This window comes from Anomaloglossus baeobatrachus, chromosome 7, assembly GCF_048569485.1.
Source record: "Anomaloglossus baeobatrachus isolate aAnoBae1 chromosome 7, aAnoBae1.hap1, whole genome shotgun sequence".
Lineage (NCBI taxonomy): Eukaryota > Metazoa > Chordata > Amphibia > Anura > Aromobatidae > Anomaloglossus > Anomaloglossus baeobatrachus.
The window spans coordinates 259,638,874-259,710,962 of record NC_134359.1 but is presented as its reverse complement, the minus strand read 5'-3'; the positions used below and the strand labels follow the sequence as shown (position 1 = coordinate 259,710,962).

General features: G+C 46.6%; 1 protein-coding gene across 1 annotated transcript; it reads right to left on the bottom strand.

The window, feature by feature from the left end:
* Nucleotides 1-51,172: 51,172 nt before the first annotated feature.
* On the bottom strand, nt 51,173-70,767 carry LOC142245403 (cytochrome P450 2W1-like). Its single transcript, XM_075318075.1, has 9 exons — nt 70,588-70,767; nt 65,870-66,032; nt 63,763-63,912; nt 62,668-62,825; nt 54,594-54,767; nt 53,429-53,576; nt 53,134-53,318; nt 51,530-51,671; nt 51,173-51,360 (listed from the first exon to the last, which is right to left on the bottom strand). The coding sequence occupies exons 1-9, from the start codon at nt 70,765-70,767 to the stop codon at nt 51,173-51,175; spliced, it is 1,488 nt and encodes a 495-aa protein (XP_075174190.1).
* Between the last annotated feature and the right edge of the window lie 1,322 nt (nt 70,768-72,089).

Below are 72,089 nucleotides of genomic sequence, written 5' to 3'. Positions count from 1 at the left end.
ATTTAAGAATCGGCTGCCTGGTGAGGGTGCCGTGCTTCTGACCTCCACAAATCTGATAGCTGAAGCTTGGAGAGCCGCTTTACGAGTTGACAGCACCAGGAAAATTAGAGCCATTGTGTAGACATTGCCATAAAATGCTTTATGGCAGATGCAATAAATGGGAGTTGACGGACAGAAAAATGTTATTGGTTGTTAGACGCTTCAGGAATGTGGTGTACAGTCCCTTCTCCAGATACGAGGAGATGAGGAGATCTATACAAATTCAATGAATGTCAGTTGAAGGTGTCAATTTTTTCACAGGACTGCTGGGCATTGTATGTGAGGGCGTCTTTACATGTTTTCAACAGCAGATGTAATGGGAAAGAAGAATCAGCCATTTTGGACTTAACCTTACCTGAACCTTTGTTAGTATGCGATAAGAGTGGTGTCTGGCAGCAACTTATTTCCCTCTCTCTATTAAGAAAACATGCCTTCTGAGAGAGCTGAGGTGAGATCTAACTGGAGGAATAGATATCTAAAGTGTATGACTATCTTAAAGCCTCCTACATATTAGATGACTGTCGGCCAAACATTTGGCCAGCAGCATCTTGGCTGTTTCTCCCATACACACGATGCCTTGCATGCAGTGACAAAGGCAGCAAAACATCCCCAAAATATCTTTGAACCTCCACCATGTTTGATTGTAGGTACTGTGTTCTTTTTTTGAAGGCCTTATCCTGTTTTCGGTAAACAGTAGAAATATGTACTTTACCAAAAAGCTCTATGTTGGTCTCATCTGTCCAAAAGATGCTTTCCCAGAAGGATTTTGTCTTACTCACATACATTTTGATACACTACAGTCTAGCTTTTTATCTCTCTGTGTCAGCAGTGGGGTCCTCCTGGGTCAACAACATTTTTGTAGTCTGATAATGAAAACATGCTGCCTTTTATTTGGCCCTGATTTTTTTACCTACAGAATGTATATAAAGGACAGTAAGTACCCGAGTTATTACCTATCCTCCACAATCAGGCATAATACCTACTTCCAAGATTGCCAGTTAACACCGCTGTCCTCTGGTCACCTTCCAACCCTATCCACAACATATTGGAGACCAGGTATTATAAACACTGCCACATTAGTTGCCCTCTACAGTCATGGCCGAAAGTTTTGGCACCTTTGAAATTGTTCAGAAAATGAAGTATTTCTGCCAGAAAATTAGTTTGGTTGTACATATGTTTATTTCCTTTGTGTGTATTGGAATAACTTAAAAAAGTGAGAGAAAAGTGCAAATTGGACAGAATTTCACACAAAACTCAAAAAATCGGTGAGACAAAATTGATGACACCCTCAGTTTAATATTTGGTTGTGCACCCTTTACCCTTTGGAATAAATAACTGCAACCAATCGTTTCCTATAACCGTTAACGAGCATCTTACTCCTCTCACCTGGAATTTCGGACTCTTCTTTCTAAATGGCTCCAGGTCTCTCATATTTGAAGGCGTCTTCTCCCAACAGCAATTTTAAGATCTCTCCACTGGTGTCAATGGGATTTAGATCTGGACTCATTGCTGCCACTTTAGATCTCTCCAGTGCTTTGTTTCCATCCATTTCTGGGGCTTCTTGAACTGTGTTTGGGGTCATTGTCCTGCTGCAAGACCCATGACTTAGGACGCTAACCCATTTTTCTGACATTTGGCTCTACATTGCAACCCAAAATCTTTTGGTAATCTTCAGATTTTATGATGTCTTGCACATAGTCAAGGCCCAGTGACAGAGGCAGCAAAACAACCCCAAAACATCTTTGAGCCTCCACCATATTTGACTGTAGGTCCTGTGTTCTTTTCTTTGTAGGCCTGATTCCCTTTTCAGTAAACAGTAGAATAATGTGCTTTTCTAAAAAGCTCTTTCTTGGTCTCATCTGTCCACAAGATGCTTTTCCCGAAAGATTTTGGCTTAATCAAGTACATTTTGGCAAATTGCAATCTATCTTATTTATGTATCTATGTCAGCAGTGGGGTCCTCTTGGGTCTCCTGCCATAGTGTTTCATTTCATTCAAATATCAAAGGGTAGTTCATGCTGACACTGATGCACCTTGAGCCTGCAGGACAGCATTAATTTCTTTGGAACGTGATTGGGGCTACTTACCCACCATTTGGACTAAACTGATTTGCAACTATCATCAAATTTTCCTCTGCCATCCACATCCAGGGAGATTAGCTACACTGCTATGGGTTGCAATTTTCTTGATTGTGTTGCGCACTGTGGACAAAGGAACATCAAGATCTCAGGAGATGGACATGTAACCTTGAGATTGTTAATATTTTTCAACAATTTTGATTCTCAAGTCCTCAAACAGTTCTCTTTTCCTCTTTCTTTTCTCCATGCTTAGTGTAGAACACACAGATACACAATGCAAAGAGTGAGTCAACTTCTCCCTTTTTTATTTGTTTTCAGGTGTGATTTTCATACTTGCCACAGGTGAGTTTGAACGAGCATCACATGCTTGAAACAAAGGTATTTACCAGCAATTTTGGAAAGGTGTCAACAATTTTGTCTACCTCATTTTTGGGGTTTTGTGTAAAATTATATCCAATTTGCCTTTTTTTCCCAATACACACAAAGGAAATAAACATGTGTATGACAAAACATGTGCCTCTGCAATAAATTTCTGGAAGAAATACTCTTGAACAATTTCAAGGGTGCCAACACTTTCAGCCATGACTGTGTCTCCTACTCCCAGGTAACCTACCTAACCTATCCAAGTGATATCAGGTGACTTTGTATTGTATCTTCACTAGTTATGGGAAAACTGACATTTTATTCCCTCCACATTAAAACAAGATAATTAATTTACAACTCAACACATGGGGAGATAAGGTACGCCTTTCCAAATGAAACACTAAATATAGCCAATGCATATCGCTTACGAGGGCAATTACCTTTGCTTTCACATGTTTCTATGGAATGTACAGTGCTGCGCTTGGCCATTATTTACATTTTGAAGTTCATGTAGAAAACATTACTGAAGATAACCTTTACTATGTCAAGGTAAGATACATAAAAATGACAATGTAATTAGAATAAGCAAAACTATGCTTCATATGTAAAATGACTTTAAATGTATATGTCGCGGGGGGGGAGGAGGCCGCCGCGCTCTTGCTAATGTCGCGGGCGGGGAGGAGGGTGTCAGCACACTACGCTCACCCCTTCTGCTCGGGTCCGGCGGCTGCTGCTCAGTGGTGGCTCGAGCGGTGGGCCGGATCCCGGGGGTTTCTCGAGCGGCACTCCTCGCCCGTGAGTGAAAGGGGGTTGTTGGGTGTGGGGATTGTTTATTGTCCGTGACGCCACCCACGGTTGTGGTGATTTCACCACCGCTGCTCAATACGGGGATCCCGGGGATGGTGATGCGGAGCAGCTAGGTGTTGTGTTGCCCCTCCGTGGGTAGGGGTTGGTGATCCCGGGGCCCGGTGATGGCTTGGGAGGTGCAGGGCCTGGTGGGCGAAGGGACGCGGGGGCAGCGCTGTGCCTTGCGGCACTGTGGTACTCACTCAGCCTGAGACGTTGACACAGTTTTTACGGTAAACCAAACGGCTGGTCAGACGGTCCCACGGACGGCTGCAATTGCTCTCCCAGTAGGTGACGGTGATGTCCCTCTTCCTTGCACCTTGGTGTACTTATTGGTTGCGATGGGTCCCCACCGGTAACCCGCTCCCCGGCTTCAAGCTGGACCGGAGGAGCTCTACTCTTTGCCCGCAGGCGCTGGCCCTCAGAAACTGGTGCCCTGGCGGTGGCGGTGTCTCTGTTGTACAGGTTGGGCTGTTGCCTTCAATCGGGACTTGGTTGTTGGGGGATCTACGTCCCCTTCACTGACGGATTCGGCAAATTTGGCGACTCCTAGCCTTGCCGGGGTCCGAGAGGCCCCTGCCCTGGTGCTGACTGTCCTTCGGAACACTGCTCCAGACCGCCGGGCACACAGCCTCCGGGGTCCTTCCAGGAACTTCCAAACGGTCCCCCTCCAGACAGTCACCGCCGTTGCTGACCTTGCTGACCTGTCCTGCACACAGCTGGACTACTTCAGGCTTTTGCACACTCTTTCTGTTCTGTCACCACTCTTGCTTTCCTCCTTTACTACCTTTCTTTCTTCACTTTCACTTAGCTGTTTACTTTAGCCCTGGCTGGGCTACTCATCCACTCCTTCCACTTCCTCCTCCCTGACTAGACTCCTACTCAAGACTGCCTGGTACTTCCCGCCTCCAGAGCTGTGATCTCCTCGGTGGGCGGAGCCAACCGCCTGGCCCACCCCCTGGTGTGAATCATCAGCCTCTGGAGGAAGGCAACAAGGATTTTTGGTTCAGCTTTGGTGTGCCTAACTGGGGTGTAGGGTGTGATGGTGTGTGACCTGTGTCCCCTGGCTTGCCCAGGGCGACACATTCCCCCTTAGCAAAATGCAGACCGTCCGCGGGCTGCCATCCAACACCGGTTTTATTTTTCTGCAAAAGATAACATGGTAATCAAACAAAAATACATTTTTAATAACTCTTCCCTTAACGGGAGGCACATTTTACTTTAACGTTGCATAACGGTTTACGGTTACGGTTTCCGCTCTCTCCCACCCAAGTAACCTGGCCCTGATGCTGCCCCTAAAGCCCAGGCAGCACCCCTTGACCCACAGTCCAGCACACGGTACCCGAGCGGGATCTGTCCTTTCCCTCCAGAGGGTAGCCACCGGTTCCTTTGGTGGCTGGGCCCTAGCCTGCTCTGCTCAGGGCCCTCCCTCCAACCTGCCTCTCCGGAGGCGGCCTGCGGAAAACAGTAACGGTAAACAACATATTTACAAGCCACTAACGTCTGTGGTTGCGCTGCAAGTTCACGGGCTTGTCCATGGATAGTTCCCATGCAAAACTTTTTAAACGGTCCCCACGGGAACAACGGTGCCGGCTCCGGCCGGTTCAATCACAAAGCAAATCAGGTAACTTCTTCGGTAATTTCACTTATCATTCTCTTTTCAAAACTTTTCAACAAACAAAGTAGTGGTCCCAACGGGGACGGTACAACGGGCATCCGCTGCCCTACTCCGGTTGCTCCAGCTCTTGTGCCGCTGCCGAGGGAGGGAGTGCTGCGCTCGCTCGGGCCTCTGGGCCCCTCCTGAGTTTGGCGTCCAGCGCAAACCACCCCCGCTCCCCAAAGTACCGGGTGTATTGTACGATGTCGCCCGGCATCAGATTGCGGCCGGGATGCTCCTCAGGCAGGTGGGTATTCACATCCCGCCGGGCTATGAACACTTCAGCCTCCAGGCCCGGTTCGTAGATGAACCCGTAGCCCCGGCGGACATCAAACCGCCTCACCTTCCCCTCGTACAACGGTCCCCGGACACGGGCTGTTGCTTGCCGGAGGTTCTCTTTCTCCCGGATGGCTCTGGCTACCAGCTCGGCCTTCTTCCGCTCCCTCTCGGCGATCTCCAGACCCAGCGGTACCGGCTCCCTATCCCAATACGGCGCTGCTGCGAGCTCCGGCGCACGGGTCGAGCCCCGCGGGACATCCTGGACGTTGCCCACTGTCAGGAATCTGGGCGGCATGTCCCGCGGTGTCTTGGCCTTGGACGCTGCCTTGCAGCAGCAACCCGGCGCTACCTCAGCCGAGGTGTGGGGGATGGGCATAGGGGCTTTCCGCTGCTGGGCCTTCGGCTCGGAGCGGGTCATCGGCTCCGGCTCCGGGGATTTTTCAGGGGATGCCTCCGGTTCAACTTTCGGAATCTTCCACGGTAACACCTCCGGTGCACTGCGGACTCCGGCTACAGGTTGACCCGCCTGGGCGGGGACGCTGGGTACTGCTACCGGTTGCGGTGGTAGCAGGCCTAGTGGCGGGGTCACGGCCTCCGGGACGGGTGGCGAGGGAGGCAATGGGGGGAGAGGGCTTGGACCGGGCCCCACAGCCACGATGACCGGCCCTTCAAGGGCATCGGGACGTGGGTCACTCACCCTCCCTTTCTCCGCCTCCTCCTCGCGTCTCCGCACGGTGGCTACAACGTCCGCCATGTCGGCCTCCCACTCCTCCATGAGGAGCTGCATCCTGACCTGCAGCCTTTGGTAGAGCTGCGCAGTTCGGATTTCCACCCACGCCGCGGTTCCAGGCGCGGGGGCTACGGTGTCACGGGACGGCATCCACATGATGGCTTCTTTTTCCAGGAACGGTATGTCTGCAGAGTCCTGGCGTCCCTGCTTTTATAGCTGCAGCTACATGCGTCCAGCCGCCATCGCGTCCCCCTTAGCTCTTTCCGGCCCCTCCTTCCTCGGGGCAGGGTTTTGGCCTTCGCGCCTCTACTACTCGAGAAGACGCTCGAGCGGGAACTTTTCGCGCCAAAGATGGCGGCTTTTGAAATTTTCTTGCCGGATACCTCCGGCGGTAACAAGGCGCACCTCTACCTGACGGCAGAGCGGTAAGATCCTGTTCGTGACGCCAAGTTGTCGCGGGCGGGGAGGAAGGTGTCAGCACACTACGCTCACCCCTTCTGCTCGGGTCCGGCGGCTGCTGCTCAGTGGTGGCTCGAGCGGTGGACCGGATCCCGGGGGTTTCTCGAGCGGCACTCCTCGCCCGTGAGTGAAAGGGGGTTGTTGGGTGTGGGGATTGTTTATTGTCCGTGACGCCACCCACGATTGTGGTGATTTCACCACCGCTGCTCAATACGGGGATCCCGGGGATGGTGATGCGGAGCAGCTAGGTGTTGTGTTGCCCCTCCGTGGGTAGGGGTTGGTGATCCCGGGGCCCGGTGATGGCTTGGGAGGTGCAGGGCCTGGTGGGCGAAGGGACGCGGGGGCAGCGCTGTGCCTTGCGGCACTGTGGTACTCACTCAGCCTGAGACGTTGACACAGTTTTTACGGTAAACCAAACGGCTGGTCAGACGGTCCCACGGACGGCTGCAATTGCTCTCCCAGTAGGTGACGGTGATGTCCCTCTTCCTTGCACCTTGGTGTACTTGTTGGTTGCGATGGGTCCCCACCGGTAACCCGCTCCCCGGCTTCAAGCTGGGCCGGAGGAGCTCTACTCTTTGCCCACAGGCGCTGGCCCTCAGAAACTGGTGCCCTGGCGGTGGCGGTGTCTCTGTTGTACAGGTTGGGCTGTTGCCTTCAATCGGGACTTGGTTGTTGGGGGATCTACGTCCCCTTCACTGACGGATTCGGCAAATTTGGCGACTCCTAGCCTTGCCGGGGTCCGAGAGGCCCCTGCCCTGGTGCTGACTGTCCTTCGGAACACTGCTCCAGACCGCCGGGCACACAGCCTCTGGGGTCCTTCCAGGAACTTCCAAACGGTCCCCCTCCAGACAGTCACCGCCGTTGCTGACCTTGCTGACCTGTCCTGCACACAGCTGGACTACTTCAGGCTTTTGCACACTCTTTCTGTTCTGTCACCACTCTTGCTTTCCTCCTTTACTACCTTTCTTTCTTCACTTTCACTTAGCTGTTTACTTTAGCCCTGGCTGGGCTACTCCTCCACTCCTTCCACTTCCTCCTCCCTGACTAGAGTCCTACTCAAGACTGCCTGGTACTTCCCGCCTCCAGAGCTGTGATCTCCTCGGTGGGCGGAGCCAACCGCCTGGCCCACCCCCTGGTGTGAATCATCAGCCTCTGGAGGAAGGCAACAAGGATTTTTGGTTCAGCTTTGGTGTGCCTAACTGGGGTGTAGGGTGTGATGGTGTGTGACCTGTGTCCCCTGGCTTGCCCAGGGCGACACACTAACGCTCGGGTCCGGCGCTGCTGCCGCCTGCGGCTGGCTGCTCGGTGGCTCGAGCGGTGGGCCGGATCCGGGGACTCGAGCGGCGCTCCTCGCCCATGAGTGAAAAGGGGTGCCAGCTGCTGTGGTTACTCCCGGTAGGTTGGTGGTGGCTGCCTTTCCCTGCACCTGTTGTGTATCTTCGGTCCCGATGGCTTCCCACCGGTAACCCGCTCCCCAGCTTGGATATGGGCCGGAGGAGCCCCTTTTGCCCGCAGGCTCTGGCCCTGGGAATTCTAACTGTGGCGGTAGTTGTGTTTCCCTTTCTCGGTTTGGACGGTTGCCTTCAGTCGGGTCTTTGTTGCTAGGAAACCCCGTAGGTTCCGGTTGCTAACGGATTTGACCGCTTTAACGGCGACTCCAAGCCTGGTCGGGGTCCATAGGCCCTGCCGGTTTGTGCTGGCTTCTCTTCGCTCCCCGGTTCGGTACCGGCGGGCCACCGCCCGTCCCCGGTCCTACGGTTCCGCGTTGATCGGCCTCTCCTGCAGACGGCCACCACCGTCTGCCAACCTTGCTCTCGGTGCTCGGGCCACGTACCCGGACACGGTCAGTTTGCTCCTACTTGCCACTTCACTCCTACTCCTTCACTCTCCCTAACTACAATCTAGCTCTGCCCGAGCTTAACTGCCTTCCTTTCCCGCCTCCAGGACTGTGAACTCCCCAGTGGGTGGGGCCAACCGCCTGGCTCCACCCCACCTGGTGTGGACATCAGCCCCTGGAGGGAGGCAACAAGAATTTGTGTGTGACTGGTGTGCCTATCTCGGGGTGTGGGGTGTGTTGTTGCAGTACCTGTGACGACCTGGCTAGTCCAGGGCGCCACATATACTAAAAACTACATATGGATGCCTTCATTTTTTGGGGAAGGGGGGGGTGAATGGCACATGTCAGTAGGATTTACCCTCTTGAGCCGTCTATATGGAAATACAGGTCGTAGAAAGTTGGATAAAATCATACCTTGATATCCGAGATCAGACGTCTTATTACAGAAAAATCCACATTCTCCTTAATATGTAAATGAGCTGTTAAGATCTATGGCCAAGACATAAATCTCCCTGAGAATCTGCTCCAGATTAAATGAAATGTTGGCGTCATTAGGGTATCCACTTTCTACGAGATGCATGCCCATATAATTGGCTTAGGAAGGTTGATCCGAGTGATAGATTCCATTTAAAGGAAACCTGTCCGCAGGTTTTTCTGTAAAAGCTGCGGCCACCACTAGTGAGCTCTCATATACAGCATTCTAGAATACTATATACAGTGTGTCCACCCATATCCTGCCCACCGCCATTAACTTGAGAACGGCGGCAGCTATAGGCATAGAAGTGGTGTCTAGGTATAGTAAAGTAGCCATGCGCTACGCAATGAAACCACCTATAGCGCCACATGGTGGAAAACAACGGAGACAGCATTTTTATCTCGAAAATGGAACGAGATAGAGAAAAAAAGTGAATTAAAAAATTGTAGGGCATCATCAATTCAATACGAATAGACACCTTGCATACAGAAATGCTATGATATGAAACCCATGACCCCCCCCCCCCAAAACATTGAATGCTGGTCACGCATATGGCGCTCATTTAAATTTAATGCTCAAAGTGGCCCCCGTCAGCTGCAATGCACATCTGGACTCTGCACAGCATACTGTATCTTGCTGCACGCTGTGCAATATGGTAGGTGACATTTTTGCACAAGCATCTGTGATACGTCGTCATAGGTCCTGCAATGTTGGTGGAGGGGTCGCATACACCTGCTGTTTGATGTGACCTCACAGAAAAAAAATCCAATGGGGTCAGGTCAGGTGAGCGTGGAGGTAACTTCACGCAGCCACCATACCCAATGACTTGTAGGAAGGTCTCCATGAGGTATCGCTTCACATCCGCAGCCCTGTGAGTTTTACACGTTCTAATCACAGCATTTCTGTATGCAAGGTGTCGATTCGTATTGAATTGATGATTCCCTACAACTTTGTAAATCACTTTTTTTCTTTATCTAGTTCCATTTTCGAGATAAAAATGCTATCTCTGTTGTTTCCACCAGGTGGCGCTATAGGTGGTTTCATTGCGTAGCGCATAGATACTTTACTATACCTAGACACCACTTCTATGCCTATAGCTGCCGCCGTTCTCAAGTTAATGGCGGTGGACAGGATATGGGTGGACACACTGTATATGAGCTGAGGCCGCTTTGTAGAACATAAAAAAGACCTTTATAATACTCACCTAGGGGGCGGTCGGGTCTGATGGGCATAGCTGGCCTGGGTTCTGGCATCTCCTCTATCTCATAATTCACAGAAAAGGACATAAATTCAAAAGAAGTAGAAAAAAGCTCAACAAAAACAACCATTAGCCAACAAAGGTCAAACAGCAAATACACTGCGAGTGCATTTGCTGTTTGACTTTTGTTGGCTAATGACTGTTGTTTTTTTTTTTTTTTACTTCTCCTCTATTTTCTGTAGTCACCATCATGCTTCCCAGCCCCGGGTGGATGATGCATCCTATGTCATTCACACAAAGGCCACCATTACGCTCCTGCGCATGCGCACTTTGATCTGTTCTGTATTGCAGTGTGCATGTGCGGGCGGTCTTTCATCTTTCCTCGTGCCTGCGCATTACAGCACTTTGCTCTGCCTTCAGCCGGGCAGATCAATGTACGCATGCGCAGGAGCGTAATGGAGGACTCTGTGTGGCTGATGTAGGATGTGTTATCCACATGGGGCTGGGCAGGAGTACGGCGACTGCATATGCTAGAACATGCACCGGACCGAGAACAGTGACACCCATTGGACCCGATCACCCCACAGGTGAGTATTATAAAGGTGTTTTTTTATGTTATACAGAGGACCTGGACTCTTATATATAGTATTTTATATTGTTGTATATATCGGCTCACTGGTGGAGGCCGCAGCTTATAAAGGAAAAACCTGGTGACAGGTTCCCTTGAAACCATAAGTTTGGTCTTTAGTTTAGGAGTCCAGCAATTCCTGAGTTTAGTACCATAATAAATATTAACAACAAACTTATAAGTAGTGAGTTAACAGATGTAAATAAGATATGATATATAACCTGATACACAAAGCACAAATGGTACAAAACACAAACCTAATGTTATATACAAGCAATTTTTCTTCAAGTATTAAAAAGTTGACAACACATCGTTGCTGAAAGCTCTGCTGAACGTCTACCTGAGTCATCTAATGATACGTAGTTCATGCATTTTCCCCCTGTGTGTCCTCCTTGTGTCTTCTATAGTGTTTAGTGGGGTTGATGAAGAGCTTATCCCATCTATTCCTTATTTAGGGCCCAGCACTAGGGATACCTAGGGTCAGGTATCCAGCTTGGAGCAAAGGTGTGGAACCTATCTAGGGTGGTGAGGGACTCCAGGAATCAGCAGTAGGTTTGGTCATGGGTCACCATCTTGCCTTCCCTAGACACAGGGTTTCCCTTCCCTTTTGCCTTTTGCTTGGTACTTCCCCGTACCTAGCGTGACAAAATCGCTGCACTTTCATACCTTGATATCAATGAGGTTATTAATGGATGCCTGAGAAATGTTCTGCCATGCTGAATGTTTTTTGGATATCACCAAGATCCACAGCTTGCTGATCTGTTTGTGATTACCAACTAATAACTTCCCAGAGATGCTCCATGGTGAGACACGTCCGGAGAAGCCATGGGCCATGGTGGCATGTTTAGGCCACACCGGCTGCTCAAAAGAAACAAGTGGCCTCCCATTGTAAAGCTAAAAAAAAAGGCTCCTGGGACACTTTGTAGAAATAGCCAAACCACTGATTCCACAATTGATCCAAGCAAAATTAGATGTAACATAATCAAGCCTAAGTGGTCAAACAGTAACTAAACAAAAAATCAGAAGGTGTTTCCTCGACATTGGGCTCCGAGCCAGACGTCAAGTTACAAGAGGTAAATTGACCTTGCGCAACTCCATTGAAAGGTTATCATGGTGCATAGAAAATTAAAGTGTAGCTATTGGAAAGACAAAAGGCGCAAAATAGGGTCTTATCTTGGTGGAACCGGATAAGTAGAATAACAGGCAATCGCTCACCTGAAGTAGATGTGAGGAGCCACAACTACTATAGAAGGCATACCATATGTGTAACGGTATGCTATATGTGATATGTGTAACTGCTGCTGCAGTCCCTGTGGATGATGAGAGGATATAGATGAAAGAAGAAAGGGGTTAAAAACGCGCTGTCAAACAGAATGAAGATGAAGGTCTATAAAGAAATGATAGTGATTTTAATCACTATCATTTCTTCATTGACCTTCAGCTTCATTTTATTCGGCAGTGCTGTGTTAACCACTTTCTTCCTTCACCTATCCTCTCATGGTGCAGAGAAAGAAAGCATTGGAGGGTGGAATGGAGGTCTATTCCCTTCAATGAGAAGTCCCATTTGGACACAGTGGTAACCAGAGATGGCCATTGAGGCCACATAATGCCATGAAGAGGCCTTCAATAGGGAACATCACCCAGGTCCTGCCCCCGGGATTATAGTTTATGGTAGATTATTGTGCGGTAGTGTGGTGCCCTGGACAAGCCAGGACGTCACAGGTACTACAACAACACACCCCACACCCCGGTTAGGCACATCAGTCACACACGCAAATCCTTGTTGCCTCCCTCCAGGGGCTGATGTCCACACCAGGTGGGGTGGAGCCAGGCGGTTGGCCCCACCCACCGAGGAGTTCACAGTCCTGGAGGCGGGAAAGGACAGTAGTTGAAGTAGAGAGTTGAGGGAAGTAGTAGTGGAGCAGACTGACCATGTCCGGGTACGTGGCCCGGGCACCTAAAAGCAAGGTTGGCAGACGGTGGTGACCGTCTGCAGGCGAGGCCAATTGATGCACAACCGTAAGGACCGGGGACGGGCGGTGGCCCGCCGGTACCGGACCGGGGAGCGAAGATAAGCCAGCACCATTCGGCAGGGCCTACGGACCCCGACCAGGCTTGGAGTCGCCGTTAAACTGGTCAAATCCATCGGCGACGGGAACCTCCGGGGTTTCCCAGCAGCAAAGACCCGACTGAAGGCAACCGCTCAACTGTGAAGGGAAATACAGCTACCGCCACAGCTAGAGTTCCCAGGGCCAGAGCCTGCAGGCAAAAAGGGGCTCCTCTGGCAAATACACCGCTGGGGAGCGGGTTATCGCTGGGAAGCCATCGGAGCTGAAGACACATTACAGGTGCAGGGAGAAACAGTCACCGCCAACCTACCGGGAGTGACCATCGCAGCCAGCTGCGGGACCCGTCCATCCAGCCGTTTGTTTTATCAGAGACTCCGTCTGCGTCATTGGCTGAGAGAGTACTACCGTGCCGCCAGGCACTGCGCTGCCCTCCCGCGACCCTGCACCTCACCAAACCCCGCCATCCATCTTACAGTCACCATCACCAGGCCCCGGGACCACCAAATCCCCCTTCCCACGGAGGGGAGAGAAAACATCTCAGCTGCTCCCTGTCATCGCTCCCGGGATCCCCGTCCAGAGCAGCGGTGGTGTCCCAACCTCACCACAACCGTGGGTGGCGTCACGGACAAAATCCCCAAACCAAACCATCCCCTTTTCACTCACGGGCGAGGAGCGCCGCTCGAGTCCCCGGATCCGGCCCACCGCTTGAGCCACCGAGCAGCAGCAGCAGCAGCGCCGGACCCGAGCGTTAGCGAGCGCAGCGCCCCGCCGCCCACGACAGTAGCTGGACCCCTCTAGCCTTCATTTCAGGTAACCACTAACAGCTCAACTTTACATTGATTTGGTTGTGGAACCAGTGAAATAGCTATTTTTCCAAACTACTGTGCAAACGATTTAGGCAGGTGTGAAAAAATGCTATAAAGTAAGAATACTTTCAAAAATAGAAATTATATTGTTTTAAGCACACTTGCACACAATTTTTGAAGGAAGGGAGGTGGTTCCAAACATCATAGAGAACTAACTACAGGTGTTCTGTGTATGAGGTTTGTGCAAATCTTACTGTCTCTTATTCAATACCTCTCAAACTTGATTTCCTGTTTACTAGGCACAGTCAACATCTGCCTCCCAGCAAGCAAGTTATCAACTTCTTGCAACTGTTTTTATTGCTGTTACCACCTGGTCTCTGCAATCAAGGTAATTCACCTTTTCAAGTGGTGCCGCCATTTCTCCAAAATACTGTGCAAATGATTTAGCAGGTGTGAAAAAAATGCTATAAAGTAAGAATGCTTCCAAAAATAGAAATTATATTTTATTTTTTTTATCAATTAACAATATTTGTTTTTTTAATAACATCAAAGTATCTATTGTTTTAGGTACACTTGGACACAGTTATTGAAGGATCTTGGCAGGGAGGGTGTTCCAAACATCATGGAGAACTAACCACAGATCGTCTGTGCATGAGGCTTGTGCAGATTCCTTCTGTCTCTTATTTAAAACCTCTCAAATGTAATGTCCTGTTTACTAGGCACTGTCAACACCTGCCTCCCTGCAAGCAAGTTGTCAACGTTTTGCAACAACTGTTTGTGTTGCTCTTAACATCTGGTCTCTGCAATCAAGATAATTTACCTCTTCAAGAAGGTCTACAATTTACCTCTCCTACACTGCTATCCTGCGGTTAACTATTTCTTTTCTACAAGTCCCAGTTTCCATATATATTTCCCTACTGGAAGATACTACATTTACTTCTCTATTATACCTGTGATTAAAGGGTACTTTACACGCTGTGATATCGTTAGTGATTTATCGTCGGGGTCACGGTGTTTGTGACACACATCCGGCGTCATTAACGATATCGCAGTGTGTGACATGTACGAGTGACCTTAAACAATCGCAAAAGCGGACAAAATCGTTTGCCGCTGAGAGGTCATCCTGAAACCAAAAATCGTTCTCTGCTTATTAGCGATGTTATTTCTCATTCCTGCGGCAGCACACATCGCTGTGTGTGACACCACAGGAGCGACAAACATCTCCTTACCTGCCTCCACCGGCAATGCGGAAGAAAGGAGGTGGGCGGGATGTTACGTCCTGCTCATCTCCGCCCCTCCGCTTCTATTGGATGCCTGTCGTGTGATGACGCTGTGACGCCACACAAACCGCCCCCTTAGAAAGGAGGTGGTTCGCCGGCCAGAGCGACGTCGCAGGGCAGGTAAGTCCGTGTGACGGGGTTAAGCGAGGTTGTGCGCCACGGGCAGCGATTTGCCCGTGTCGCACAACCGATGGGGGCGGGCACGATCACTTGCAATCTCGCTAGCGAGATCGCAGCGTGTAAAGTACCCTTAACTATTTCCCTTTTGCAAGATAGCAGACTGTATTCTTCTGATTAATTGCATACCAGCTGGAAGAAAACTGTCACAAGTGTATCATGGGTGACAGACAGTCATGTGGTTTCTGGCAATACAAAGTCACAACGTTTAACTGCGCAAAATTCTCCCTGACTTTCTATTATTCCTGCTATTATCATTCGTTGCACTAGGTAGCCTTTCAGCTGGGTTTCCATCTCTTATGCTTTAGGACCAAGCAAAGAGTTCCTTCTGTTCAGCTGCTGATTATCAGTAATCCCCTTTTGCTTTAATACTGCCATCTTCCCTGGACTTGTGCTGGTATTATTAGGTTCATTCAAGCTCTGGTTGCAAGCAGGTGGCTTGTACTCAGCTGTGGTGTTGTTGCTGTTACTTTGCTGAACTTCTACCTGAGGCATCTGTGGATAAGTAGTTCATGTACTGTCCCCTCTGTATTCTTCATGTTGTCCTCTATAGTGGTTAGTGGGGTTGATGAAAATCTCATCTCATCCGTTCCCTATTTTGGGTCCAGCACTAGGTATATCTGAGGTCTGGTATGTGATTTGGCACACAGGTGTGGAACCTATCTAGGGTGATGAGGGTCCCCAGGAACCAGCAGTAGGTTTGGTCAGGGGTTACCATCTTCTTCTTCCCTAGACACAGGGTTTCTTTCCCCTTTTGCTGGTCACTTGGTACTTCCCCGTACCTAGCGTGACAATACCAATTTCGTATACAGTGACTGTTCCCTTGTGTATCCGCATACCAGGCTCTGCTTCATCTGTGCTATCTGCTCTGCTTGTTTCACTGCCGTTTTGCTTCCGATTCCTTGCCGATCCATGTTTCATTTGTCAAGACCTGCTCATTACACCATCGCCTCCAGTTCATCTGGCTCATCCAGACATATGACTTTGAGAATTCACCTCTCGAGGTGAGAACCTTTGCGTGACATTTTTATAGGAGTTCTGTATTATAAATTTTATTGCCCATCATAGCTTTTTATTAGGGGTGATGTATATAGATCTAAGCGCTACCTTCATCATCACATTGGATCATGACAGTTGGCAAAATCTCAAGACTTGCATGCCAACTGTATAGTAATATAAGTAATGTAGGTGAAGTTCAGTCATAGCAGGAAAGAGGTAAGTGGTGTCTTCGCCATGATACGGGAACTGTGACAACATTCTATACATTTGCACTATAACGCAGTATCTGTACCGCCCCGTGGGCTCAGCTGCGACTGCCGAGCCGCTTGGATCGGTGCTCGTACAGTGGGTGGCTTGAGCTCCTCTCGGACCCGGGGGTCACGTCGCTCTGCAAGGGGGTTGGCGCTACACGCAGGGACTTCGGTGGAGAGTTCCATGTCCGGAGGCTGCAGTGGTTTGAAAGGGATGTAAGTTTGTGACGCCATCTACGGGTTGTGGTGAATGGATGGACACCACCGCTGCCGTTAACTAGGCCTCCCGGAGATGGTGTTGCGCAACTTGGTGTTGACCCCTCCGTGAGTAGGGGAGTGATGGTCCCGGGGACCCGAGGGAGGTGCTGAGGCGTGGGGACAGGTGCGTACTGGATGCTGGTGCAGTGCGGTGCGCGGCCCGAAGGCACTGGTGTACTCACTATGACACAATACACTGGAGTCGCTGGTAAACCAAACGGGATGATGAACGGGGCCCACAGCCGGCTGCAGCTTCTCCCTGAACAGGTTGGTGGTTTCCGCCTTTCTCCTGCACCTCTTTGTGTGAATGTTTTGACTCCTATGCCTAAGGCCCCCTTCACACGTCCGTTAAAATCACGCACGTGTTTCACGGTCCGTTTTTCATGTCCGTTGTCCGTTTTTTCATCCGTATTCTTGTTCCGTGTAACATCCGTGTTGTCTCCGTATGTCCGTATGATTCATCCGTTTGTCCGTTTTTAGAGTCCGTGTGTGATCCGTGTCACTAGCGTTTGCCATCCGTTTTTCAAGAACGTTTTTCTGTGGATTGTCATCACATTAATGATTCAATGTGTTGATGCTGGTGTTAATTAACATTTTCAAACTTAATGAGCCACTAATCCGGATTTGGTTTTTTTGGTGTGCTTCCATACTGGGTCTTGTTGAGTTTTTCAAGCACTAAACCAAAAACAAGCTGAACAAACGCTCAAATGAAGCCTCACACTCCTTCCTTAATGCCTGCAGGCTGCAAAATGACATTAAATACAGCTCAAAGTAAATTGAAGACACCTGGCAATAAAGAGATACATTAATTACAAGCAAAGTTGAAAAAACGGACACGGACCACACGTAGATGCATCCGTGTCACGTACGTTTTTTCACGCACCCATAGACTATCATTGGATGCGCGTGTGCGTGTTCCGTGCCAAAAACGGACAAGCATCCGTGAGGCACGGATACACATACGTGTCACGCACACGGACATACGGAGCGTATGGAAAAACGTACGTGTATACACAGACATTGAATAACAATGGTCCACGTTTGTCCGTGTCTCTGGTACATACGGACACGGACCAAACACGCACGTGTTTCACGGACGTGTGAAGGGGGCCTAAGCAACAGTAGTCCGCTCACCGGCTTGCTGGGTGTTGGAAGAGCCCTGTTTGCCCGCAGATGCTGGCCCCTTGGGTCGCTATGCCTTGGCGGTGGCTTTACCCTGTATGGTTGGGCTGTTGTCTTCTAACGGGTCTTGTGTGGGAAAGGTCCTTAAATCCCGACCTCAATCAGTTGATTTGACTCAGCCCTGTCGGTTCGGGGCTTTGTACTGGGTCTGAGCACCCCTCCTGGTGCTCCGGTTTCCAATCGGTTTCCCGGTTCGGTACCGGCGGGCAACCGCCCGAACCCGGTCCCTACGGTTCCACCGGCTGTAATCCCAGGCGGCCACCACCGTCTGCCTCCTTGCCAGAGGTGACTGGGCTCCAACCCAGCCACCTGAGAAGACTATTGGCAGGCCTGGTCACAGGTCTGCCTTAGAACTTGACTTCTCTCCTCCACTGTCAAACTACTCTCTCGAACTAATGTCCTTTTCCCGCCTCCAGGCCTGTGAACTCCTCGGTGGGTGGGGCCATCCGCCTGACTCCACCCCCCTGGTGTGGACATCAAACCTGGAGGGTGGTGACAAGGTTTTTAAGTTTGGCTGATGTCACCTTTTTAGGGAGGGGGTGTGTGTGCATGGGACTACCTGGGACGACCTGACTAGTCCAGGGCGTCACATATCTATGGCCACTTTTTTTTTAAATCTGGGCACTATCTTATACCTGCCACTCTGACCACTATTTGTGCAAAATATGTTTTTGTTAGCAAAGGTTGTCTTTACATTAAACAACTGTGTGCAATTCATAAAGCTGTGCTATATCTAACCTATATAGTCTATAAACATTCATAAAAACATAACTTACAATTACTGTAATAAAAAAGGCTTACATACCGTATAAAAAAATATATTTTTCTTTATACAGACATACACCGCTCAAAAAAAAATAAAAAGAACACTAAAGTACCACATCCTAGATCTCAATGAATGAAGTTGCAAATCTTTTTTCTTTAGGTAGTGCAATATGTTTAGAATAATAAGACATAAAAAATGATCATATAAATAAAAAATAATATCCCATGGACGTCTGGATTTGGAATGATACTCAAAATCAAAGGAGAAAATCAAACTAGAGGCTGATTCAACTTCAGTGGAAATGTCTCAAGGCAAGGAAATGAGGCTCAGTAGTGTGTGTAACATCCACGTACCTGTATGACCGCCCTACAATGCCTGGGCATGCTCCTAATGAGGCAGCAAATGTTCTCTTGAGGGATCTCCTGCCAGACCTGGATTAAAGCATCAGCTGTATGTCCTCCTTACATGTTCCGAATGAGAAAGTGGATGTTCTCCTAAAGGATTTCCTCCCAGACCTGGATTAAAATATCAGTCAACTCTTGGGCAGTCTGTGGTGCAACATGGCGTTGGTGGATGGAATGAGACATTATGTCCCAGATGTGCTTGATTAGATTAAGGTCTGGGAAGTAGGTAGGCCAGTCTATAACATCAATGTCTTCATCATGTAGGAACTGCTGATACATTTGAGCCACATGAGTCCTAACATTACCATGCATCAGAAGGAACCCAGGGCGCACTGCACCTGCATTTGGTCTCACTTTGGGTCTAAGGATCTCATCCTGGTACCTAGTGACAGTCAGGGTACCTCTGGCTAGCACAGGCAGGGCTGTGTGGCCCTAAATAGAAATGCCTCCCCACACCATTACAGCCTATCTGGTCCTCCCGGAGAATGTTGCAAGCAGCAGAATGTTCTCCACAGCATCTGCAGACTATGTCATGTCTGTCACATGTGCTCAGTATGAACCTGCTCTCATCCGTGAAAAGTGCAGGCTGTCAATGTCGAATCTGCCAATCTTGGTGTTCTCTGGCTAATGGCAATCGCCCTGCACGGTTTTGGGCTGAAAGCACAACACACACTTGTGAGTGTCAGGCCCTCTGCAACGTCTGCCCGGGACCACAGTCTCAGGATCTGTCAAGGACAGACTAGAGGCTAGCTACCCATGAAGCAGGATCCTGAGAACCCCAAAACCCTTTAACCCCCTGTAAAGGAATCTGGAATTACTACAGGGTGCATGGAAGGCTGCAATCCTGAGAAGAGTAGTTGTGAGGCAGGGTCAAAGCAGGAGGTACAGAAAAGGACAAAATTGGCAGGCAAGAGCGTAGTCAGGTAATAAGGCTAAGGTCAAATATATAGAGCAGGGTATGAACCAGAGACAAGCAGTGTAACTAGAATATATCTGGCAGGGAGCAGCAGACCACTGAAGGTATAATAAGGGTGTGGTGCCTTCCAATAGGCTGGAGCTGGAAGCTGATAACATCACCTGGAAGGCACACACCACCACAGTCAGCCAGTGGTACTGCAAGTCCCAGGCCTACCAAGCTTGGGAGATGGGCAGAGTCTGTACTCACCACTGGTACTTACTTTGCCTCTATCACTGCTACCGCACACCGAATCACAGCCACAGACTCTGGTGGAGACTTAACAGAAAGCCCCCCCTCCACGAGGGGCCTCCGGACCCTTAAGACCTGGCTTATTGGGGAAGTGGAGGTAATACCTCTTGATAAGGTTTTTAGCAAGGATATCCATCGCCAGAACCCATGATCTCTCCTCGGGTCATAATCCCTCCAATGCACAAGATATTGTACCAACCCTCTAACAACACGGGAATCAATGATTCTCTGTACCTCATACTCTAAGTTACCCATAACTTGAACAGGGGGAGGGGTTTCTTGACTGGGTGAATGCGGTTACGATACTTGAGGAGGGACTTATGGAACACACTTGATATCCTAAAGAATGGAGGACGTTTCAGGTGGAAGGCTGCAGGATTAATGACCTGAACTATTTCATATGGTCCAATAAATCTGGGATCCAGTTTAGCAGAAGGAACCTTGAGTTTAATCTGCTTGGTAGATAACTACAGTCATATGAAAAAGTTTGGGCACCCCTATTAATGTTAACCTTTTTTCTTTATAACAATTTGGGTTTCTGCAACAGCTATTTCAGTTTCATATATCTAATAACTGATGGACTGAGTAATATTTCTGGATTGAAATGAGGTTTATTGTACTAACAGAAAATGTGCAATCTGCATTTAAACAAAATTTGACCGGTGTAAAAGTATGGGCACCCTTATCAATTTCTCGATTTGAACACTCCTAACTACTTTTTACTGACTTACTAAAGCACTAAATTGGTTTTGTAACTTCATTGAGCTTTGAACTTCATAGGCAGGTGTATCCAATCATGAGAAAAGGTATTTAAGGTGGCCACTTGCAAGTTGCTCTCCTATTTGAACCTCCCATGAAGAGTGGCATCATGGGCTCCTCAAAACAACTCTCAAATGATCTGAAAATAAAGATTATTCAACATAGTTGGTCAGGGGAAGGATACAAAAAGTTGTCTCAGAGATTTAAACTGTCAGTTTCCACTGTGAGGAACATAGTAAGGAAATGGAAGAACACAGGTACAGTTCTTGTTAAGCCCAGAAGTGGCAGGCCAAGAAAAATATCAGAAAGGCAGAGAAGAAGAATGGTGAGAACAGTCAAGGACAATCCAAAGACCACCTCCAAAGACCTGCAGCATCATCTTGCTGCAGATGGTGTCAATGTGCATTGGTCAACAATACAGCGCACTTTGCACAAGGAGAACCTGTATGGGAGAGTGATGCGAAAGAAGCCGTATCTGCAAGCACGCCACAAACAAAGTCGCCTGAGGTATGCAAAAGCACATTTGGACAAGCCAGTTACATTTTGGAAGAAGGTCCTGTGGACTGATGAAACAAAGATTGAGTTGTTTGGTCATACAAAAAGGCGTTATGCATGGAGGCAAAAAAACACGGCATTCCAAGAAAAGCACTTGCTACCCACAGTAAAATTTGGTGGAGGTTCCATCATGCTTTGGGGCTGTGTGGCCAATGCCGGCACCGGGAATCTTGTTAAAGTTGAGGGTCGCATGGATTCAACTCAGTATCAGCAGATTCTTGACAATAATGTGCAAGAATCAGTGACGAAGTTGAAGTTACGCAGGGGATGGATATTTCAGCAAAACAATGATCCAAAACACCGCTCCAAATCTACTCAGGCATTCATGCAGAGGAACAATTACAATGTTCTGGATTGGCCATCCCAGTCCCCAGACCTGAATATCATTGAACATCTGTGGGATGATTTGAAGCGTGCTGTCCATGCTCCACGTGACCATCAAACTTAACTGAACTGGAATTGTTTTGTAAACAGGATTGGTCAAATATACCTTCATCCAGGATCCAGGAACTCATTAAAAGCTACAGGAAGTGACTAGAGGCTGTTATTTTTGTAAAAGAAGGATCTACAAAATATTAATGTCACTTTTATGTTGAGGTGCCCATACTTTTGCACCGGTCAAGTTTTGTTTAAATGCAGATTGCACATTTTCTGTTAGTACAATAAACCTCATTTCAATCCAGAAATATTACTCAGTCCATCAGTTATTAGATATATGAAACTGAAATAGCTGCTGCAAAAACCCAAATTGTTATAAAGGAAAAAGGTTAACATTAATAGGGGTGCCCAAACATTTTCATATGACTGTATGGCTTGCCCCTAACTCCAAAGCTAGGGCCTTTGGTACGTTTTTTATTGGCAGCTGAGGCCTGACCACCCTGTGCGTTCTTCAAGTTATCTCTGACTTCAGCCTAGATGAGTTTTAATTTATCCACAGATCTCTCTGCCTCAGGAGTATCCAGGCCTGTGACAATCTGTCCCTCTGGTGTGTTAAAAGCCATTTTCCACTCATCTCCTTCTCTGATTCGGATTAGGTTATATGCTCCCCTGAGATCCAGCTTGGTGAACCACCGGGCTCCTATGAGCTGGTAAAAGAGATTGGGTATCAGTGGCAGAGGGTACTGATTCTTTACAGTAATAGTGTTAAGTTCACGATAGTCAATACAAGGTCTGAGACCACCATCCTTTTTACCAACAAAAAAGAATCCCGTGCTGACTGGTGACCTGGATGGCCTGATAAACCCTTTCTGCAGACTGTGTGTTATATAATCTTTCATGGCCTGACGTTCTGGACCAGAAAGATTATAAATTTTATCCTTTGGGAGTCGTGAGATGGGGACCAAATCTATGGGACAATCATAATCTCTGTGTGGAGGTAATTTTTCAGATCCTGACACAGAAAACACATCAGCGTCCCTGCATGCATGAGGTATGAAGACAGGGTCAGCTCTAGTCAGGTTTAGGCTACATTCACACTTTCGTCTTTTTGCATCAGTCACAATCAGTTGTGTGACTGATGCAACAGATGCGTTGCAGATAGTGTCACAACTAAAGTGACTGATGCTGTAAAAAAATGGATCCGATGTTTTGGGTTTTTTTACTGTTTGAAAGGGTATCAGCTGATCGTTCACAAAAGCCGGCCGCCAGGCGATCAGCTGATAGTTCACAAAATCTGGCTGCCGGGCCATGCTCACAGTAAAAAAACGATCCGCCGCACACAAAAAACATTGCATTGTGCGTTGCTCCCGCCCGACGGTCATTCACTCCGTCGCGGGACGGATGCAACGCAATACCATCAGTTGCAATCCGTCGGTAATAAAAGTCTATGGGGAAAAAACGGATTCCTGCAAAACATATTTCCTCAGGGTGATGGATTGCAACTGATGCAAAAAGACGGAAGTGTGAATGTAGCCTAACAGAACATACATACATGTCTCCTGACATTGTGCATCCATGGCATGCCTAATACCACTTCTGATCTCAGGTTCTCAAGAACTAAAAATGACACAGATGCTCCAACAAGCATGGAAACCTCCTGAGTTACAAATTTAACCACACCCTAGGGGAAAGGAGTATTATAAATGGTGGAAATTTTAATAGGGGAATTTAGTCTCAGCAAAGGCAAATCAAGATCCTTTGCTGCACTAGAGTATATGAAATTTGCTGCAGAGCCACAGTCAACAAAGGCCTGCAGCCACATGGATTTTTCCTGGTGAAACAAACAGACAGGTAACATTAACTTTACAGGGTCCACAGGGAGTACCTGGGCACCTCAGGGGGTCTTCTGGTGCCCACTCAGGCACTGACGTTTCTCTGGTGGCGATTGTCTTGGGCAGGAAGCTCCCCGATGTCCAGGCTCTTCTTGATGGACACCAAAATGTGACTTGTTCCCTTGAAGTTGATTGGGTCTTGGACAAAATGGGGGAGATGCTACAAAGGCTTGGACCTGAGTAGATGCAAGATGTTGCACCTGCTGTGCAAGTTCTTGGACAAGTCCAGACAGGATTTGCACATAATTCACCACCGTTTGGAGTGAGAGTGAATCCATTTTTTTTTGTGTCTGTTTAAAGTGCTAGATATAGTATAACGTCTGGCCAGTCTCAGGGAGGCTGTCACAGACAGACTAGAGGGTAGCCGCCCACTAAGCAGGATCCTGAGAAGCCTGAAACCCTTAAACCTCTGTACATGGATCTGGAATTACTACACGGCCCAGGAGGTCACTGCCTATGGAAGACTGCAATCCCAAGAAGAGTAGTTGTCAGGCAGGGTCAAACCAGGAGGTACATAAAAGGGACAAAATCGGCAGGCAAGAGCGTAGTCAGGTAATTAGGCCAAGTTCAATCCCGAGATGGCAGTGAAGTACAAAAATGTCAGGCAGGAGAGTAGTCAGAGAGTAGGCAGAGGTCAAAACACAGGGATCAAAAATACAGAGCACGGTGTGAACCAGAGACAAAAAGTATAACTAGAATATATCTGGCAGGGAGCAGCAGACCACTGAAGGTATAAGAAGGGTGTGGTGCTTTCCAATAGGCTGGAGTTGGACCCTGATAACTTCACCTGGAAGGCACACACCACCATAGTCAGCCAGTGCTACTGCAAGTGTAGCACCCCACGGGGCAGGCGGTTAACCTACTCGTTGCTGGGCCGTCGACGGTCATCATCACAGGCAGCCTAGCCCGGCTTTGTTGTCCTGAGGCATACAGTAAATGACTGGGGAGATGATGGGGGTAGTAGTAGGATGAATGTCATGACGCCACCTGTGGTATGCAGCCAGGGAATTAGCCGCCGCTGCTGTCGCTGTCCTCCGGGAAAGACGGTAGTAGCAGCCAGAGATGGTATCGCTCCCCACAGGTGGAGCGGACCACAGGGAGGATGATGAGAGGAGTAGTGATGGCATTTGGCGTCGAGGCACGGGGCGGCAGTGCCGGTAATAAAGAATCCGAGTATTTATCTCTCGGAGAGATGTGGAAGAGCACCTCCCCAGGGGGCACCCAGGGCGGAATCTGGAGCCAGGAGACATGGTTTACTACACCCGGCATTGTGGAGAGTGGGGCTGGTATGCCCTAGATGTGAAGAGGCTTGTCATGATTGATGAGAAAGTCATGCCAGCTTCCGCAGTGGATTACCAGCACTAATGGTAGCAGTACCCAACTATCTAATGTTAATATTGTGTTTTCTTTTGTTATTTTTCTCAGTTTTTTATTTTCCTGAAAAATGAATGATAAGTAGAACTGAAAAATGCTAAAAATGTTGCTCATCCGGGAAAGTGACCTGATTTTCTGCTAAATTATTTAAAGTTAAACATGGACCATGGCTGCGGGACTGGCAGCAGCCAGCACAAACTTGTGCTTTTGTAAAACGTTGCGCCCAGTGCGCCCACCAGAATCGTCTTTTGAGCCTCCAGGTCTTCAACCCTGTCACAGAACCAAGTAGGAAGCGGCGGGCTTCAGGTTGTTTGGGTGGCGGGTTGAAGGGAGAGGGACAATGGGAATGGACTGTCGTAGGAAGGTGCTGAGCCACCATCTACTGCTACAACCGATAGCGTTCCCATGGTTCTTTTGATAAAAATGAACTCTATGAGTTTTATAAAGTAACGTTTAAGTAATGTTCCTCCCCTGCGAAGGAAGAGAAATTGTCAATTAAACTTGCTATTTTTTTTCTTTTCCAGTTAACAAAATAAACCTCTGGATGTCCTGTAGCTCGGGGACGAGCTACGTTTAACCAAAGGGGAATGTGATGCCCTTGGACTAGTCAGGTCATCACAGGGTACTACTTGCTCTTTATCTCTCAGTACAGGACTCAAACCCCCATGGTTCTGGGTTCCCAACTTGCAGTATTGCCTCCATCAGCATACACAAAACCAAGTCACACCTCGCACCACACCCTGTCAGGCACATCAGTGGGCTGCTAAGCTGGAATAAGCCCGCCCACCTAGGGGTCAGGCAGGGAGGTGGGCGGTGACAAGTCAGTTGAGTGGTAGTCCTTGAGCTGTAAGGAGCTCGAGGAAGCTGGGAGTTGGAGCTCCCATGGGAGAAGGAGATTAGGTTGCAGATGGTGGTTTGGACCCGGAGGAGTCGGAGACCCGGTCGCGGGATATTGGGACTGGGTGCCTGGCTAAGTCTAGGAGGACAGTCAGCAGCTGCAGTCCAATTGCCGGGCTGGGGCCGAAGCAAATCGGGGTACTGGACCCTAGGCCGGGGAGAGGCTTCAAACAACCCGGCAATTAACCTGCAGAGGACAGGGCCTTCACGGACTGTTCCCACGAAGCTCATAGATCGGGGGCACTAGCACAACGAGGGGGATAGGGCTTTCCAAGCAAAGCAGCCCACTGAAATCCCAAGCGTGAGCCCCTGAGAGCAAGCTCCTTTGCTACTATCTTAAAATTTGATTTTTTTTTTCTTCATTTTTTCCTCATTTGCATATCATTAACATGTCTATCTATACTGTGATTTCCATAATTCCACAACTTTCAGTTCTTGGTGTTGCAATTTTCAAGGTTGTGTAATGTAAAATAGATGACATATTACAGCCTGGGCTGACATTAAAAGTGTAATTGATGTGTAATGTTAACAGTATAATATAATATAATATAATATAGTGCAGCCTAGGACCTCACACTGAGGTCAACTACGTGTTACAATAGTGTAATAATTTAGGACACTTTTTATGCTGTTTTGCAATATGTACAGTCAGATAAAGAACTACCTTTCAAATAAAATAGCCTCTGAAATGGAAATCGGTGGGCGTGGAATGTGCTTTATACTGTAAGTTGTTACCAAACCGCTGAATTTCATGGACCTCGGCCAAGCAGTGTGGAAGGACTGTCTGGTCATCCCATCTTAGAAGGCATTCAAGCCCAATCACATTTGGAAAATCTAATATATAAAGCTGAGTGTGTGTGTGTGTATGTGTGTGAGTGTGTGTATGTATGTCCACTAAAGGAATCCGCAACGTCGCATTTACAATCACAAAATTTTGCACAGACGCCCCATGTGACCCAGGGAGCATCGTAGATTATGTTTTGACAGAAAAATGTCACCCCCTCTAAAATTCTGCCTCCATTAAACTGAATGGAGGTGGGAGCTATAGGTTATTAATAGCAACTGTTAGTGGTTGCTATAGGAACAAAATAAACTGTTAGCATATTACCTCATACATAAGCTTCTTATAATGTCGGTGGTGAGATGGATAGAGAAACAGAAAAAGAAAGAGACAGATGGGGGAAGAGACAGCCCTGGAAAGAGACAGACCTGGAAAGAGACAGATGGGCAAAGAGACAAACGGGCAAAGAGACAGCCCTGGAAAGAGACAGCGCTGGAAAGAGACAGACGGGCAAAGAGACAGATGGGCAAAGAGACAGACGGGCAAAGAGACAGACAAGGAAAGAGACAGATTCTTATACTGTTGATGGTGAGATGGATAGAGAAACAGAAAAAGACAGACAGAGACAGATGGGGAAAGAGACAGCCCTGGAAAGAGACAGATGGGCAAAGAGACAGATGGGCAAAGAGACAGACCTGGAAAGAGACAGACCTAGAAAGAGACAGATGGGCAAAGAGACAGACGGGCAAAGAGACAGCCCTGGAAAGAGACAGACGGGCAAAGAGACAGACGGGCAAAGAGACAGACAAGGAAAGAGACAGATGAGGAAAGAGACAGACCGGGGAAAGAGACAGACCGGGGAAAGAGACAGACCTGGAAAGAGACAGACCTGGAAAGAGACAGACGGGGAAAGAGACAGAAGGGGAAAGAGACAGACCTGGAAAGAGATAGACCTGGAAAGAGACAGACGGGGAAAGAGACAGCCCTGGAAAGAGAAAGCCGGGGAAAGAGACAGCTGGGGAAAGAAAAGCCGGGGAAAGAGACAGCCCTGGAAAGAGACAGCCCTGGAAAGAGACAGCTGGGGAAAGAGACAGCCAGGGAAAGAGACTGCCGGGGAAAGAGACAGACGAGGAAAGAGACAGACGAGGAAAGAGACAGACTGGGAAAGAGACAGTCCTGGAAAGAGTCAGCCAGGCAAAAAGAGAGCCCTGGAAAGAGAGAGCCCTGGAAAGAGACAGACGGGGAAAGAGACAGACAGGCAAAGAGACAGACGGGCAAAGAGACAGACGGGCAAAGAGACAGATGGGCAAAAAGACAGATGGGGAAAGAGACAGACGGGGAAAGAGACAGACGGGGAAAGAGACAGCCCTGAAAAGAGACAGTCCTGGAAAGAGACAGACAAGACAGACGGAAAAGAGACAGACAGGGAAAGAGACAGACAGACAGACACATAGAGACAGACACAGAGATAGCGAGAGACAGACGAACACAGGGATGGAGACCGATAGACTGATACAAATACAGACAGAGATAGAAATAGTCAGAGAGATAGACACAGACAGACAAGGAAAGAGACAGACAGAGAGACAGATAGCAACACACAGATAGAAACTGGGAGAGAGACAGAGAGACAGTTACTATCCCTGGCAACGCCCGGGTACTACAGCTAGTCAAATATATAAAGCTGAATGTGTGTATGTATGTATGTATGTATGTATGTATGTCCGGGATTGGCATCTGCACCGTCGCAGCTACAGCCACACAATTTTGCACACTCACACGTCTGGACCCCGAGAGCGTCATAGGCTATGTTGTGAGGTGAAATGTTAACCCCACGCGTTCCAATTGACCAATCAATTTTGCCCCTATCTACATAATGGGGAAAAAGTGAAACAAAAAGTGTATCTGCACCGTCGCATTTACAATCACGAAATTTTGCACAGACACCTCATGTGACCCAGGGAACGTCGTAGACTATGTTTTGACAGGAAAATTTAAACCCGCGCTTTACAATTACTCTCCAAAAAACATGCCTCCATTAAAGTAAATGGAGCCTGGAACTACAGGTTATTAGTAGGAGCTGTGATTGGTTGCTATAGGAACAAAAGACATTCATAGTATAAGAAGCTTATATGTGAGGTAATAAGATGTTGGTGGGGAGATGGATAGAGAGAGACAGAGAGAGAAACAGACAGAGACAGAAAGGGAAAGAGACAGAGAGATAGAGACAGACAGGGAAAGAGACAGACCTGGAAAGAGACAGACCTGGAAAGAGACAGACCTGGAAAGAGACAGATGGGGAAAGAGACAGACATGCAGACAGGGACAGAGACAGGCAGACAGGGAAGGAGGAGACAGCCAGAGAGATAGACAAAGATAGATGGGGAAAGACACAGACCTTGATATAAACAGACGGGGAAAGAGACAGAGAAATAGAAACAGACAAGGAGAGAGACAGACAGGCAGATAGGGAAAGAGACAGACAGGAAAAAACAGACAAAGAAATGGGGAGACAGACGGGGAAAAGACAGACCTGGGAAAGAGACAGACCTGGAAAGAGACAGATGGGGAAAGAAACAGAGAGCTAGAGACATACAAAGAAAGAGACAGACCTGGAAAGAGACAGATGGGGAAAGAAACAGAGAGCTAGAGACATACAAAGAAAGAGACAGACAGAGACAGGCAGATGGGGTAAGAGACAGACAGAGAAAGACAGACGGGGAAAGAGACAGACGGGAAAGAGACAGACGAGGAAAGAGGCAGACCTGGAAAGAGACAGACCTGGAAAGAGACAGACCTGGAAAGAGACAGACCTGGAAAGAGACACCTGAAAAGAGACAGACAGACAGGGAAAGAGACAGACGGGGAAAGAGACACACCTGGAAAGAGACAGATGGAGCACATTACTTGGCCAATTTAGTTAAATCTGTGTGGAATATCTGTGGTGTTGAAATATATGTTGTGAAATGCTTCTATTAGTTTAGTTTTTGCCTTTTAATAATTACATTTCTATCTATTTGTTTTGTTGTTTTTCTGTGCACAATACATTTTTGTTAATACATTCTATTTTGTTAACAGCAGTTATTAACCTGGGCGAAGCCGGGTAGTACAGCTAGTAATAAATAAATTAAATATTCCTTTTATCCATTGACTTATCCGGAAATATCCTTTCACGAGTTTTACGAGTGACATGCAGTCCTGTGGTTTCTGGCAATAGAAGGTCACAGCGTTTGGCTGTGCAAAATGCTCCCTGACTTTCTATTATTCCTGCTGTCAGTATTCAGTGTACTAGGTATCTCCATTTCACACCATGGTCTGAATAAGGTATTCAGACCAATGAGGCTTAAGAAATCAGGATAGTTTAAAAAATATAATTTTTTTATTCAAAATTCATTATATTAAAAAGTATAAGCAAAAAGCTCCACAGTATAACACCTGGGGACATGGAGGTGGGCCAGAATAACTAGGTGGTAAGAACAGTGAATTGTAATTGCACTATACAAAGTCTCAATTGGCATAGAAAAATAATAAATTCATCAGTAAATTGGATCACAAATGGTGCATAAATAGATCAATAAATATAAAGTGCTCTATGCTGTTCTGACCACTGATCAATATAAATAATCCAAAGCTATATAAATACAACTATTAAAACTTAGTTTTTACAGTTAGATGCAATATATCATATGATATCTGAGTTTGCACACGTATGTGGATTATAAATCACAGTATAATGCTACAATCTATGCTTAATTAGATGGGATTAAAGTGCCCTGTGCTGTGCAATATCGCTGACACTTGTAAACCATTCAAATAGTAAGATGCGCATGTCTAATGCTGCTCCTTGTTTGAGGCTAAATAACCCGGTCATAAACAACCATATGATTATAGGAGACACCCAGATAAGCACAATAATTACTACTGGCCACTAGATCCACGTCCCGCTATCCCAACGTACGTTTCGCTACTTCTTCTTCGGGGGGCGTGTTAAGGTAGAGGGCAGTGGTCTTTTTATAGTGTGCTGTCCTGTGAGGGAGATTATTCTCACCAGCATGTAATGGCTCCTGATCACGGAACTGTTCATTGTAAAACTGACTTCCACTTAGTGGTGGTGGAACACATGCTGCGTTACATTGATCACATGACAACGGAAGCCGCGCAGCGGCATAAAATACCACTGAATGGAAGTCACAGCGATCTCAGACATCTCAGACCTGATGAGGACATTCTACACAGAAACAGTGATATGAATGTAGATTTCAATCATGGGAAAGATGTCCTTATACTAATTCCATGAAAATGAATATATAAATAAATATTAGGAATGAGATATACAGTGAGAATTAGATAAGCACTTATATGAATTACATTGTTAAAATAATAAATCGTGATGGTGGGTAGATAAATACATATAAAATATTATAAATATGCAATAAATTATAATAGTGACAGTGCATAAATACAGTATATTAATATAAATATAATAAAATAATTCTATATTACATTTTAATATGTATAAACACAAATATATAATTGATATATACATGAGCAGTGCTATGTGCATAATACGAGCTGCAACCCCTGAGAGTGTACCCACAGTGGTATTAATGAAAAAAATCACGCAAAATTAGTCATTAGAAAATAGAAAATATATCATGCGCATTGTGTGGCGCCCTGGACAAGCCAGGTCGTCACAAGTACTACACCAACACACCCCACACCCCGGTTAGGCACACCGAAGCCAAACACAAAATCCTTGTTGCCTTCCTCCAGGGGCTGATGTCCACACCAGGGGGTGGGCCAGGCGGTTGGTCCCGCCCACCGAGGAGTTCACAGTCCTGGAGGCGAGAAAAGGAGTCAGATTAGTTTTGGAGAGGAGTTGAGGAGGAGTGAAGAGAAGTGGCAGTAGAGGAGACTGACCGTGTCTGGGTGTGTGGCCCGGGCACAAGCAGCAAGGTTGGCAGACGGTGGTGACCGTCTGCAGGAGAGGCTAATCAGAGTGAACCGTAAGGACCGTGGACGGGTGGTGGCCCGCCGGTACCGGATCGGAGAGCAAAGAGAAGCCAGCACCATTCGGCAGGGCCTACGGACACCGACCAGGCTTAGAGTCACCATAAAACAGGTCAAATCCGTTAGCGAAGGGAACCTCCGGGGTTTCCCAGCAGCCAAGACCCGATTGAAGGCAACAGCTCAAACCGTAGAGGGAAACACAGTCACCGCCAAGGCTACAGTTCCCAGGGCCAGAGCCTGCGGGCAAAAGGGGCTCCTTCAGCACCCATCCAAGCTGGGGAGCGGGTTACCGGTGGGAAGCCATTAGAGCCGTATACATTACACAGGTGCAGGGAAAGGCAGTCACCATCAACCTGCCGGGAGGAGAAACACCGCAGCCGTCTGTGGGACCCGTCCATCCAGCCGTTTGTTTTACCGGAGACTTTGTATTCATCATTGGCTGAGTAACTACCACCGTGCCGTGCGGCACAGCGCTGCCCCCGCGACCCTGCACCTCGCCAGGCCCCGAAGCCCGCCTGCCAACCATCCCTACCCCATCACCGGGCCCCGGGACAACCAAACCCCCTACCCACGGAGGGGAGAAAACAACATCTAAGCTGCTCCTTGTCACCGCTCCCGGGATCCCCGTCCAGAGCAGCGGTGGTGTAACAACCTCACCACAACCGTGGGTGGCGTCACGGACAATATCACTAAACCACAAACATTCCCCCTTTTCACTCACGGGCGAGGAACGCCGCTCGAGTCCCCGGGATCCGGCAAACCGCTCGAGCCACCACCGAGCAGTAGCAGCAGCAGCCGTAGCCGGACCCGAGCAGTGGGTGAGCGCAGCGTCCCCTCCTCCGCCCGCGACAATAGCACATGTCACCACCCACAAGATACGGCGATGGCAGAGGCAATCCGCATGAAATGATAACATAATGTAGTGCTACTGAGTATAATCATATTTAAACACTATCACCCTAAAAGAACAATTGTCCAGGGGTGACTGGACTGAACCACATTTGATCCATATAAATGTCCACTGTATATTAGTTCTTCATCCAAACATCATTTTCTGTGAGAGAGGGAATGAAATGAATGAAACAAACAGTTAAAATCACACTAAAATAAACACTACTAAAAAAAAAAACACATACCCACCCATAAAAACATTCTCATGTATTACTATAACTTACAAAAAGGCCTCAAATTCCATCGTTTCATTTAATCCCTGAGGGCTCAGTGTGTCTAATCTGAATATCCACCGACTTTCTACTCGAGCCAATGCCTTTCTATTATTCATGTTGTCAGTATTCAGTGTACTAGGTATCTCCACTGCTGGGTTTTCATCCTTTTCATTTAGGACCCAGCGGAGCTCCTCTATCCTTCATCTGCTAATCATCTGTATTTCCCCTTGGGTTTAAATACTCAAATTTTTCCCTGGACTTGTGCTGGTGCAAGCAGGTGGCTTGCACTCATCAGTAGGATTGTAGCTGCTTTTTGCTGAACATCTTGCTGAGTCGTCTAGAGAGAGGTTATTTGTGGTTTTCCCCTCGTTTGTTATCCCTGTGTGTCCTTTAGCGCCTAGTGGGGTTGACAAAGAGCTCATCCCATTCGCTCCCTACCTGGGGCCCAGATCAGGGTCAGCCTAGGCGTAGATATCCCGCTCGGCGCATAGGTGTGGAATCTATTTAGAGTGGTGAGGGAACCCAGGTCCCAGCGGTAGGCTTGGTCAGGGGTCACCATCTCCCCCTTCCCTAGACACAGGGTTTCCCTTCCTTCTCGCTGTTTGCTTAGTGCTTCCTAGCGTGACAATTATGGGATGTTTTACCATTCCTGATCATTTAGTGATCACACAGCTACATGGTTTCTTATAAATAAAGTCCAGTATCCGAACTTGTGTCTTGTAACCTACAGAATTAGATACTTATCCCTTTCATTCCCAGGCGATTTTCCGTTTTTCCCTCCCTTTCTTCCTAGTGCCATAACTTTTTTATTTTCCATCAATATGAGGACCTGTTATTTGTTGGACAAGTTGTACTTTTGAATAAAACCATTCATTCTGACTAGGGATGATCGAATACCTCAAATATTCGGCAACGCCCAAATTCACCGAATAGGTCGCCGCTATTCGACTATTTGCGAATATTTGATGCGCAATGTAAGTCTATGGGAAACCCGAATAGTTGCCGAATAGCAACTATTCGGGCTTCTCATAAACTTACATTGCGCATCGAATATTCGCATAGCGGCAACCTTTTCGTCAGATATTCGCAAAGCCGATTATTGCCGAACATTTGTGATATTCGATCATCCTTAATTCTGACCCATATTGTACTGGAAATCAGTAAAACAAATCCAAGTGCGGTGAAATTGCAAAAAAACAGCAATTGCACAATTGTTTTTAACTTTTTTTTATTTACCATGTTCACTATTTTGAAAAGCTGACCAGACATTATGATACCTCAGGTCGGTACGAGTTCGTAGACACCAAACATGTATAGTTTTACTTTTATCTAAGTGGTGAAAAAAAATTCAGAAATTTGTAAAAAAGAATTGCGTTTTTGTCGCCATTTTTCGAGGCTCGTAGTGTTCTCATTTTTTGGGATCTGAGACTTATAATGGCTTATTTTTTGCGTCTTCAGCTGATGTTCTTAATTTCATCATTTTTGAATAGATGCAACATTTTTAATTTTTTGGTGTTTGGAATTTTTTCCTCACTGCGCCATGTACCGATCAGTTTAATTAACTTTATATTTTGACACATTGGGCATTTCTGAATGCAGAGATACCAAATATGTGGGTGGGGGTTAATTGTTTTATTCTCAATGGGGCAAAAGGCAAGTGATTTGACCTTTTTTTTTGTTAAATATTTTTTAAAACTCTTCTTTTTAACATTTTTTATTGATTTTACTAGTTTTTACTAGACTTTATGACTGCACAATCTGATTGCTTGTGCTGATCAGAGCGATGGGTGGGCACCTGTTAGGGCCAGGTGGACGGACAGACCCAGGAGGTGGATAAACTGGGCCGAACACCTTACTGGAGGCAAGGGGTCCGGTAGCCGGAGCACAACAGGTAGCAGGACAGTCCGTTCAAAAGAGTGGAGTGGAGAAGTCCCTGGGACCACGGAGTCACTGATGGTAGTCCGGGTGACGGAGCTCAGGTTCGGAGGCCGAGATGTTGTCAGGCAGATTCCGGAACCGATGGAGCGAGAGGACGGATCACCACAGGGATCAGAGATGGTACGGACTGACGGGATGGCAGACAGTCAGCGTTCGGGGTTCGGGAATCGTCAGGACCGGATGGCGAGGCAGGAGCGGTTCTAGAAGAGAGATAGGTAAGTATACCAGCAGACGCAAGGAGACCTGACTCCTAGCTTAGGGAAACACGAAGAACAGGCCCCGCCCACTTGGACATTAAACCCCTTTATACCCTGTACCTGTGTGTTCAATATCCTGTCAGTGGACGCTGGCCCTTTAAGAGAGGGTCAATGACCGCGCGCGCGCGCCCTAATGCGCATGCGCGAGGCCCGGGTGCCAGAAGCCAGGGCAGGGAGCGGTGAATAGGAAGCAGGGGAGCCGGCCTGGAGCAGAGCTGCCGACGGGCGCCGGGAGCGGGGACCGAGCCGCCTGGGGACCGCAGGTGATGGGGGCTGGAGGCTGTGGAGCGGGGGACGCCTAACACAGGAGCCGGGGAGCGAAGAAGGGAAGCCGAGGAGCGTGGCAGGTGAGCCGGGGAGCGGGACAGGGGACCCGGGGAGCGTGACAGCACCTCATGGATGCCCATCCTATTTACATTTGGACTAGGGGGGTCTGCTTCAAAAGAATAGATAATTTGCAAAAATTTCCAGTGGTTGGTTGTATGTGATGCATTTTTCCCCCCATAGGAGTGGGTTGTGGTAATGCCGTAGACACATTTGTAAAAGTAAGTTAAGGGCTTTTATGTAATTTGACAAGATATGGATGCCAGAAATGCGAAACGTTTCCGCTCAGTAATGTTGAACTCGTGTACCATCTAGTGTCTTAAACGTATAACTACATTTTTGAATTTGTGAATTGAATATATCACTGCTAGTAGAGCTAATGAAAGGCAACCTGTCACCGACAAAAACTATATTTACCCGCATATTCATTGGAGATCAAAATTAGAGAACAATATACGATCACTTGCTTTTATCAGAAATAATATAATCTACATGGATCAACATTTGAATGGTTTATGTAAGGGGTGCACCATGCCACTAGAACAGTGTTTTACAAAAGATCCAAAGTTTATCAACGTAAAACCTTTATTTTGCCCAAAACGTGATGATCATAATTAGAGAACAACAATGACTGTAGCACAGAGAAAGATTATAACTAAACCTTCTGCAGGTAACAACAGTCACCGATCAGTAGGACGTGTACCGGCGTGTGACGTGTAGGCCATCACTATGAATGACTTCAGCACATCTGTGGACACAGGATATCACAAACGAAAAAGACCTCAAATTTACTTAAAATGAAAAATTTTATTGATATATTAAAAAATTTAATAGACACCCTGTGATTAAAAAACACACAAGGGAAAATGAGGGGGAGGAGCTAAATACGTGGGGTCCCTATAGCACCCTATGGGATCTGGCTCCTACTTACCAACGGAGGGTATGACACCGTAACTGTTTTGGGCGCCCCCGTTCCACGTTGGCTTACCCTGACTAAGCCCTAAATTAGTGACATACAATGGATATCACTAGTCTCTCACACTGCTCTGGTGGGATTTTGGTCCGCTCTTCTTCCAGTCTCTTCCACAGTTTTTTGACTGTTGTGTGTTTTTTCGCCATAATTTTGTCACCAAGGATTTTCCAGAGGTTTTCTATTGGGTTTAGATCAGGACTCCGGGTGGCCATTTCATCATTTCAAGGTTTTCTGTTTCAAGGAACTGCTTTCCCCCCTTTGCAGTGTGGCAGGGAGCATTGCCCTGCATGAGAATTGCTGGCTGATTGAGTGATGAACACAAGTACGGAACCACGTGTTGTTGACGAAGGTTCTGATCCACACTTGCATTCACTCTGCCATGTAGCTGTATGAGAGGTTCAACTCCTGCTGCAGAAAACATTCCCCAAACCATGACACTTCCTCCACCACCTTTCACTGACTTCTTAACACACTTTGGGTTCAGTCTTTCCTAGTTTGTCAATGAACATAATGTTTCCCATCAGATCCACAAAAATTAAACTTGCTGTCATCACTAAAATGAATTGTGGACAGTTTCTCCTCTGTCCACACAACATGCTCCTCAACAAAGGTGAGTTTGGCCTTTTGATTTTTTCTGCTAATGAGAGGTTTGGTCACTGCAGAGTGGCCTTTCAGTCTAAATGCTCTTAAACATTGTGACACTGTATGACGAGACAGATCCTTACCCTGCTCAGTGTTGAACTGGCAAGCAATTTCAGCTGTGTTGAAATGATTACCCTTGGAAGGTCTCCACATTATCCTGTCCTCTCTTCCATTTGTATTTCAAGGGTGACCAGGCTTCTTGGGGGACTTGAAAGAGTTTGTGATGTTGTAAAGATGCAATATTCTCAAAATTACAGACTTGGAACAACCAATGTCTCTTGCTATGTGTAACGTCCTGGAGGTGGATTCACTGGGTCGTGCACCAGACTCCCCCAGTGAGGCAACCCGGAGCTAACCCTATACAGGGACTGTCCGATCACCCCATCAGAGGGCCCAGATGCACGGTAGCCGGAACACTAGGGGTACGGGATCAGAGTCCTTCAGAGATCTTGTACGGGAATGTCTCTGTGTCCAACGAACACCGGAGGCCAGACGGATGACTGGAACCGGATTCAGGTGCCGGGTAAGAACCGCAGACGGGGTACGGGTCCAGCGAGACATGAAGGCTGATGTTACCAGGTGAAGTCGGGGATCGGTGACGGGTTCAGGCTGACGGTAGATGGCGGGATCTTCAGCAGACAGTCACCGGAAGACTTCCTGGGGAATCAGCAGTCAGGACCAGGTTAAGGTGGCAGGACGGGTTCTGCGGAAGAGACAGAGTTAAACGGGGGCAAGGCACAAAGGGACCTGAACACCTAGCTATGGGAACACGTTGATCAGGCACCGCCCACATGGAAAGGAATTCCTAATATACCCTGTACCTGTAATTGACCATTTCCTGTTTCCTGGACGCTGGCCCTTTAAGAAGAGGTGAGTGAGCGCGTGCGCCCTAATGCGTTTGCGCGAGGCTCGTGTGCCGGAGACCAGAGCAGGAAGCGGTGCAGGAGATGCAGGGGGACCAGACAGAGTGTCCTGGGTCGCAGGGGGATGCCGGGACCAGCGGGCAAGAGGCACGGAGGACGCAGAGGAGAGAGAGTGAGGAGGGCAGCCGCGGGCAGAAGGATCGGGAACTGGAGCGGTGAGTGACAGACGGCGCCGGGACTCGGGGAGTGCGACACTATGGCTGATAGGGTCACCCCTTTGGCCTTTATCTAGACAACCTGCTGCTGTAGGGTTACAGTCACTTTGGATGGTCAAAGTCAGTGCAAACTGGAAAGTTAGGCTGCCAGTTACATAGGGTTCATCAGATAATTAAAGTGAACCTGTCACCAGATTTGGTGAGTATAAACTGTGGCCACCACCAGTGAGTTCTTATATACAGCATTCTAACATACTGTATATAAGAGCCCAGGCCGCTGTGTAGAACATAAAGATCACTTTATAATACTCACCTAAAGGGCAGTGCAGACTGGTCGGATAGGTGTCTCCGTTCTCCGGTACCGGCGTCTGCTCTTTCGGCCATGTCTGTTCTCCTTCTTCTGAAGTCTGGGTGCATGACGTGTTCTACGTCATCCACACTAGGAGGTCCTGCGCAGGCGCATTTTGATCTGCCCTGAGCAGGGCGGATGAAAGTATTGTAGTGCGCCTGTGCAGGACCTAATGAGGGATCCTGAATTTGTGGAGGACTGAAGGATATAAAAGGACATACCGATTAAATGACAAAAAGTTAAAAAATATTGAAGTAATGATGTCAAAATGTAAATAAAGAAAAAAGAAAAATGTTTGCGTATGTGTGTGTGTGTGTGTGTATTAAAGTGTATGACTTGAAAGTGGTTGCCGTTATTGTAACACTGAAAAATTGCGCCAAGATTTGAAATACAGAGGGCAGTCTTCTGACGTAATCGTATGTATATATAGGGTTACTTCCTCTATTGTAGCAGTTTGATGGTTCCTTGATGTCTTGATGAAGGAGACAGTCAATCTCTGAAATGCATTGCCCTGACATGTATAAAGAATAAAGAAATGGAATAATCAACCTCTGTCCTCTAGTGATTTTTTCTATACTGAATGCACTGTAATATAGTGGTGTTTTATAAAGTGAATGTCTAATTTCTGCTGCTGCTGGAGAGCGCGGGCTGATGATGTAGCAGAGACGGAGCAGTGCAGCGGTGCGCCCCCTAGTGACAGAAAGTTTAATGTGTTTTATCATATACTGTATTTTACCATCTAATGTGTGTTTTATAGTAACTGTATTGTATAATGTATATTAACTTCATTTAAGTGAGTGGTTGTGCTTTACTATCATCCTGCCAGCACTTTGGGTGCTGGAATTTCCTTTCCCTCACTTACCAGCAGGTATGACTCCTGCTATTATCCAATAACTTGCTTGGACTGAATTAAAAGCCTCTTTGTCTGCTATACAGTTTTGCAGACAGTAAAGCGGGAACAATGGCACAAAGCTTCGGCCTCACTTCCCATAATCCAGCTCTGCCTCTGCTTCTGGAGATGGATCACACATGATGGAATACACAGTAAATTTAAAGGGATCGTCACACTTTGAAGGAATTTTTGGGGTTGAAAAAACAGAGTAAAAGGAATGCTGCAAGCCCATAAAATAACTATATGAACACTATGTCCTTATGTAAATACCGTGAAAATAACAAAGCCCTTTAGCTAATCTGTACATATTCACACTCATCCACAAGGCGAGAGGCAAGGTATATTGTGCACAATAAATTACCTTGTCAAAATAGTGCGAAGCCCCAAGCAATTTCACATAGCACGAGAATGTGTATACATATAAAGTAAAAATACAATATATCACAAAAGTGAGTACACCCCTCACATTTTTGTAAATATTTTTATGTGGAACAGCACAGACGATATGACACTTTTATACAATGTACAGTGTCAGTGTGCAGCTTGTATAACAATGTACATTTGGTGCCGTCTAAATAAGTCAACACACAGCCATTAATGTCTAACCCGCTGACAACAAAAGTGAGTGCACCCCTAAGTTGAAATGCTCACGTTGTCATTTACACACACTCTCATACTGGTCACTTGAAGTTCAGCAGGGCTCCTCATGGCAAAGATTTCTCTCAGGATCTGAAAAAAATAATTTTTGCTCTAGATAAAGATGGCCAAGGCTATAGGAAGATTGCCAATACCCTTACACTGAGCTGCAGCACGGTGGTTAACACCATACAGAGGTATAACAAGACAGGTTCCATTCAGAACATGGTCAGCAAAAGAAGTTTAGTGCACCAGCTCAGCATCATATCCAGAGGTCATGTTTTCAAAATAGACGTATGAGTGCTGCCAGCATTGCTGCAGAGGTTACAGAGGTGGGAGATCCGTCTGTCAGGGCTCAGACCATACACCGCATACTGCATCACATTGGTCTGCATGGCTGTCATCCCAGAATGAAGCCTCTCCTAAAGATGATGCACAAGAAAGCTAAGTTTAGCCCCAAAAGAAAGCAGACTCCCCCTCAAAGAATTGTGCTTACCAGGTCCCAAACAATTAGAGTTGGCAAGTGAACGGGCTCTCACATACAAATCTGCATTGCTGTCAGGTTCCACTGCGTTGTTCCCCCTGGTGCCTGGAAACAGCATCACATACGGAGTGAACTAGTAGCCGATCTGTTGGGAGAGTTGCAGTGTAATACAGCTGGAACGGCGAAGGACCTGACAGCTCTCTCTGTGTGAGAGCTCATCCACCATTAGCACTTGCCAACTGTAATTGTTTTGGGTCTGGTGAGTGCGATTTATTTTTTTCTTTGAGGGGGATATGCTTTATTGGGGGGGGATGCCTGCTTTCTTTTGGGGTGTCTACTTTCTTTGATGAAGAGTCCTGCTGTATTCCTTAACTTTTTTAGCTGCTTGGACACTTCCTTATGGAACTGCAACTAGCAGTAGGGCTTATATTTAAAGTATAGTCAAAAAAAACCCCAAAATCCTACTAGGGCTTATTTTCAGGATAGGTCCTATATTCGGGGAAACAGGGTAGCTGTGCACTGACTCTCCTTTCTTCTTTATTGTCCCGCACTTCTGGCTTTGACGTATCAGCACCGTGACATCACTATATTGTGCCTCCTGTGCTCAGATGTGCAGCACATCAAAACTCTTGCTGTAGAGACCGGAGCAGTGGGGAAACAAGGAGGGGTGACTATTTTGCTTTTTTTTTCTTCAATCAATGGGTACATTATACAGGCTGGGCCATAAGTATGGATACACCCTGATAAAATGGAAGTAGTTGCTGATATCACCTCCCCGTTTGTGGCATATTAGTACATGGGAGGGGCAAAACATTTGAGGCCGGGTGACACCCATGGCAGCCATCTGCAAAGCTGTCATTTTCAATTGAACTTTACTTTTTTTCAATGGGTAGGGGGTCATGTAACTAATCAAACTCATAGAGAATTGCACAAGAAAATGGTGTGCTCATTTTTAACGTAGCTTTATTCATTATCGAGTTATTGACACGTTTGTGACATGGAACAATGACAGTAACCCACTAAAGGTTGTGCTCAAAGTGCTGCCCATTGTGTTGAATTGTCAACACAATTCTCTTCTCCCACTCTCGACACACCGAGAGCAACACCGCAGATCCAGAATCCAAGATGTGGGGCACCTGAAACATACAGGAGGCATGTGGTAGCATTTCTCCTGTGGTATTGCTCTTTTGGGGGTTAATAAAGTGGTGAAAGAGGGGGCTTTTTTGTCTTTCATTTCAAGTAAAGGATTTTTGGGGTGTTTGTGTTTATTTACTTTTATTTATAGATTAGTGATGGAGGTTGTCTCATAGATGCCTGCCATCACTAATCTAGGACTTAGTGGCAGCTATGGACTGTTATTAACGCCTTATTACCCGATTACCACTGCACCATGGCAACGGGAAGAGCCGAGTCCAGCGCCAGAATTGGCGCATCTAATGCATGGGCCACTTCTGGGTCAGCTGCGAGCTGCTATTGCTAGGTTGGAAATGGCCAAATAACTATGGCCCTTCCCATCCTCATAATATCAGACCCCAGTTGTCTGCTGCACCTTGGCTGGTTTTAGAAAAATGCGGAGGGACCCCAAGTCATTTTTTTTGTAAATAAATCAAATAATTAAAAAAAAAAGTGTTGGATCCCCTCAATTTTTAATAACCGGACAAGGTACATCAGATAGCTGAGGGTTGCAGCCTGCAGCTGTTGCTGTTCCAGTGCTGGATATGAAAAATTGGGGTGAACGCCACGTCATTTTTTTTTTACCAAAAAATAATTTAAAAAACAGCTGGGCAAGCTAGCTATCCCTTTATCTATCGAGCTATTCTGTTATTTCTTTCTATCTATTCTATCTGTTCTTTTTAATTATCTATTCTATATGTTCTATCTATTCTTTCTATTTTTTCCATCTATCTATTCTTTCTATTTTATCTATCTATCTATCTATATTTATTATTTATCTATCTATATTTATCTATCTATTCTAGCTATCTATCAATAGTCCTTTCCTATCATATTTTGTTTCTCCTTTAAAAAAAAAAAAATACATTAACCAAACCGTGGCAAAAATGCACCAAAACGCGCTAAAAATGCATGCATTTGATACTTCTGGCCAGAGGTGCATTTTTCTGCCAGAGGGTGCGTTTTTCGCTGAAGAAACAAAACTGCAGTGTGCGCACATACCCTTACTGATAGTTACATATCTCATACTGGTGACTCCTCCTTTGATTTATAATAATCTCTGGAGGCGGGGTCTCATGCACATCAGTGTCCCGCCCATAGATCTTAACAGCTCATTTACATATAAGAAAAACATGGATATCTCTGAAATAAGACATCGGATCACAGATATCAAAATATAATTTTATTCAGCCTCCTATGACCTACATGTCCGTATAGACGGCATAGGAGGGTTGATCGTATTGAGAAATTCCCTTTAAACAAAAAAATATATATAAAGAAATAAGAAACACACAGACTCGTGACTTAAGCTAAAATGTATTTATTGAATTAGAAGTAATGATAACAATGTCTGTCACATTCATAAGCTGCAATGTAGTCTATACACAGTTATAAACAGTCATCTATAAACATAATTTACAATTACTATAAGAAATAAACCAAAAAATGTACATTCTGTGTTTAAAAAAAAAAAAATATATATGCGCACATACTTGGAACTGAGGTTCTTCGAGGGATGTAGGGGCTAAAATTATTATGCACTACTGTTTTCTTTTCAGAATTTTATCATTGCAAAAAACAACAAAGTCTAAAGAGTGATTTACACGCTGCGATATTGCTAGCGATTGCTAGCGCTGTCGTGCGCGATAGCACCCTCCCCCGTTGTTCGTGCGATATGTGGTGATCTCTGCCGTAGCGAACATTATCGCTACGGCAGCGTCACACGCACATACCTGCCCTGCGACGTCGCTGTGACCGCCGAACAATCCCTCCTTCAAGGGGGAGGTGCGTTCGGCGTCATAGCGACGTCACTGCAGCGTCACTAAGCGGAGGAGGGGAGGAGATGAGCGGCCGGAACATGCCGCCCACCTCCTTCCTTCCTCATTGCCGGTGGCCGCAGGTAAGGAGATGTTCGTCGTTCCTGCGGCGTCACACATAGCGATGTGTGCTGCCGCAGGAATGACGAACAACCAGCGGCATGCACCACCAACGATATTATGAAAAGGAGCGACATGTCAACGATCAACGATTTTTGACGTGTTTGCGATCGTTGATCGTCGCTCCTTGGTGTCACATGCTGCGATGTCGCTAACGGCGCCGGATGTGCGTCAATAACGACGTGACCCCAACAATATATCGTTAGCGATGTCGCAGCGTGTAAAGCACCCTTAACTCTTAATTACAAACAAATGTTGGTTAGAACGCTCCTTCATTAAATATCAGCTTATATAAAAATGCTGGCAATCACCCGATAAATAAGCAAACTGATCATTCATGGCAGACTTAAAGGGGTATTCCCATATCTAAGTTCCTATTCTAATATGTAGTAGGTATAATAATAATATTAGAAACTACCTCCAATTAGAAATGTAGTATAGTTCTTCTGATTAGCTATGTCTGTTACCTCATGTGCAGGGCATTGCTGGACCTTAGGTGTCCATGGACAGCCACTACATATTAGGATAGGATCTTGAAAATGGGAATACCCCTTTAAAGTCATTGTCATATCAGCTGCACATCATTCTGGGTAAACGGGGCATGTGTTACCGATAACGATAATATTTTATGTGCACATAACAATCATATTGATAATCAGTCTATGAGCATAGAATTCTGACCACCTGTATAAAACAACACATAAACAACTGCCAACTGCAATCGTAAAAAACTGCGAATGTAAAAAGAATCTGTCACCAGATCAAAAGTGTTCAGTTTTTGCTCTTATTTTATTCCTGCTTTTCCTTGAGTATTTTTTATGTTTTCTTTTTTTAATCCACTATATTGTTACACAGATATGGGCCTTTTAATGTTATGCTAAGACTTTACAAGGAGGGGAGGCTCACAAGATCCTCAGGGGCGTGTCATTAGCCTAGTATGTATTATTCCCCAGTGAGCCACGCCTCCTTGGTAAAGAATATAACAATTAGCACTAAATGAAAAAAGGCCCATATCCAGATGGTGGATTTCAAAAAGAAAAATAAAGGAAAACAAGGGGGAGAAGCATGAATAAAATAAGAACATGTATAAATAATTCACTTCATCTACAGGTCCTCTATAAGTCTCTGTTCAAACTAAATGTGTCTTACAACTCAGATGATGATTGACAGACGTTATTGTCATTTTTTTGTCAAGATTTACATGTATTTGATGGCAAAAAATGGTACTCTCGCTATCAAAAGTGACAGAAACCTTGATGGAGCATCCATATGAAGAGACGGGATTGTGAGCATATCCACTTTGTTCATTTATGATCCAAAGATCAAAGTGACTCTTTATATACCACATTAATATACTATACCCTTTCTTAAATTAGACCAATGTGGTCGATGTCCTATAAGATATTGGTGTCTGGACCTGGTTGGTGTATTGGTGTTGTGTCTGGACCTGGTTGGGTTATTGGTGTCTGGACCTGGTTGGGATATTGGTATGTGGACCTGGTTGGAATATTGGTGTCTGGACCTGGTTGGGGTATTAGTGTCTGGACCTCGTTGGGATATTGGTGTCTGGACCTGATTGGGGTATTGGTGTCTGGACCTGGTTTGGATATTGGTGTCTGAACCTGGTTGGGGTATTGGTGTCTGGACCTGGTTGGGGTATTGGTGTCTGGACCTGGTTGGGGTATTGGTGTCTGGACCTTGTTGGGATATTGGTGTCTGGACCTGGTTGGGATATTGGTGTCTGGACCTGGTTGGGATATTGGTGTCTAGACCTGGTTGGGATATTGGTGTCTGGACATGGTCGGGATATTGGTGTCTGGACATGGTCGGGATATTGGTGTCTGGACCTGGTTGGGGTGTTGGTGTCTGGACCTGGTTGGGATATTGGTGTCTGGACCTGATTGTGGTAAAGGTGTCTGGACCTGGTTGGGATATTGGTGTCAGGAAATGGTTGGGATATTGGTGTCTGGGCCTGGTTGGGGTATTGGTGTCTGGACCTGGTTGGGGTATTGGTGTCTGGGCCTGGTTGGGGTATTGGTGTCTGGGCCTGGTTGGGGTATTGGTGTCTGGACCTGGTTGGGGTATTGGTGTCTGGACCTGGTTGGGGTATTGGTGTCTGGACCTGGTTGGGGTATTGGTGTCTGGACCTGGTTGGGATATTGGTGTCTGGACCTGACTGTGGTAAAGGTGTCTGGACCTGGTTGGGGTATTGGTGTCTGGACCTGGTTGGTGTATTGGTGTCTGGACCTGGTTTGGGTATTGGTGTCTGGACCTGGTTGGGATATTGGTGTCTGGACCTGGTTGGGATATTGGTGTCTGGACCTGGTTGGGATATTGGTGACTAGACCTGGTTGGGATATTGGTGTCTAGACCTGGTTGGGATATTGGTGTCTGGACATGGTTGGGATATTGGTGTCTGGACATGGTTGGGATATTGGTGTCTGGACCTGGTTGGGATATTGGTGTCTGGACCTGGTTGTGGTAAAGGTGTCTGGAGCTGGTTGGGATATTGGTGTCAGGAAATGGTTGGGATATTGGTGTCTGGACCTGGTTGGGGTATTGGTGTCTGGCCCTGGTTGGGGTATTGGTGTCTGGACCTCGTTGGGATATTGGTGTCTGGACCTGATTGGGGTATTGGTGTCTGGACCTGGTTGGGATATTGGTGTCTGAACCTGGTTGGGGTATTGGTGTCTGGACCTGGTTGGGGTATTGGTGTCTGGACCTGGTTGGGCTATTGGTGTCTGGACCTTGTTGGGATATTGGTGTCTGGACCTGGTTGGGATATTGGTGTCTGGACCTGGTTGGGATATTGGTGTCTAGACCTGGTTGGGATATTGGTGTCTGGACATGGTCGGGATATTGGTGTCTGGACATGGTCGGGATATTGGTGTCTGGACCTGATTGGGGTGTTGGTGTCTGGACCTGGTTGGGATATTGGTGTCTGGACCTGATTGTGGTAAAGGTGTCTGGACCTGGTTGGGGTATTGGTGTCTGGGCCTGGTTGGGGTATTGGTGTCTGGGCCTGGTTGGGGTATTGGTGTCTGGACCTGGTTGGGATATTGGTGTCTGGACATGGTCGGGATATTGGTGTCTGGACCTGATTGGGGTGTTGGTGTCTGGACCTGGTTGGGATATTGGTGTCTGGGCCTGGTTGGGGTATTGGTGTCTGGACCTGGTTGGGGTATTGGTGTCTGGGCCTGGTTGGGGTATTGGTGTCTGGGCCTGGTTGGGGTATTGGTGTCTGGACCTGGTTGGGGTATTGGTGTCTGGACCTGGTTGGGGTATTGGTGTCTGGACCTGGTTGGGGTATTGGTGTCTGGACCTGGTTGGGATATTGGTGTCTGGACCTGACTGTGGTAAAGGTGTCTGGACCTGGTTGGGGTATTGGTGTCTGGACCTGGTTGGTGTATTGGTGTCTGGACCTGGTTTGGGTATTGGTGTCTGGACCTGGTTGGGATATTGGTGTCTGGACCTGGTTGGGATATTGGTGTCTGGACCTGGTTGGGATATTGGTGTCTGGACCTGGTTGGGATATTGGTGACTAGACCTGGTTGGGATATTGGTGTCTAGACCTGGTTGGGATATTGGTGTCTGGACATGGTTGGGATATTGGTGTCTGGACCTGGTTGGGATATTGGTGTCTGGACCTGGTTGGGATATTGGTGACTAGACCTGGTTGGGATATTGGTGTCTAGACCTGGTTGGGATATTGGTGTCTGGACATGGTTGGGATATTGGTGTCTGGACATGGTTGGGATATTGGTGTCTGGACCTGGTTGGGATATTGGTGTCTGGACCTGGTTGTGGTAAAGGTGTCTGGACCTGGTTGGGATATTGGTGTCAGGAAATGGTTGGGATATTGGTGTCTGGACCTGGTTGTGGTAAAGGTGTCTGGACCTGGTTGGGATATTGGTGTCAGGAAATGGTTGGGATATTGGTGTCTGGACCTGGTTGGGGTATTGGTGTCTGGCCCTGGTTGGGGTATTGGTGTCTGGACCTGGTTGGGGTATTGGTGTCTGGACTAGGTTGAGATATTGGTGTCTGGACCTGGTTGGGATATTGGTGTCTGGACCTGGTTGGGGTATTGGTGTCTAGACCTGGTTGGGATGTTGGTGTCTGGACATGGTTGGGATATTGGTGTCTGGACCTGATTGGGGTGTTGGTGTCTGGACCTGGTTGGGATATTGTTGTCTGGACCTGACTGTGGTAAAGGTGTCTGGACCTGGTTGGGATATTGGTGTCAGGAAATGGTTGGGATATTGGTGTCTGGACCTGTTTGGGGTATTGTTGTCTGGACCTGGTTGGGATATTGGTGTCTGGACTTGGTTGAGATATTGGTGTCTGGACCTGGTTGGGATATTGGTGTCTGGACCTCGTTGGGATATTGGTGTCTGGACCTGACTGTGGTAAAGGTGTCTGGACCTGGTTGGGATATTGGTGTCAGGAAATGGTTGGGATATTGGTGTCTGGACCTGGTTGGGGTATTGTTGTCTGGACCTGGTTGGGATATTGGTGTCTGGGCCTGGTTGGGGTATTGGTGTCTGGGCCTGGTTGGGGTATTGTTGTCTGGGCCTGGTTGGGATATTGGTGTCTGGACCTGGTTGGGATATTGGTGTCTGGGCCTGGTTTGGGTATTGGTGTCTGGGCCTGGTTGGAATATTGGTGTCTGGACCTCGCTGGATAGATGAAAAGTAGAAAAATACTTGAGTTCAGATCAATTTGGAATGATAAACCTAATAGATGCCACATGACTCAATTGTGTGCTATATTTCATCCAAATATTGGAAATTTTTTTATCTTATTGAAAATTATGTTACCCTAAAAAATTCACATACTACATCAATAAATAATATAACATGAAAAAATTGTATTCTGAATCGACCTCTATTTAAAAATGTCATCACTAGGACACCAAAAAATGCTCAAAAAGACTAGCTGAAAGTATGAACCTTTTTTCTCGAGCATTAGATTGCCAATGTGCAGTTAATGACCCTGTATTTTCTACATTTTACTGGCCACATTGAAACTTTCAGTTCTCCTACTGTTAACTGACAAGGCTCTGTCTCACGCTAAGTACGGGGAGGTACCAAGCGAATGACGAAAAGGGAAGGGAAACCCTGAGTGTAGGGAAAGGTAAGGTGGTGACCTCTGACCAAACCTACTGCTGGTTCATGGGGTCCCTCACCACCCTAGTTGGGTTTTGCACCTATGCGCCGATCTGGATACCTAACCCTAGTGCTGGACCCTAAATAGGGAATAAATAGGATGAGCTCTTCGTCAACCCCACTAAATGCTAAAGACGACACAAGGAGGATACACAGGGGGAAAATGCATGAACCACTTATCTACAGATGACTCAGGTAGAAGTTCAGCAGAGTTTTCAGCAACGATACCACAGAGGAGTAGAAAGCCATCTGCTTGCAACCTCGGCTTGAATGAACTGAAAATATTACCAGCACCAGTCCAAGGAAGGAAGGGGTATTTAAAGACCAAGATAATGCTGTTGATGATCAGCAGCTGGGTGGAAGTCGAGTTCCTGCTGGGTCCAAAAGGGGGAGAGATTATTCCAGCAGGAAAGCTACCTATACCAATGAATACTGACAGCAGGAACAATGGAACGTTAGTGACCTTCTATGGCCAGAAACTACATGACTGTCACCCGTGTCACTCTGCCCTCAATATTATAAACCTATAAACGGGAAAGTCACTGCCTCCTGCAAAATCAGTCTCTCTCCAAAACACTTCTCCTGCTTTTGTAAACATTTACTTAGCCCCTTGGGGGAGGGGGGGTTATTAATTATCAATGATTATCTAGATATTACACTACGGTCTTCATAATATCGCTGATCCTACCTTTTTCAAAACATAGTGCAAATTGCGGGTCAGGATACTGATATTAAACCTGTCATTCTTCCCTTGTTGAAACCCTATATGTCTTTTAATTTTTTTAAGTGTCTACTTAGATCATAAAGAAGGAACAAGTACCGTATACGTTATGACTTATTGTAAAATGTGTGAATTGTGATAAAATTATTTTTTTTCTGGTTTTACGTCTTGTATAGGATTATGTGCAAGTCTTTACTTCCTTTTTGATTATTATGTACTTTTAGACTTAAGGCCCCGTTACACGCTACAATATATCGGGCGATATGTCGTCGGGGTCACGGATTCCGTGACGCACATTCGGCATCGTTTGACATATCGTAGCGTGTGACACCTCCGAACGACTGTGAACGAGCAAAAATACTCATCTTATCGTTGCTCGTTGACGCGTCGTTCATTTTCAAAATATCGGTCACATTCTTGGATGTAGGTTTTCGTCGTTCCTGAGGCAGCACACATCGCTCCGTGTGACACCCCGGGAACGACGAACACAGCTTACCTGCGTCCCGCCGGCAATGCGGAAGGAAGGAGGTGGGCGGGATGTTATGTCCCGCTCATCTCCGCCCCTCTGCTTCTATTGGCCGGCCGCTGTGTGACGTCGCTGTGATGCCGAACATCCCTCCCCCTTCAGGAAGAGGATGTTCGCCGCCCACAGCGAGGTCGTTCGGTAGGTAAGTACATTTGACAGGGGTGACCGACATTGTGCGACATGGGCAACAAATTGCCCGTGACGCACAAACATTCGGGGCGGGTGCGATCGCACGATAAATAGACGCTTGTAACGGGGCCTTTACCAGCTTATGCTGTTGGGTTATAATTATAAATTAGAGAATTAAATGGGTGGTCACTTTCTCCATCAAGGGCAACATCATCATCCCTACCTGCTATTATTATCTTTCTATAGACTTGACATTTGACAAGAAGACATTTAAATTTATAGAACTATCTTGTGTAAATATAGCTCACTAAGTATATACATATATACATTCCTAATATTGTAATGCAGAGAAAGAGCCTTGTGAAATTCATAAACAAATGTGTTAAAATATATCTCACATTTTGGACATTGCAAATAACACATAAGGGTACTTTACATGCTGGGACATTGCTAGTGATTGCTAGCGATGTCGAGCGTGATAGCACCCGCCCCCGTCGTACATGCGACATTTGGTGATCGCTGCCGTAGAGAACATTATCACTATGGCAGCGTCACACGCACATACCTGGTCAGCGACGTCGCTGTGACCGCCAAACAATACCTCCCTCAAGGGGGAGGTGCGTTCGGCATCACTAAGCGGACGGCCAATAGAAGCGGAGGGGCGGAGATGAGCGGGACGTAACATCCCGCCCACCTCCTTACTTCCGCATTGCCGGTGGACGCAGGTAAGGAGATGTTCGTCGCTCCCACGGTGTCACACATAGCGATGTGTGATGCCGCAGGAACAATGAACAACATCGTACCTGTGGCTGCATCGATATTAAGGAAATGAACGACGTGTCAACGATCACTGTTTTGGAACGATTTTGAGATCGTTCATCGTCGCTCACGCTGCGATGTCGCTACCGGCGCCGGATGTGCGTCACTAGCGACGTGACCCCGACGATATATCGATAGGGATGTCGCAGCGTGTAAAGTACCCCATAGGCACAAACTTTTGGAACTTATATTGTTTAACGCAATTATTAGAAAAGTGCCCAGTAGAGGAGCATAAAGGTCCATTGTGACCTTCATGCCTACTACTGGATCAAATGGGTATCCCAAAGGCCCAACTACCAAGTACAAATTTTGGAAATGTTCTAAAATGTCTACTGCCTGGGAGTTGCACAAAGTTTGTAACTCTTGGTCCTCATGGAGAAGACCACCTCTGGAGCGATGTCCAAGTCATCCGCACTAATTCCCGGAGGAGGTGTGAATGTGAACTTCTGCAGCAATCCAGTGATGAAAAGAAATAGCTCCATCCTGGCAAGGCTTTCTCCAGCGCACGCTCTGCGCCCTGTGTATACAGAAAAATAGTCAGTATACAGAGTGTGTAAGTCACTACTTCAAGGAATTTGGAGCTTTGATCATAGAAAAACATTTTTTTGACTGTAATAAAGGTATATTTGGAAATTACTTAGCATAACTTTAGTGGTAACAATAGAAGGTTAGTACAATCTACTCACCTTTGGAGAAAGGATAAAATGCATCTTTCTTTATAAACTTTCCATCAGCATCCAAGAAATGATTGGGGTTAAACTGTTTGGGAGTCTCATATTGGGTTTCATCATAGTGAACAGAGGAGAAGACTGGAATCACTGCGGTTCCCTAAAATATATATATATAATGATGGATGTGTTACAAGTGCTTTACACTTCTCCCAAATATAATAATCGCTAATGGGATTCCAGCTATTCCCACTCTGCTAATTATATTTAAAGGGGTGTTCAGGTCTTTCTTTATACTTTGCGTTTGGAACTAGCTTTCGAATGCTGACAGTTTGTAATATACTCATTGTCAGCATTCTGCACCATTGCCTAGATACAAAACTTTGGTATGTGATCGTCCTTTCTGATTCTGGAGGAGCTGGTCACATCCCGACTAGTCTTTCCTGTTTGGTTGTAATGTCTACCAAAGATGCCAGACCAGATGATATACGCACAAACAGAATGTGCTAGACCTTCCTCTTGAAGGCGGCTGCAGCCCAGGTGCAAGATGCTGATGTCACAACCACTCAACCCATTCAACCTAGAGGGGAGGGGGCGACTGCTTAGCAAATAACTTGCACACTAATAAGGCTTGCACTGGGAGCCCATCATATAGATAGGTGTGATGCACAGTGTCTGAACTATGACCTATAGATGACGCCCGAAACCCAGGTCTAATTAGCACTATACACTTGCATCTCACACAGATAGGCGAGACGCACAGTGTCTGAATTATGGCCTATAAATGATGCACAACACTAGGCCAGGCGGGTCAGTTAGCAATATATACATGCACCACACATGACAGGTTCACCAATATACCACCTACAATCAAAGGGTCACATACATCCTGCAAAAATAGATAAAAGTGCCATACCTCAATTGGGAGATATTGGTTGATATTTTGGTCCAAAATATGGAAGCCCGCAATCCACGTCACGGATTCTTACATTTGCGGGTCCCTACACTAATTTATCAAGAAAAAATACCATAGAACACATCAAAAAAGAAAAACTTACCAAAAATGCCAGACCAGATGATATATTTTGCTAAGCAGCCGCCCCCCTCCCCTCTAGGTTGAATGGGTTGAGTGGTTGTGACATCAGCATCTTGCACCTGGGCCGCAGCCGCCTTCAAGAGGAAGGTCTAGAACATTCTGTTTGTGCGTATATCATCTGGTCTGGCATCTTTGGTAGACATTACAACCAGACAGGAAAGACTAGTCGGGATGTGACCAGCTCCTCCAGAATCAGAAAGGATGGTCACATGCCAAAGTTTATATTGTATATCATCTGGTCTGGCATCTTTGGTAAGTTTGTCTTTTTTGATGTGTTCTATGGTATTTTTTTTGGTTGTAATGTCACAAGTGATGTTACACCCCTCATAATGGTGGCAGACATACAGTGACCCATGCTGACATTGCCTGTGTAACATATGTGGATTGTACAGGACAGCCCTGGATATAATGGTGCAACCACTGATAGAGGTTTAGAGATCAACAACGGCTATAATCGGTTACTTGAACTGTGGAGCAAGTTAGATTGGTTTTGTGATACAATATTTCCTACAAGGAAAATAATTACCTTTGGTATAAAATAATCTCGGAAATGAACATCAGTAGGCGTGGAATGTGGAAAGTACTGGAAAATGTTGGCATATCGTTGAACTTCATGGACTAATGCCAAGCAGTATGGAAGGACTGTCTGGTCATCCCATCTAGGAGGACGATCCATCCCAATCACATTGTCAATTTCCTCTTGAGCTTTTTCTAGAAAACATAAGATGTTACATTCTTTTCATCCAATGACTTATCCAGAGCTCAATGTTGAGCCATGACGTGACCAAGTCTTTAGTGGCCAAATATCTATTACAACTTACTCTGTAGATGAGGATATTTCATCATGAGCAGAATAGCCCACTGTATCGTAGTGGACGTGGTCTCTGTCCCACCAAGCATAAGATCAAATGCAGAAGCCAACAGGTTCTTTTCCGTGAAGAGTTTCTCTTTATCATCTTCTACAATTTCCTAAAAGACACAAAAACATGAAACAGTGATACTACACCATAACATAAATCTACAGGGTCGGGGGTAATGGACAGTGGTTCTGTTATAGTTATTCCTATCGCAGATTTTGAAAATGCCACCGGAGCAAACAGCTGCTCAGTTGTGGTGTCAGGTGCCGATAGGTCACAATATGATGTGATCAGACAACCCCTATAAGTATAAATTTTATAATTTTATCCTTAACTTATTCTTAAAATAGGAATGAGGTGAGTGGTCCTTGTTATTGACTATCAGCGATCTCTGTATACATGATCATATAGGAAAGGCTTAAATCATTACGTGACTGCTCCCACATGACTCCTAAACCCAAAAAGAGCACAGAGTTAGGCCTAAGCCACACGGCATGAAAATCAGTGCGAGTGGAGTGCAATAAAAAATCGCATTCCACTCGGACCAATATTAGCCTATGTCCCAGCACCCATGAGCGATTATTTTCTCAGCCCTAATCGGACCAAGAAAACAATCGCAGCATGCTGTGGGTGTAATGCGTTCCTGTTTTCTCTCGCACCCATTCAAGTCTATAGGGTGAGAGAAAGATCGCACTGCACTCGCAGTACACCTGTGTGCCGCGAGTGCAGGGCGAAAATGACAATAGCCGGCTACGGAGGAGAGAGGGAGATAAATCCCTCCCTCCCCTCCTCAGCGCCGGCCCTCCCCCCCGCAGCTGGCCAGCCCCTCCTCAGTGCCAGCCCGCCCCTCACAGCTAAGGTCCGCTCGCACGACCGGACCTCAGTCGCAGTGACACTCGCATGACACTCGGCTCTGCAGTACTGCCAGCGTGAGCCGAGTGTCATGCGAGGGGAGCGCAGTAATCCCCGTGTGGCCCCAGCCTTAAATGAATAAAATACAAGTTGTTATATGTTCCCTCTTTGTCCAAAAAGCTATATATTAATCATCTAACTCATCCCGCTCTATTTCATGATGCCGTTAGATTGGACTGCAAATTTATGGTGACAGGTTCCCTTTAAAGCGTTTTACCCTTTCATCTTTCTGCACGAAGGCTTCGGCGAACGTCCTGAAAGAATCTTCAGATTTCACTTCTTTCGCTTCGTTAAATAGATCCTTCAAAATTACATTTAGTTGATCAATCCTGTTCAAAACAAGTTGAGGTTCTTTGAAGAAATATTTCAGGTTTGGAAACATATTGTATATCTGGAAAAGGAAAACATCCATTGACGTCAGCTATATAGCTAAATATCATGAAGCTACTACATGGCTACATTATAGATATAGATCTGTAATAAAAGGGTAGGAACTTGAAAGGGTCGTCCCACAACACATCTTGGAATAATAATAAGATCCACAATTCGATGTGTTAAAGAATTATTTCTGTACTGAGATAATCTTATAAAGGTGCCCCTGCCATGTACTGTGTAATAGATTGTCTGACAATGTAGCATCATGGTTGGCATATACTACAATTCTTTGCCAGAGGAGGAAAAATAACTGATTATACAGATGACATAGCAGTGGTTTGCAGCTGCTGCTATCCATGAGATAAAACATTTCTCTGCCTGTTTTATCACAGGAGTGAGTATTTCTGCTGTGTCTCACGCTCTCTCAGAGTATCATAAATAAAATCAGTGAGAAAGAAGCCCCGGCTGCCACTGAGCTCATGTCATGACTTTTTTTATGATGAAGACAGAGCACTGAAGATGCAGAAGAAACTCTCATTCCTGTGATAAAAAAGGCAGGGAAATATTTTAAATCACAGAAAGAATCAGTTGCAAGCCACTATTATTTTGTGTATATTAGCACTTATTCTTTCTCCCCTGCCCGGGAGATATGGTATGTTCAGACTATGGTCCTGTGTGGTCAGACATACCTATTACACAGTGCATGGCATGGTTAGCAGGGGCACATTTATAACTTTAACTCAGCCCACAAACTTTTTTTTAAGGCATTCAGATGTGGAACTTATCTTTTATTCTAAGATCTATTAATTAAAATGTACTTTGTTCGTGGGACAACCTTTTTAAAACATCACTCTAGCGGGTTTTTTTTAATGTACAGTTGAAGTGGTGCTTTAAATGTAACTCCCCAGCCTCCTGTCTGATATTCCCCTTCCAGTGGCTTCACCTATTTCCAGTGTTACTCTGGTTGGACTTGGAGGATTTCTAACCTGCCGGCAGCTCCAGGGTTTTATGGAGAGCGCCAGAGGTCACAAATCAATACAAGTCTACGAGAGCCTCATCCTGGCTCTCATAGAGTTACATTGAGCTCTTGTGACGTAACTTCTAACTTACGGCCAGGCAAAAGTTACGTGCATGAGATGATGTCAGTAAGAGGTGAAGCTGCCGGAAGGTGAGTATATGACCGGGGGCAGGGGGCTTAGATTTAAAGCGTCACTCAAGAGCTAGAAAAAAATCTGCTGGAGTGGTGCTATAAGTCATTGGCTTGTGCGACTTAACCAACTCACAAAAAAATCACCACCCCAGAAAATGTATACGTCAAGTTTAATATAAGCACCCGATTCCTCCCAAATCCACCTGCGCTACTTTCACCTCCCCATCTCACTCAGTGCTTTAATTCAGTGGTATGAAGATTGATCTGATTATATGATAAGCCTATGTGCTTAGCTTTCAGAGTAAGACGATCCCCTGACTGTGTACAGTGTGTACGGAAAGTATTCAGACCCTTTTAAATTTTTCACTCCTTGTTTCATTGCAGCCATTTGGTAATTTCAAAAACGTTCATTTTTTTTCTCATTCATGTACACTCTGCACCCCATCTTGACAGAAAAAAACAGAAATGTAGAAATTTTTTCAAATTTACTAAACAAGAAAAACTGAAATATCACATTGTCATACTGTAAGTATTCACACCCTTTGCTCAGTTTTGAGTAGAAACACCCTCCTTTTGAGCTAGTTCAGCCAAGAGTCTTCTTGGGAATGATGTAACAAGTTTTTCACACCTGGATTTGGGGATCCTCTGCCATTCTTCCTTTCAGATCCTCTCCAGATCCGTCAGGTTGGATGGTGAACGTTGGTGGACAGCCATTTTCAGGTCTCTCCAGAGATGCTCAATTGGGTTTAGGTCAGGGCTCTGTCAAGAATGGTCATAGAGTTATTCTGAAGCCACTCCTTTGTTATTTTAGCTGTGTGCTTAAGGTCATTGTCTTGTTGGAAGGTAAATCTTCGGCCAAGTCTGAGGTCCAGAGCACACTGGAAGAGGTTTTCTTCCAGGATATCTCTGTACTTGGCCGCATTCATCTTTCCTTCAATTGCAACCAGTCGTCCTGTCTCTGTAACTGAAAAACACCCCCATAGAATGACGTAGCCACCACCATGTTTCACTGTAGGGATCGTATTGGGCAGGTGATGAACAGTGCCTGGTTTTCTCCACACATACCGCTTAGAACTTTTTGGTGATAATTCTATCTTCGTCATATCAGACCAGAGAATGTTATTTCTCATAGTCTGGGAGTCCTTCACGTGTTTTTTTTGCAAACTCTATGCGGGCTTTCATATATCTTGCACTGAGGAGAGCCTTCCGTTGGGCCACTCTGCCATAAAGGCCCGACTGGTGGAGGGCTGCAGCGATAGTTGACTTTGTGGAACTTTCTCCCATCTCCCTACTGCATCTCTGGAGCTCAGCCACAGTGATCTTGGGGTTCTTCTTTACCTCTCTCACCAAGGCTCTTCTCCCACGATTGCTCAGTTTGGCTGGACGGCCAGGTCTAGAAAGAGTTCTGGTGGTCCCAAACTTCTTCCATTTTAGGACTGTGGAGGCCACTGTGCTCTTAGGAACCTTGAGTACTGCAGAAATTCTTTTGTAAACTTGGTCAGATCTGTGCCTTGCCACAATTTTGTCTCTGAGCTCCTTGGGCAGTTCATTTGACCTCCTGATTATCATTTGGTGGGACATGCGCTGTGAGCTGTGAGGTGTTATATAGACAGGTGTGCACCTTTCCAAATCAAGTCCTATCAGTTTAAGGCCCCTTTCACACGTCAGTGATTCTGGTACGTTTGTGCTTTTTTTTAAACGTACCAGAATCACTGACATACGCAGACACATTATAATGAATGGGTCTGCTCACACGTCAGTGATTTGTCACTGCACGTGTCTCCATGCAGCATACCTGTGGCGCCCCTGAGGCTTCCGTCGCCACAGGTCATTGCACCCCATCTGCGGTGTGATGCCCCACTCTGGGTGAGGAAGAGAGTGAACTCCGGTCCCCTGGTAAATTCACACTACACCCATTGCTAGAGACACACAGGACCAGGGAAAGTGGCAGGCAACCCTCCCATGCTGCATGCTGAGAGGGGCTGTAAGACCCATCCCTGCTCCCATAGGGTACAGCTTAGCAACTGGGGAGGTGGGAGGAGCCAGGGAGAGCAGACAGGGACAGGAAGGTGAAGTTTAGTCAGTTCGCTCAGGGAGTGGGAGAGTGAGGAGTGAGCATGTAGAAGAGAAGAAAGGATCGCAGGGCCACGGGTAGTCCTGGAAGGTGCCACGAGCAGTCCTTGTTGGGTACCGCTGCCGAGGGCCCAGAGGCGCTACGGGTAGCTACAGGCTGCGGTGGCCCGTTCCACAGCGACATCAGTGGAGCGATCAGCTGCGACAGGGGACGGTCCCTAGATACTGAAGGAGTGAAAAGACAGTCTCCAGACAGTAAAAACCGAGGCCCAGGGAATTGCAAGCTCCCAGGGCCAGAACCCAGAGCAGATCTTCAGAAAAGGGGTAATCAGCCGACAGGTGACCCCCCAGCCTGGAGGCTGTAATGGAGGCCAAGCCAAGTCCATCTACCTAAGGCGAGGCTAGTGAAGTCAGCAGAAAAAGGGACACTAAAGAGAGGGAACCGGATTTCACGCTCGGAACCATCTAGAAACGGCGGAGGTCCCTGACAGTGGTCCCAGCAGTCTGAGGGTCCCTGCAAGTGTGACAGAAACTGTGAGTAAAAGAACTAGAACTGCACCTTTGGACTCGTCTCTGTTATTCTACCTGCATAGACACTTACAAGCACCAACTGTGCCCCGGGTTTTGCTCCACCTGTGGGGAGCAGTCCCATCATTGCTGCCACAACATCATCCCGGAGGCTTCACACAGCAGCGGCGGCTCAGTAGCCGCATACCACAGGTGGCGTCACGAACACAAACATTAACAAGCAAGCCACATAAACTACTGACACCCACCAGGGCCACGGAGCCGGGCCCAGCCACCACTGACTACCACCGGACTAGTCCGGCCCGGCACCGAGTGTCCCATAGCCCTGGGGTGGGCGAGTCAACTTTGGCGTCACGAACAGGATTTCGTGCCCGGTCACACCGGGTACTGTGCGCCTGAAGAACTGTGTAAAAGACTGTGTATTACAACGAGAAACCGCCGCCATTAGCGCTGCTGAGAGAGGAAGTGCGAGCCCTGACCCGGAGGCTGAGCAGCGTGGGGGTGGAAGCGGACCGGTGGAGAGGGACCCCGCTGATACCGGAAGGCCTGGGCCGGTGGATGGATGCCGCGGAGCAGCAAGAGGGTGAGCCAACTGAAACCCTGATCCGTCCGGACCCATGGCCCCGCCACGCGCCCCTGACCAGTCACTTCACCGACCCTCTGGCCTCCCCCGCCGGACCCGCGGAAGCCCGGTGGGGCACCGGAGGCCTGCCTGAGACCCCCGCAGACGGAGCCTGGGGAGGGGTGGACCCAGAACAACCAGCGGGCCCTTTGCCGAGTCCCCCTGTGAACCTCCTGGGAATGGCATCCCCGGGAGTGAACTGGGACGCCGTGCCCATAGAAACCAAGGGACTGCAGCGGCCGCTGCGCCCCAAGGCGACTCCCCAGGCCAACGAGCTGACGTGCCAAAGGCTGGTGGTCGAGTACCGGCAGGAGCGGGAACTCCGGGAGGAGAAAAGGAGGGCCCGGGAAGTCGCCAATCTGGCTTCCAAAGAAGAGGTCAGGAAGGCCCTGAAGGGAGCTGAGTGCCCAGTGAAACGGGGCACTGTTGTAGATTTCCGGCAGAAAGGTGGCTGGGGCTTCATCCGGGAGCCTGGCCTGGGCAAGGACGTGTTTGTAGCACGGAGAGACATCGAGGAGCACCTGCCCAGAGGCCACCCAGGCCGCGACGCCAAGCTGGGTGATGAGGTGGAGTATACCCGGCTGATGGGGGACCGCGGGTGGTATGCGCTGCATGTGCGCATTGTGCAGGGAGAAGCGGCCCCAGGAGAGCCAGAGTGGCGCCGCACAGCACAAGAGCGTAGCATCTCCCCAGGCAGCAGCGCCACCCCCAGACAGACCCAGGCCGCAGAACATTGCAGCCGGCCCGCCACCGTTGCCCAGGAGACGCAAACCAGGATCTCCATGGCGTGCGTGATGCAGGGTGCCCGGCCGAAGCAGGGCCCTAGAGACCACAGCAATAGCCCCCTGCAGACAAGCAGCCCTCTGCAGCGGCGCCGTGCCACGCCTATAGGCAGCCCCACTCCAACCCAGGCTGCAGGACAACGCAGGAGGTCAGGGACCAGTGCTCAAGGGACCCAGACGATGATCTCATCAGCGGACCTGCTGCCAAGAGCCGTGCCGGAGTGGGATCCTGACATCTATCCTAGAGAGTAAGGAGGATGAAGAGCTGCCAAACTGTAAATAGCCCCTGTCTGCCCCTTATTCTTTTTGAAGAAGTCCCTCGTGTTTTGCCCTTGCTTCTTTTCGAAGACGACACCCCTTCCTACTGTGCTGTCCCTGATTCTTTTTGAAGATGTCACCCCCCTGTTATGTGCTACCGGGCCACTGAACTGGAGTGTGGGCCCCGGTGAATGGTTAGGTGTCATGTCATGCCAGGCCACTGGACTTGGTGGCTGGTGTGTGAAGTATGTGTTTTATGTTTTACCAGGCCATTGGACTTAATGGCTGGTATGTTGGTGTTATGTCTGATGCAACCAGGCCATTGGACTTCATGGCTGGTCGAAGATGTTACTTTGATTGTTTGAAACGAACTGCCGGGCTGCTGGACTTGTTGTAGCCAGAAATGTATAAAGTTGCACCTGTTGTGCCCCCTACCAGAATTATGGGGGAAGTGCCCAAACTGTGCAATGAACTGAAAGTGCACCCATAGTTTCTTTATAAGAAGTTTGCAACGTTAAAGTGATTATGCCTCCCATAAAGGGAAGAAATGTTTTACAGGTTATGTTATTGCATACAAAAATGTTTTGCAGGTCTCCATATGTTTTTGTTGTTTTTCAGCCCGAGGACGTGCTGGGATTTGCTGTGGGGGAGTGTGGCGCCCCTGAGGCTTCCGTCGCCACAGGTCATTGCACCCCATCTGCGGTGTGATGCCCCACTCTGGGTGAGGAAGAGAGTGAACTCCGGTCCCCTGGTAAATTCACACTACACCCATTGCTAGAGACACACAGGACCAGGGAAAGTGGCAGGCAACCCTCCCATGCTGCATGCTGAGAGGGGCTGTAAGACCCATCCCTGCTCCCATAGGGTACAGCTTAGCAACTGGGGAGGTGGGAGGAGCCAGGGAGAGCAGACAGGGACAGGAAGGTGAAGTTTAGTCAGTTCGCTCAGGGAGTGGGAGAGTGAGGAGTGAGCATGTAGAAGAGAAGAAAGGATCGCAGGGCCACGGGTAGTCCTGGAAGGTGCCACGAGCAGTCCTTGTTGGGTACCGCTGCCGAGGGCCCAGAGGCGCTACGGGTAGCTACAGGCTGCGGTGGCCCGTTCCACAGCGACATCAGTGGAGCGATCAGCTGCGACAGGGGACGGTCCCTAGATACTGAAGGAGTGAAAAGACAGTCTCCAGACAGTAAAAACCGAGGCCCAGGGAATTGCAAGCTCCCAGGGCCAGAACCCAGAGCAGATCTTCAGAAAAGGGGTAATCAGCCGACAGGTGACCCCCCAGCCTGGAGGCTGTAATGGAGGCCAAGCCAAGTCCATCTACCTAAGGCGAGGCTAGTGAAGTCAGCAGAAAAAGGGACACTAAAGAGAGGGAACCGGATTTCACGCTCGGAACCATCTAGAAACGGCGGAGGTCCCTGACAGTGGTCCCAGCAGTCTGAGGGTCCCTGCACAAACATTAACAAGCAAGCCACATAAACTACTGACACCCACCAGGGCCACGGAGCCGGGCCCAGCCACCACTGACTACCACCGGACTAGTCCGGCCCGGCACCGAGTGTCCCATAGCCCTGGGGTGGGCGAGTCATACCCGCGTGTGCGTGATTGCTGCACGGAGACATGTCCATTTTTTTCTGGCATCACTGATGTTCCACGGACCACGCAGTGGTGTGGTCCGTGAAACACGTGCCAGAAAAAAACGTACTTTTAAAATAAAAAACATTTTAACTCACCCGGCGTCCAGCGATGTCCTCTGCAGCCCGTTCTCCCTGCTGCTTCTAAGCCGGCTGATTACTGTCGCGCATATTCATTATGCGCGACACAGCCGACCCGGAAGCAGCTGCTGCAGGGGTCACCGCCGGCCGGATGCTGCACCGCGGGAGCGATCAGCACCATGGAGAGCGGGAGCAGGTGAGTGAATCTCTAAGTGCAATCACGGGCCACGGAGAACGGAGCCCGGATTGCACTTAGACAACCCACGTGTGCCGTGATTTTCGGCACACGCAGGGACATGTGCGTGTTTTACACGCCAGTGAAAAACGTCACTGTTTTTCACTGACGTGTGAAACGGGCCTAAGCTGGACTCCAATGAAGGAGCAGAACCATCTCAAGGAGGATCACAAGGAAAATGGACAGCACGTGACTTATATATGAGTATCTGAGCAAAGGATCTGAATACTTATGATCATGATTTCAGTTTTTCTTCTTAAATAAATTTGCAAAAATTTCGACATTTCTGTTAAGATGGGGTGCAGAGTGTACATTAATGAGAAAAAAAAGACATTTTTTGAATTTACCAAATGGCTGCAATGAAACAGAGAGTGAAAAATTTAAAGGGGTCTGAATACTTTCCGTACCCACTATATACTACATATTTGCATTTATTTATCCATATCTGTTGCCTATTTCTATGATTTCACCCCATGTGCTGACCTCAGTTCTATCTTTGCCTTCATCTGGTGTAGAATTTATTTACTAATCACCTTTCATTGATACTGATGTATTTTACCTTTGCTGGTGGAGTACCAGTATTGATAACCAGCTCATCCATGATGCTTATAAACTTCTGAAATGTTGGGTGGTCATAGTCAAAACGTCTCCCAAATAAGATCCCAAAAGTTATGTTAGGGGCGGCAAGATAAAGTATTTTTTTATCCAAAGGTTTACCTAGAATATACCGTGTGAAATAACATTACCATACAAAAATATCAACTACAGTCCCAAAATTTACAGTAAAATTCCCCACAAAATTTGGGGGCCAGCATAAGCACTGCCCGTTATTATTGTTTGGGCCATTATGATTGTCCAACAAATTCCTGACTATGGGCCAGAAGACCATTATAACCACAGTGCTATCTACAGTCAACACTTAGGGGTACTTTGAACACTACATCATCTCAAGCTAATGTTTGCGATGCCGAGCGCGATAGTCCCCGCCCCCATCGCACATGCGATATTGTGTTATAGCTGCCGTAGCGAACATTATCGCTACGACAGCTTCACATGCACTTACCTGCCCTGCGACGTCGCTCTGGCCGGCGAACCGCCTCCTTCCTAAGGGGGCGGGTCGTGCATTGTCACAGCGACGTCACACGGCAGGAGGCCAATAGAAGCGGAGGGGCGGAGATGAGCGGGACGTAAAAATCCCGCCCACCTCCTTCCTTCCGCATAGCCGGCGTGAGCCGCAGGACGCAGGTAGGAGATGTTCCTCGCTCCTGCGGCTTCACACACAGCGATGTGTGCTGCCGCTGGAACGAGGAACAACATCATAACATCGGTCCTTCCGAAATTATGGAAATGACCGACGCTACACCGATGATACGATTTCGACGCTTTTGCGCTCGTTAATCGTATCAAAAACGATTTACACACTCCGATATCGACAGCGACGCCGGATGTGCGTCACTTTCGATTTGACCCCACCGACATCGCACCTGCGATGTCGTAGTGTGCAAAGTACCCCTTATAGTCATATGCCAACCAAAACTCAAGGATTTGTAGATCACCACTGAGAACATGGCACCTAGATGTAAAGTGTGTATACAGGAAAAGTGTCTCAAAGCTTTGACACCACAGTGTCCTGTTTAAAACTGGCACCACTCACCATTATAAGACTGAATTTCTGTACTGAGAAATTGTAACTCATCCATAATTCTGCCTTCAACGGTTTTCTTCCCCATCCCAAGATCTCTTAGTATGGAAAGCATAAATCTTCGAGTTATTTTCCATATCTCTCCATTGGAGAAGACCACTCCTAGAAGAGAAGAAGATATAGCATGTGCAGTTATGGCACGGCGGAGTCATATCTTTTGCCAGATAACAAATTTCCTGTTGTATTTCTTGTGATAGGAGAGAAAAAGGCGCAATAGGGTCTTACCCGGTTTACAGGGTGAAACAAGAAAAAGGCAATGCACTCACCTGGCAGGGTTGTGCCAGTCACAACCCCTTTGCAGACGTGGATGAGCGCTTAGGTGGTTCAGCAGCGGCCCCGTTACAGAGCAAATTTTCAGCGTAAAAAAACTGGGGAAAACGGGTTTTATGCCGCGCTAAGAGACCACAAGTATAAATATAATAATTTGTTCTTTTATTTAGGTCATTCCAACGCGTTTCGGAGACTCATCTGCCTCCTTCCTCAGGGAAAAGAATCTTTTTCCCTGAGGAAGGAGGCAGATGAGTCTCCGAAACGCGTTGGAATGACCTAAATAAAAGAACAAATTATTATATTTATGCTTGTGGTCTCTTAGCGCGGCATAAAACCCGTTTTCCCCAGTTTTTTTATGCTGTTGTATTTCTTGGCTGGTCTGGCATAAAAGTCAGTCCTCACACCTAATTTGTGACCGTTGCTTCTTTCATAACTGGATTATTTTCATTAAAGGAGTTTTCCAGCTCTAAAGAAATTTTTGCAGTCAGTTTACTTGCCAGATGTTCACAGTGTGCAATGTGTACACTCTCAAGATTCCTCTATGGTCCCCTTCACACGTCCGTGAAAATCATGCACGTTTTTCATGGACGTATCAAAGGTGCGTATTGTCCTCTGTGTGCCATTTTTATGTCACAACGTGTGTTCTCCGTGTGTTATCCGTGATAACACACGGAGAATGGGAACTTTCTGCTCACCTGTCCCTGGCGTTGCTATCCATGGTGCTGATCTTCAGTCTCCGGTCCTGCCGACTCCCCGCTGCTGCTGCTTCCGGCCCGCGGTGGAGTGAATATTCAATGATCATAATAAGCAGGGGTCAGAATCAAGTGACAGCAGCGGCAGAGACGGCAGTGCTGGAGAAGGTGAGTATAGATTTTTTTTTTTTTTACAAACAGGTGTGTTTTCTTTGGTGCATGTCACACGGATCACATCCGTGAGGTCCGTATGCGGGCCGTGTGACACCCGTGATGCCAGAGAAAAACGGACATGTCTACGTGTGGAGTACACACGGTTCATAGCAAAACACGCACGTGTACGCAGACCCATTGATTTTAATGGGTCTACGTGTGCCCCATGTCTCCGGCCCGTGAGAAAACGGACCAAACACGTACCGGAGACACGGACGTGTGAAGGGGGCCTATGAGTGGGTGGTCACTTGACCACAAGTGTGCGTTTCTACTGACTGTCACCTGTCAACTAGATTTTTATTTTGTCCATATTCTTAGCAGAAATATGGACTGCCTCAATGGTATGTGCACCTTCTTCCCATCACTGGATGATGGTTGTAGGACCAATCAGTTTTTATTATGCACAGGACTAGAGATGCGGGAATCAGTGGAAGTTCGGTTCGATGAGTTAAGCCGGACTTTATCTAAAGTTTGGTTTAGGACCCCAATGGAAGTTACTAATTGGGCAGTTCGGGTCTCTGCCCACATGCAGCCAGCCATAAACAGATCACTTCCAGGGCAGGCGTGTTGGGTTTTTCCATTTTTTTGGGGGTGCACACTACATTTGATCATGCGAGCCGATCAAAAACTGCATACGGTTCGCACTAGGCTGAGCACCGAGCACCCGAACTGCGAACCAGAACTTTGCTTTATTTGTAAAGTCTGTGTTTCGCACAAACACCAAACCTCGGATTTGCTCATCTCTAAAAAGGACCAGACTACAAGGAGCACAATCATGGCACAAAGCCTCCACAGCCATGTTTACTAATGCTGGAGATTACACGGATGAACTCCAATCTCAGAAACAAGTCATTCTTGGCTAGAATAACAATATATTTACTTACCATGATTCATCTGAAAGTTGTCAGCAATAGGAATTGAACCACGATTTCCAAAATCGTAGTTGGCTTTGACCAGAGCCTCTTTATTGGCTTCATACCCAACCAGAACCACGGCTTTTGTCGGGCCTAAATGGAAGGTGAAGAATGTGCCATATTTCTTTGCCAGCTGGAAAACAAGAATTAAAAAAATCATCTAAATTATTACGTAAGTCATTTACAACCAAATCAATCTGTTGTTCAGTTCATAAAGGTGCAGACTTGCACACTTTATTTAAAAGCATCAATACACAAGAGTCCATATTATTTGGTGATATACAGGGGTGTAACGACAGCAGTGACAGAAATTGCGACTGCGACCAGGCCCGGGGGTGCAGGGGCCCATTTACCCTAGTCCCTTATTCAGATGGATGTATGTCCGAAGCCACGCATCCAGATGAAATACATCACAGTACAGAGGCCCGTCGGGTCCCTGCACTGTGATGTGCCAGCCGCCAATGAAGTTCATGAATATTCATTGCTCCCACACACACAATCCTGGGCATGGAGAGCAGAGAATATGCTGACAGCTGCCGGTCCTGTAAGTGACCGCACATGACATTAACGTCATGCGCTGTACCGCTTACATGTTGGTCAGTTGCCGGGATGCCAGCATCACAGGAGGACGCCGGGGGGAGTGCAGGGTAGGTGACTACAATCGTTTATTATTATAATTATTATTTTTTCTATTATGTGCAGTGTGGTGGTGGGCTATATACCAGGATGAGGAGGCTATATACCCTGATGGGGGCTATATACCAGGATGAGGGGGCTATATACCAAGATGGGGGGCTGTATACCAGGATGAGGGCTATATACCAAGATGAGGGGGCTATATACTAGGATGAGGTGACTATATACCAGGATGATGGGGCTATATACCAGGATGATGGGGCTATATACCAGGATGGAAGAACTATATACCAGAATGGGGGGCTATATATCATGATGGGGCTATATACCTGGATGAGGGGGCTATATACCATGATGGAAAGGTTATATACCAGGATGGGAGCTATATCAGTATGAGGGGGATATATACCAGGATGAGGGGGCTATATACTAGGATGAGAGGGCTATAAACACCAGGAAGGGGGCCTAGATACCAGGATGGTTAGAAAATGTATCATATTTTATTCCATCATATTTCCAATACAAAGTTTATTTATTACTGGTACTCACAAAAAATTAAAATTCTACCCCATAAAAACATACAAAAAACAATCTGGTGCAGTGTGGAACAGCCAAAATGTCCATCTAATTGTCAATACATATGCATGACTGCCTGGGTATTAATAAATATAGACAAATCTGATAAACTAGCATAACTAGGGTAAAGTGCAAGTGCAATTCAATGGTTATGCATTCAAGCTGGAGCATAGATGTCAAATAGCAGCCAGTTATGCAGCCCAAAAGCCATGTTTAGAGGTAATCATAGGGTTAACACATTTCCCATCATCAAAAACAATGCATCATTCAAGGAGATCATCACAGCATAGATAAAGTATATATAACAACCTAATGCCAAGAGAAGAGGACCTCTGTTAGGGCTGGTAGGTATCAAGATTCATTGGATAGCAAACCCAGGTGGCAGACCACAGCGCCCAGCACATCGACGCGCGTTTCGCCTCTCGCTTCGTCAGGAGGTACCAGCAATAAATAAACTTTGTATTGTAAATATGATGGAATAAAATATGATAAATTTTCTAACCATAACGGATGCTTTATGAATTATTGAATGGTTATACCTGCAGAACACACCTTTTTTTCGGTTGTATGATTGGGATATATACCAGGATGGGGGACATATTTACCACTATGTGGGACTTATTTACCAAGACGTGGCCCAGGATGGGGGACATTAGTAGAGGATGGGGGACATTACTACACAATGAAAGGGGAGGGGGGGGCAACTTGTATGTCTTTATAGCATTTAGAATGCTACAATAGCCCATGTATCTGATGAACATATGAGGGGGCCCAGGCTCAAACTCTGCACTGGAGCCCATCAGACTCTAGTTACGCCACAGGTGATATAGGTTACAGTGTGGATGCCATAAACCCTACAACTATCACATTCCCATTTTAACCTTTGCTGGGCCAAAAAGGTTACCCCTTTAAACTCCTCTGTTTCCCATAAAGTACACTCAAGATTCATGTCTGGATAAAAGTGTCAGCAGTCAAAATACAAAAGACCTTAAGGGATATATCATTTTAACCAGTTAACAAAAATATCTATATACAGTACATATTGAAAAAAAAGCTAATGGACCAGTCATTGGAGATACACAAACCTGGCACCCACTGTTATTCCAAAAACATACCCCTTTTTCACCCAGCTGTCATCATCATATGCTTTAGGGTACTATAAGCCACCCCATGTGACTTCATTGACTCCCACTAGTATTTATATAAAGACCTAATAATGAAGGGTTGTATTTTTCTGTGAAGACATTCCGTCAAAGAAAAAAATATATATTTTCCAGGGAAATCTGCTATACATTCAATATATGTGAATGAAAAATTTCTTACAAAAAAAGTCCCAAAAGTTCAGATCGCCTTCAAAAAAAGATTGATAGCCCATGCTTCAGATAAGCCACTAATGGTAATGTTCTAGGGCCCCTCTTTAAAATCGAAAAAAATAACCTAACGATATCTGTTTTGATAGCGACGACTATAAAATATAGAGTTATAAAACAAATATGCTTCATAGTCATTTTTTAGTTTTACCTGGGTTTCATTAAATAACAATAAGGAATGAATTGTTAAAAATGGTAAATTCTCAGGAGTACACTGTTTCCGGATAATCAGGAGGCTGGGGAGCGCTGCGCTCCTGAAGACAGAAAATGAGCACACACCAGATTTATAAAAAATCTTAAAGAAAATGTGTCAAAAAAGAGAACTGTCATTGTTGTCCATATTGACCAATCACTGAACAGAATTCATTTTTTTAAAAAACAAAATACAAAATAAAAGTTTTCCTTTTAGTCAGTTTCATAAATCTCCATTGTGTTTTGTTATAATTTAGCCAATAAGAACCGATCTTTATTTCTTTGCCTGGTCAAAACCAAAATTGTCTCATCTGCTGGCCGGTGGGTCCTACATCAAAAGTTGAATGCGGAACCAATTTAGATATTACCACCTTAACCCTAGAACGTACAACCATAGAAATCTACCATAGAAAACAAGTAACCTAGCAGACCTGCGAGGCCCCAGGTATGCGTTCTAGGGTTAAAGGATGAACGTCGTTTTAATTTTTATTTCATAACACAGTAGTATATGTAAAAATAAAGAACTATGTAATATATCTTATCAAAGAAATTGGCTTCTTTCTCCTCCAAGATCTTTCAACTCTCAATTTAAAGGGGTATTCCCATCTCCAAGATCCTATCCCAATATGTGGAAGGTGTAATAATAATAGAAAATACCTCCAACTAGAAATGCAGTATAGCTCTTCTGATATAGACATGTCTCTTACCTCATGTGCAGGGCATTACAGCTTAGGTATCCATGGTTACATCCACTCATATAGTGACAGTTAGTTAATTACTTGTGGTCGTAACCATAGATACCTACGTTGCAATGCCCTGCACATGAGGTAAGAGACATGGCTATATTAGAAGAGCTATACTGCATTTCTAGCTGGAAGTATTTGCTAATATTATTATTGCACCTACTACGATACATATTAAGATAGGATCTTGGAGATGGGTTTACCCCTTTAATATTTTAATTTACCATGGTTAATCACTCTATGAGTGGACATAACCATCGATACCTAAGCTGCAATGCCCTGCACATGAGGTAAGTGACATTGCTATATCAAGAGACCTATACTACATTTCTAATTGAAGGTATTTACTAATATTATTATTGCACCTACTACATATTCGGATAGATTTTGTAGATGGGCATACCTCTTTAAGGGTAAAATCTATATTCAATGATGACAGATTTTCCCATTTCAGAGATAGGAAATGACAGTTGGTGCTTATAAGAATCTATGGCGAATGGAGGAACTGGAGGCCCACCCAGACATTTTGCTGCAAGTTCTCCTCAAACGACAGTTACACTTGAAGCAGCAACTGAAGACATGAATATGTTATTTCTAAGGGCATGTGCCCATGATCAGGACCTGGATGCGGTGGGTCCTGACCTGCGGGGCCGTGAGTCTCCACCGCAGTTGACCACAGCTGCTTGTGCCCACGATCCGGGCTTGGGCAGTTATGGTCTCTCTTCTGTTCTCCAGGTGGAGAACGTTTGCGTGTCATGCTTGGGAAGCCGCACCGCATGTTAGTTTATGGCAGTACACACACCTTAGGCATGAGAGTTCTATAAATCCCATCCACTGTGCTTGTACTGTACAATGCAGTGTTTTGGACGCAGTTGAAACACGCAACGTCCAAAGCACTGTGCATACTGATCGTGGGCACGGCACCTAAGTGGAGGATGCTGCATTACCTATTACCCTGGTAGCTACATCTCAATAAATGCCCCCAATAAAATTGCACCACACATGGATATTGTTTTGGCTGGATCCTATAGCCATGACTGACTGGAGGACCCTCTGTTCCTCTACTGGGCCACTCCAATTTTGCTTCCATCCTTCGTAACGTTTTCATACATTGGGACAGAATTAGGACAGATTTTGAGATTAGTGATCAAATCTAAAATGACCATCTTACCTCGATAAAGGTGAGGTCTTGTCTTTTTATATCCAATATGTTCAAATTACCAATTATGGGGAGCGGGGTTGGTCCCGGTGGGAATTTATAACTCTTTCTTTTAGAAAAGCTCATCAGGATCTTCACAACCATCATGACGATGGTGAAGAGAAGAAAAAGGGTCACTGCTCCTGAAGCCATGGTGGACCTTCTGGTTCTAGAAGTCGCTCTTAGGTTCTTTAGGAAAGTAACCCAGACTTATATATTGTACCTCCAGAGCTGAACTCCACCCTGTGCAAACAGCATTTCTGGATTTAAAATATTATTTTAATAGAAGAGTTAAAGCAAGGAGACTCCATTGGTTGGCAAAGTTTCAGACACTTTGTGAATGAACGATATTTCTCAACATCCAAACCTGGCCTATAACTACCAAGGGTCAAATAGGACTAAATGTATTTATTTATTGCACACGTAGCACTGAGTCTTTACAGGCACGGATCAAATGAGGTGAGGAATAATTACTGTAAGAGCTTGTTCACATGCCTCGGAAGAAACACCATGTTTTACAGTATCGGCAGAGTAAATGAGAATTTTAAAATTTCATACACATTCTGCTTATTTTTTATTTTGAATTTTTTGCTTTTTTTTTCAAATCTGCAGCATATAAATTCTTTCAACTTTTTTTTGTAGCATTTTTCAACTAATTAAAATAAATGCATAAAAAAATGAATGCAAGTAAAAACATGGTCAGTTGCAGTATAATTGAGTTTAAAGAATAAAAAAAAAAAAAAAAAAAAAGAAAAATAGCACATTTACAAAATTGAACCATTTTAAACTTTTGCTGAATATATGTGCTGCCATGAAGGCAGTATACTTCCTTGGGGGAGTAAGCTACCACTGTGTCCATAATATCATACGCCTGCTTTGCTTATAAAGATTTTAATGCACCATATAAACATCATGGACTGTTGTGGCCTGTGTACTGGATCAGCAGACATCACGATAACTCATCATCAAGCCTCCGCAGCTTTCAGTGCAGGACGACAATCAGTCAGCATAGAAGGCAGAGGCGAGGATTGCACCAGGGCAATAGGGATGAGCCACATAAAGTTTCGGGCTTGTCACATCTAATGGATTCGGCAATCCTGGGTGGCTGCAGGCTGCTATTTTAGGCTGGGGGGGCCCAAAAAGCAAGGGTCTCCCCAGCCTGAGAATACCAGCTGAAAGGGTAGCACAACAATTCCTTAGGCTGTGCCATCAGCAAACTAAGTACACGGGGGACAGTCAGAAAGCTCAATTATGGTCTCATGTTATCCACAACTGAGCATAGTTCTCTCATAGTTCTCTCTGCAGCTTCTCTGACTTCAGACACATGCACTTTTTAGCAAGGTTATTTCTTGCTAAAAAGTGTCTCCTACAGTACAGAAAAATTAATTAGATTTAATGGAATGAATAATTGCGCAGATTATGACAGCAAATACATTCCTTTCAAAATAAAAGGATTGAAAAGCATGGTTCTCACT

Excerpts from the sequence above, each read along its gene's own strand:
- LOC142245403 (XM_075318075.1), bottom strand. The coding sequence starts at position 70,767 with ATGGCTTCAGGAGCAGTGACCCTTTTTCTTCTCTTCACCATCGTCATG. Across the intron at positions 53,577-54,593 it reads TCGTGCAGAAAGATGAAAGG|GAAATTGTAGAAGATGATAA; the intron begins GTAAAACGCTTT and ends TGTGTCTTTTAG. Across the intron at positions 51,361-51,529 it reads ATTTTATCCTTTCTCCAAAG|GGCGCAGAGCGTGCGCTGGA; the intron begins GTGAGTAGATTG and ends CTGTATACACAG.